The sequence below is a fragment of the Xenopus laevis genome, chromosome 7L (genome assembly GCF_017654675.1).
Source record: "Xenopus laevis strain J_2021 chromosome 7L, Xenopus_laevis_v10.1, whole genome shotgun sequence".
Classification (NCBI taxonomy): domain Eukaryota; kingdom Metazoa; phylum Chordata; class Amphibia; order Anura; family Pipidae; genus Xenopus; species Xenopus laevis.
The window spans coordinates 75459399-75531487 of NC_054383.1; the positions used below are offsets into that span (position 1 = coordinate 75459399).

Genomic DNA, 72089 nt, shown 5'->3' on the forward strand with positions numbered 1-72089 from the left:
ACATTATGAGTATCTCTTCATGCCATTTGGGCTCTGCAACGCGCCCGCAGTCTTCCAGGAGTTTGTCAACGATATTTTCAGAGACTTACTTGGACTCAGTGTAGTCGTTTATCTGGACGATATACTCATCTTTTCTAAGAGTCTGGATGAACACCGAGTCCATGTGCGGAAGGTCCTTTCTTGTCTAAGAAAGAACGCACTTTTCGCCAAACTTGAGAAATGCTCATTTGAAACCTATCCCCAGTAGGCTTTGAGATGGATCCAGCCAAAATCTCCGCTATTCAGGAGTGGCCACTTCCTACAAGTACCAAAGCCAAACAAAGATTTGTCGGCTTTGCCAATTATTATAGGAAGTTCATCAAGGGCTTTTTTCCAGAATTGCAGAGATTTTGGCGCTCATCCGCAAGGGTGGAAAACCCAACTGCTGGACTACACAAGCCAAGGAAGCATTTGAATCTTTGAAAAAGTCATTTTCTTCTGCTTCTGTTCTTAAACATCCAGATCCTCTTCTCCCTTTCTTCACTGAAGTCGATGCCTCCGATGTGAGTGCTGGTGCAGTGCTTTCCCAAAGACAACTCAGCGATGGGAAGCTTCACCCGTGCGCCTTTTTCTTTTTCTGCCAGAGCAAAACTATGACGTGGGCAATCGAGAACTTTTAGCAGTCAAGTTGGCATTAGAGGAATGAAGGCATTTGCTGATCCCTGTAACAATATTTACGGATCATAGGAACTTAGAGTATATTCAAACGTCTTAATCCCATCATCACATTCTGATCTGGTTCCAGGAATAAGAAGGCAGATGCATTATCTATAGTTTCTTCTGGTGGATTCTTGTTCTAAAGATAATATCCAATCATTCATCCAGCAAAAACTGCCTTATTTCCTTCAATGGCATCTCAAATCGGCACAATCTACCGCACCATCCAATACACCGCTCGGAGTACCTATGTACCTCTGGATCTTCGTCATATCATTCTTTGCCAATCACACAATTCCAAACAAGCTGGCCATCGTGGGATCAAGAAAACAACTGATTTGCTGTCTCGTCTTGTTGGTTGGCCTTCGTTACGGAAAGATGTCAAAGACTTTGTATCTTCTTGCTCCATTTGTGCCGCTTACATATCCTGTCATACTTATCCCAAGGGACTGCTGATGCCACTACCCATTCCCTCTCGACCATGGACACATTTAGCCATAGACTTTATTGGGGAGCTTCCATCTTCCCGAGGTCTATGTAGTAATTGACAGGTTCAGTAAAATGGCTCATTTCATCCCTCTCCGTAAATTACCCTCAGCAATGGAGCTCTCTCTTCTTCTTAACCCCTTGTTACCACGAACTGTGGAGCCTACAGCTTCCTCCTTGGTCCGCAACGCCAACCAGAGCCTTCAGGCCCTGACAGTCACCTCTCTTTGTACTTGGGTGATACTATCTACAAGCGTTTAGTATTTGCAAAGTCAGAAATCCTATATTTTTGTTTGGAAGTTTTCCATAAAGTTTCAGCAGCATAGCTTCTGGAGATTGTGGGATATGTTGTCGTGTTATCTCTGTGATCAAAGATCTCACATTAAGCCAAGCTCTGTATTTTCTCACATGTCCACCAAACATGGACCATATCTCCTATGTCCTTGTCGCATCTCCAACAGGAATTTGAAGCTCCAGGTTACATTTTTGATAATCTTGAAGGGGATAGATACCAGATATATAAGAATTTGTAATAGCACTCTTGATGCATAACACAACTGTTGTGTTCTGAAGATAGCCTTTTGCCATTCCTTCATTGTATAGTGAAGGCATGCAGTCATGCAGCCGTCTTTGGCAAGCTGAGAATCGGCACATGAGCAGTTGGAGCAATTTACCGTAATGGACGGAAAATGCAGAAGCACCGGGAAAGAAGACACAAAGACCCGGAAGATGGCTGCTGTGAACTCTGATGCTGAGGGGTAAGTAAAAAGTTAGGGGCATTTAAAGGGGGAGGGGCTGCTTTTCAAGGGTTCAGCCGAATCCAGGGGTATAGATTCTACGGAACCTCTAAACCCTTCTTCAGTGCCAAAAAGTTGATTTCTTTACATTATATAGGGTTCAGATTTGGTTCGGTCAGGCTCATGGATTCGGCCGAATCCTGATAAAAAAATATCTTAGACATGGCTGAATCCCAAACCGAATCCAGGATTCCTATGTTTTTTACACACCACGCAACATTTTCCCAGAATTCCTGCACAGTGGGAGTTGTACTGTGCTGGAAAGTTTGTAAATCCAAAGGAAACCACTCCACAGCCTTTTGGTGCCTGGGTCAGTGCTGTACACACAGTATTAATAATAGGAGCCGTATAGCATTAATTTAATATAGAAATATAATGAATATCTTGACTGGGCATGACACTATTCCTTAAAGTCTGCTCCATCTGTGGTACATATCAAAATATAATATTTGTTCGATGAAGGGGGCGGAGTTTGTTATATTATTTTAATACAAGTATGGGAATTACATGAAGCTCACTTTGATATAGTGAAAGTGTCTCCCTTCTGTTTGATATAGGGAAAGTGTCTCCCTTCTGAAAAAAACTGCAGCTATATTTATTCTTAACAGAGAACATATTTAGTTTTATGGTTAGGACAACTGGCAAGAGCTACCTGTATATGTAATGTATTGTATATGTTAATTGATAGTCCTGTAAAAAAACAGTGAACAGATTACTTACACATTTAAACACGTGTTTTCCCCTGAGGTTTAGATGTTACAAAATTAGGAAGACCCCACAGAAAGCACAGGATTGAGTTCTAGTGCCAGATGGTGGCTCATTCACCCTCTTCATTAAAGTTGTTAAACCAAACAATAATTCTCGTTTTCTTCTCTTCCCAAAGTGCAAACAACTTGACTGACAGTTCAAATGTGTGACACGAAAAACAAAAACATGATATAGAAAATATTGTTAATGAGAAGTGTTGAGAAGTATTGTAACATGCTAAATGAGTTGTAATTAGCCCTAACAGTCATGCCCTTTACAGCTCCTGAACTGAAATCACAGCTACTGCAATATGATGAAGATTTATTACACAGCCCTGAAATTCATGTAAAAACACACCATTAGCAGGTGCCTGAACTGTTAATTGTTAATACCAATTTCTGTATTTCTGTGTCACTGTCAGACAATGCAGAGCAAGTTTAATAGATATGACAATTATACATCTAATTCATCACATGACATAAAACCAGTATTTCTGTACATCTTCTGTATATAGAAGTCAATACAATAAAATAAAAACCGCACAATAAAATAATAATAAACTTTGGAAAGTAACGAGTTTGTACATTCCAATAAAATCTTTAATTTTGAAAATATTGTAATATTATATTGAAAGCTCTGTGGGTCAAAGACCTTATTCCTTGTGTCTCTCTTTTTTTTCATGTTCATTTTATTGAAGTTTTTTGCAATGTATAACATCTGGCTCCCCTAAAATAAAAAAAGATCATGCTGGTAAGCAAGTGTAACAGAAGATAAAAAATGTTGTATTGCCCTCTTGTCACTAAAAAATAAAATAATAACATTTGAGGAGAAAATGTGTTTGGATTTTCTAATAACATAATATAATTTTAATAAATAAATAATTACAATAAAATATTGTAATACCTGTATTAGATTGTAAACTCTACATGGCAGGGACTCTCTTCCACTTGTCTCTTAAATCTGCCTTAGGTATAATTACATTTTGAAAGTACTTATATATTGGTATAGTTTTAATAGAGTAAATATGGGTTGTTAATATAAACCCTTTTTTCTCAGCCATCACAAAAATATTAAAGAACACTGGGAGCCAAAGGGGATCTTTAATGTGATATAATCAAGTACTACCAAAACTCAAAAAAATGTTCTTAAATGTTTATTAAACAGGGTCCACGATATAACACATGCTGAATAAGAACTAATAAAGTAATTGGCCCAGATTCACTAGAGGTCAATGTTTTCTAATTTTTAAGGTAGCATGTTACCCTTTAAAAGCAACAACTTTTTATTGGTGCTTATTTTATCTGCATTTAAGGGTTTTTAGTACAGGAGTTTAAAATGGCAGGTACCTGCAATGCATTGAGGGTACAGAAATATAACGTATATAAAATGCTTTTATTAATCTTTTTGCCTTTTTTTAATTTTTTTTTTTTTTTAATGAAGTGTTCCTTATCTCAAGACCTAAAAAGCTGTAGTTGGGGAAAATGTTGGGTTTGTAAATACTTCTCAGTAGATTGGTGATTTATTTTGATGTTTAAAAAAAAAGGGGCAACTTTGTATCTTTTGTATTGAGAACAGTGTCCCTAAAGTAACACATCAGCTATCTGTATTAAATGCTAATTTAATGATATGTCCATCAAATATAATAGTAAATCCACTGGTAAAATTGATCTGGCACACTGGGGGAAAATCAAGCGCCGCACGATGGATCGCCGGATCGCCTTGTCTGAAGAGGAGCGCAAGCGGAGTTTCAGTAAGTTATTTCTTAATAAAGACTGTGCAATTTTAAAGTTTAATTTGTCTTGGTGTTTTTTTTGTGGTATACTAACTCATTTTTTTAATTTTTTTTTTGATGTTACTGGTCCTTTAAAGGGTTGGTTCCCCTTTAAGTTAACTTTTAGTATGTTAAAGAATGGCTAATTCTGAGCCACTTTGGAAGTGGCTTTTATTTTTGAATTTTTTATAGTTTTTGAATTATTTGCATTCTTCTAACTCTTTCCAGCTTACAAATGGGGGGGGGGGGTCACTGACCCCATCTAAAAACAGATGCTCTGTAAGGCTACACATCTATTGTTATTGATACTTTTTATTACTCATCTTTCTATTCAGACCCTCTCCTATTCCAATTTCTTATTCAAATTATGTGTGCTTGCTAAGGTCATTTGGACTACAGCAACCAGAATGCTGAAATTACAAAGCAGAGAGCTGCTGAATAAAAAGCTAAATAACTCAAAAACCACAAAAAATAATTGACCAACTACAATTTGTCTCAGAATATGACTCTACATCATACTAAAAGATAATTTAAAGGTGAAGAATCCCTTTAAGAAAATTGGGAGTGCAATACAATATTGCCTACTGTATATGCACCACATTCAGTTCCAACTTTGTAACAGCCTGCCAGCTATCAGTCTCCTATGGGAAAGTTTACTATCTTCAATATTTGCAATTTTTAGGTTGCTGAGCTGCTACATCTATAGATTTGTGTGCATTACTCAAGTAAAATAACCAAGGAAGTCATTCATTTATAGACTAGTGAGGGTAGATCTCCCCTCGATGGAATCAAGTTCCCATGATCCTCTACAGAACGATCCATACAGAGCTGTAGCCGGTGCGGCTACTTGTGCCCTCTTCAAGGCTGAGACCCCATTGCTGCTGATGGAATAAGCGAAAAAGCCCAAACTTGGTAGTTTATTATTTATGAATGATCACTTTTAACAATGTTCGACCAAATTATCCTGGTTTATTACCAATAATATATTTTTAAAACATCATGGAAAGTTTATTACGGTATTACCATTTAAATCGCCATTTTATTCTTCTGCAGCAAATCAAATAATTTCTCACTAGTTTCTTGCTAAAGATCTTTGTCATGGAACCTGATTAAAGACCGTGTTTGTCCTTTTCTGTGCAGAATTGCTATTTTCAGAGCGAAAAAAAACGAGAATCTGACATTTAATACATTTATGTTATTAATAATAGTAATTATTGTAAATGTTTAGCAAAAATTGGAAAAGGTTTGGAAACGGTATCTGCCACCAGAGAAATAACAGAGCTGTTCCACTAAAATGACTCGATTATTTTTTTTACCGCACTTTGGGCAGATTTATTAAGGTTCGAAGTGAATTTGAGGGAATTTTCGAAGTAAAAAAATTCTAAATTCTAAGTCATTTTTTGGATACTTCGACCATTGAATAGGATACTACGACTTCGAATTTACTTCGATTCAAAGTAAAAATCGTTTGAATATTCGACCATTCGATAATCGAGGTACTGTCTCTTTAAAAAAAACTTCGACTTCAATACTTCGCCAAATTAAACTTGCCGAAGTGCTATGTTAGCCTATGGGGACCTTCTACAGCATTTTTCCAAGTTTTTGAAGGCGAAGTAAAAATCGTTCGATCGTACGATAAAATCGTTCGAATCGTTCGATACTAAGGATTTAATCATTCGATTTTTACTTCGACCGCAGAATAGCCAAATTAGATGAAAAAAAGTTCGAATTTGATATTCGACCTTCGGGGCAGATTTACTAAGCCTCGGGTGAATATTCGAATTTCAAAAAGTTCGAATTTCGAAGTACATTTTTGGATACTTCGACCATTGAATAGGCTACTTCAACCATCAAATTGGACTTCGACTCGAACGAATAAAAAAATGTTCAACTATTCGACCATTCGATAGTCAAAGTACTGTCTCTTTAAAAATCCTTCGAATTCAATACTTCGTCAAGTTAAACCTACCGAATTACATTATAAGTCTATGGGGACCTTCTACAAGCATTTTCTACGTTTTTGGCATCGAATAAAAATCCTTCGATCAATCGCTGAAAATCGTTAGACTCTTTAATCGTTCGATCAAAGGGTTTTTTTTCGATCGATCGAATGCTTGTTTTAGCGCTAAATCCTTCGATATTCGAATTCGAAAGGATTTCAATTTGATGGTTGAATTCGAGGGTTTTAACCCCTCAAAATTCGACCCTTGATAAATCTGCCCCGAAGTATTTTAATTCGATGGTCGAATTTCGAAGTATTTTTAACTTCGAAACCTCGATAAATCCGCCCCTTAGAATTAACATTTCACTCTCTTCGTTCACTTTTAGCAATTGTTCCCTTCTATTCTTGCTTCAAAACTGACTCCACGTCATTCTCCTTCACCCTCTTTATGTGAGAATCATGGTCCCAGCAGTGCGATATTTAGATGTATATTTTGATGTTCATTTAGATGTATATTTAGATGTATATTTAGATATATAGTTAGGTGTATAGTTAGATGTATATTATTTAGATGTATACACGCTCCATGCAGGTTATAGGACAGTGGCGCTAATTACTTTGCGCTGCAGGTGTCTGTGATCCTTGTTAGTTATGCCCGGGGGCCGCTCACTTGTGTCATTAGTAGACTCAGCTCTCTGCAAACCCAACAAGACATACAAGAGAAATTCCTCATAAATAAACTGTACAGATCTTTCTGCGGGAATACGCTGCATCTTCACCTTCCCAAAAACTCATCTCCCCAAGCCCAAAGGCAACAAATTAACAGAACTATTGGAAACCCCACGCACTTTTCCTGAAGTGTTGTTTAACTGCTTGAGCCTTGCACTCCTCGATATAGGTTTCTGCAGCAGTGGGTATGTATTAAGCAAAAGCTTGGAAGCGCAGCGCAGTGTATATAAGACACGTCTCGAAACGTCAGCGTCGCAAATGCGCGGAGAGCAATCTCCACATTCATTTACTAATGTAATTAAAACGAGTTATTGACTATCAGCTCAATTTTGGCTTCCATTAAAAAAAGAGACAACGTGTGTAAAATGCTAATGTTGATATAAGATCTGTTCTTAGATACAGTCAGTAAATACAATCGTATCGTTCTATTTTTCAGCCGAGGAGTGCCTTTCTTCTAAATAAAAGGAAAATCCAGTGACAGATATCACGTTATTTTGCCAGAATGTATCACCTTCTAACAGTCTCTCCCTGTTTTTAGCAAACGATTTGCCCCCAGGCTCCCAGGGAAATCTTGAGCAACCATTTCTTCTTTAAGTTTTAAACATATTTGGAACCGTTCAATCAAATCTTGTGCAGTTCAACCTGGGGACTCGACATTCTCATGCGATGTATGGATAACAATTATTTCCTTGTTGGCCAACAAATCAAATTACTTGGAGCTTTCTCATCATTTTTGCTTGATGTACTGATTTAGCGCATTTTATTGTAACATTAATATATTCGCTTGATGAGTAATACCCCGGGATTGAAGTCTCTCCATTAAAATAGGTTTAATTTAAGTACATGAGCAAATATTCCTGAAGCCTACAAACACTTTTAGGTTATGAATATAATCCTCATATGCGAACAACGAATATTTAAAGCTCGCTTTCCTGTATAGGAGAAAAGAATATCTATTTTATTGCAGATTAAGATTCACAAATCTTTTATATATATATATATATATATAACTAGTTTAATAGTGATGGGTTTACGGAAAATTAAACCAAATTAATATATATATATATATATATATATATATATATATATATATATATATATATATATATATATATATATATATATATAAAAAGATTTGTGAATCTTAATCTGCAATAAAATAGATATTCTTTTCTCCTATACAGGAAAGCGAGCTTTAAATATTCGTTGTTCGCATATGAGGATTATATTCATAACTATATATATGTAACTGCCTGACCATTGAATGATAAATGGGCAAGGAATGAAAGATGATTTGATGCTACTAAAAATTAATAATAATAATAATAAAGCTAGGGCCTCTGTCTATAGCACCATTCTTTCACCTATTATAATTCGATTTTACCAGTATGCCCCTCTTTCACATCGAATGTTGTCTTTGATCGTTTCCTTTTGTCGCTACAAAAATCTATTTCTAAAATATCTGATTTATTTAGTTAGAAATTCAGTGCACGTATTATATATTGAATTTCTAACTAAATAAATAAGATATTTTAGAAATAGATTTTTGTAGGGACAGAAGAAAACGATCAAAGACAACATTCGATGTGAAAGAGGGGCATACTGGTAAAATCGAATTATAATAGGTGAAAGAATGGTGCTATTGTGTATTTACACTGCAGCAGGTTCTTCTGGTTTGCAAAGGCAAAAGGTTACACAAATCATTTTAGTTTCAAATACAATTCATTGCACTCTAAAAATAATGAAATGCATAAAAAAACAAGGGCATTTTAAAAGGAGCGATTAACTATATGTCAAGCCCAGTACCGACTATCTGATTGAGCAGCATTGGAAAATCATTGAAACACGTTTTCAGCAATCTGCATTAGATTATTCAGACAATGTGGGGTTATGTATTGTATGGAATCCCTGTCTGACGGAAATGAACAGCAGAGCAAATACTTCAGTGGGGGGGGGGGTTACAGTCTGACCCACTGGGCCCGGTACTGAAGGGCATCTGGAGCTGTGACTGGAGTCAATATTTCGTTATACTGTGTCTGAATAAACAAAATAATACTTATAAACACGAGACATCTACAGATCTACAGACATCTACTTCATCAGAAATCACTGTGCTATACTGTACATTAGAAAAGGTGCAAGTTTAAGATCAGGCCCATTTTCTAGTTCAGGGATATTTCATGACTTTATGTCTGGAAACTGGAGGAGTCCCGCATGTGTCACGTGACCCCAGCTGTTTGTAAACAAATCTCTTACTGCTGTGCAAACTGCACTCCTGCTGCAGAGGATGCTTGGGGCTGCCACACTTCTATAAGGAAGAGACTTCAAATGTTGGGACAGAGGCAGAGCTGGAAAAAGTTTTGAGAGAAAGAAGTGAGAGACAGAGAGAGAGAGAGAGAGAGAGAGAGAGAGAGAGAGAGAGAGAGAGAGAGAGAGAGAGAGAGAGATGTGTTAAAGGGGTTGAGAGAAAGAAGAAGTGAGAGAGAGGTGTTGAGGAGTTGAGAGAAAGAAGACATGAGAGAGGGATGTTGAGGGGTTGAGAGAAAGAAGAAATGAGAGAGAGAGACAGAGAGAGAGAGAGAGAGAGATATGTTGAGGGGTTGAGAGAAATGAGAGAGAGGTGTTGAGAGGTTGAGAGAAAGAAGAAATGAGAGAGAAATGTTGGGGGGTTGAGAGAATGAACAAACGAGAGAGAGGTGTTGAGGGGTTGCGAGAAAGAATACATGAAAGAGAAAGATGTTGAGGGGTTGAGAGAAATGAGAGAGAGGTGTTGAGGGGTTGAGAGAAAGAAGAAATGAGAGAGATGTTCGGGGGGTTGAGAGAATGAAGAAATGAGAGAGAGAGGTGTTGAGGAGTGGTTGAGAGAAAGAATAAATGAGAGATATGTTTAGGGGTTGAGAGAATGAAGAAATGAGAGAGAGGTGTTGAGGGGTTGAGAGAAAGAAGAAATGAGAGAGAGATGTTGGGGGTTGAGAGAATGAAGAAATGAGAGAGAGGTGTTGAGGTGTTGAGAGAAAGAAGAAATGAGAGAGGGGTTGAGAGAAAGAAGAAATGAGAGAGAGGTGTTGAGGGGTTGAGAGAAAGAAGAAGTGAGAGAAAGGTGTTGAGAGGTTGAGAGAAAGAAGAAGTGAGAGAGAGGTGTTGAGGGGTTGAGAGAAAGAACAGCAAGTGAGAATCAGAAGCGAGTGACTGGGGAGAGAAGTGGGTGGTTGGGGCAGGAGTGAGTGGTTAGGAAGAGGAATTAATGACAGGTAGAAAAAAAGTGAGTGGCTGAGGAATAAAGTGAGTTGTTGAGAAGAGGAAACAATAAGTGGCTGAGGAGACGAATGAATAACTGGGGAGTGAATGAATGGCACTGGGGAAGTGAGTTGCTGAGTAGAGAAGTGGGAAACCGAGGAAAGACTGAATTACTGGGGAGAGAAGTGAGTGGCTGGGAATTAAGTGAGTTGTTGAGAGGAAAAAAGTGGCTGGGGAGACGAAATAATGACTGGGGGGAGAAGTGAGTTTAGAATGCCCAGGGTAAGGAATTTGAAGAGAAAAACTGGAAGAGAAGACGAGACTTCAGAGGAGTTTACTACTGAAGAGAGAACCAGCAGAGAAGAGGGAGGAGAGAAGCTAAGAAGAGAGCTCGTTAGTGCCAGTGAGTCCCTCCCAGAGTCCCAGCAGTCGGAGCGGGCGGACAATAAGGAGGAGGGGGAACTGTAAGAGCAGCAGCACAATCTGATTGACAGCCGGAGTCTCCTAATAAGGGATGGCAGTGGTGTATATGTTTGGCGTGTATAGAGGAGGCCAGTGAGTGGCAGGTGGCTGTGTGTGTGTGTGTACTTGTGTGTGCGCGCAGCCCCGCTAGCAGCCGGACTCACTGGGGCACCATGCACTGTCAGGCCGAGCTCCGACTCCCCTCTCCGGGCCAGATCAAATCAGCCAGGCGGCGCTACAAGTCCTTTATGATCGATGAGATTCTGTCCAAGGAGACGTGCGATTACTTCGAGAAGCTTTCCCTGTACTCCGTGTGTCCTTCGCTGTTGGTCAGACCGAGACCTCTGCACTCCTGCACCGGTAAGTGGAAATGTGCGCTGTGAGGGCTGAGCCAAAGCTACGGAGGAATACAAATGCCAATGTTACAGTAGAACGTGTGTAAGTACGTTGTGGGCTCAATAACCCGTCTCACCGTAGTATGAGTTTCCCACTGTTTCAGGCAATGACAGTGATTTCTGGTAGGTTCTTTTCAATTGTTGGAATTTGGAAAATTATCTGCATCAGCTTTATACACGGAGTCGTTACTCGTTAAGGAAAAATGGAGCTGAAGTGTTATTTTTTTATTATTTTAACTACCCACCCCCTGCACCCACATACAGACTCAAGTAGAAGGCTAATTTGCTAGCATGTGCACATATTCATTGCAGCTAAAGGCAGTTTATTTCAGGAGTCAGGAGTCATGTTTACATGATTTTCTAGTAGATTAAAGATGGCCATAGACGTGCAGATATAATCGTACGAATCTTTGTTTCGCACTATTTTCGGACCATGTGGCGTGTTCTGACATTTTTCGTGCCATTGCAATCGTTCAGTCAGTCAATCGGACAGGCTATAACATTTCTGTCGGCTACCGATAATATCTCTACATGTATTGCCGATCTGCCATTATCAGCAGGGGACTGTCACCAGCTTTTGTCAGACATAACTTTCGTACGATTGCTGTCAGGGCAGAACATCGTCTGATTTGTTCTTTTACTAATTTATTTAATCTCAAAAGTTAGTGGCAGGTTTGATTGGGACATTCGATCGTTTGTCCGTATTGCAGGTATATCTGCACGTCTATGACCAGCTTTAAGGTATAACGATCCAAATTGTGGAAAGATCCTTAATCCGGAAAACCCCAGGTCCCGAGCATTCTGGATAACAGGTCCCATGCCTGTAATATATTAAAGGTCCCCTTTATAGAATAATAATTAATATTAATATTCTATACAAATATGGAGCTTGCATACACTGTACTGGGGTTAAATTGAAAACCAGAAGCAAAACAGTATACGGCTTCATAAAATCTACCATTAAACACTACCAGTGAGGGATCGCTGACGGCGTCTTGTTAAATGCGTACAAGTTATGTATTAAAACATGCAATGATAGTATAACAATAATAAAACATATTTTTTTATATACATATTTAAAAATTCCATTATACATTGCATTATTTTATTTTATGTTTTGGATAATGTGGGAACCTCATCATTTTCAATGGTGTAACGTTTTGGCATGTGTAGGGGCTTTCATCAGGGGACTGGCATGCGTCTCATGAACACGTGTGCTACGATTCAGGCATCTTTACTCTGCAAATTTTTCACTAACAAAATCTTCACTAACAAAGTCAGCGTGGTGAACCAACATAAACCCAGGATTTCCAACAATAGTGGGAAAGATATCGTTATAATTATAGGGATTGATCGTTTCTTGCATAATGCAGTTCCTTTCTCTGGAAACTGGACGATGATGAATTAAATAAATTCCTTAGAATCAATCTGTCCTCCTTTCAGGGAATGTCACAGCTTGTAAATGTTACAATGACGCTGGTAGTAAGAAATGCACACTGCCTTCATTTCACTATGTAACATTACTATAATGCATTTGAACAAGTGGGAACTTTATATTATAAACATGCAACCACTTGGGTTATGCTGAGACTTGAGTTATGTTGAGAATTTCAGTAAATATGCTGTATATCAATTATAAATGGCAATAACAGGTGTATAATCTCATATACAACAGAATAGAAGCAGTGAGGGTGAAATAACAAACATTTCTCAAAGGACTATGTATAAATCAAATCCACCTTAAACTTACCCAATACAATACTAGAAAACACAGAAGTACTTTTTCTTATAAACAGAGAATGAGAAAACTAGTGAACACATACATATGCATGTTTGTTATTGATATTAGAGCAGTTAAGTAAAGGATGCAAAATGCCTACTTACTAGAAGGTAACTTCCTTTAACTTCTATATGCATTTTCCAAGTTTAGCAGAAAGTCTGACCCAAATATCCACAATTAATATAAATTATTTTGCTTCAAGCTGCTGCAGCATGAGCACAAGGTGCCAAAGCCCCCCCTCAGCAGCAAAAAATGGTTGAATATTGAATATAGTTATGTTGATGATTGAGAAGTAATAAAATATCAGAAACCACATTCAACTTTGACAAGGACTTGCAGTAGGTGTAGGTGCGTGCTCGGGCATTCATCCTCCAGCTCACTCACTCACACAGGCCCACGGCCCATGCACCGTGCAAATGTTTCTAGTGCTACTAGTTGCTTGCAGCTCTGATTCAGACAGACCCCCATTTCCTTTTAGCCATAATCACCACCTTTAGCAGCCAAGTCATTAGATTTCACAAAATCCGACAAATTACCAGCTTCCAAAAAACTGTTCCCTCAATAATAAATCACTAGATTTTGACACCTTTACTGTATCCAGTATTGAAGAACAATTGTTGGAAATCCTGGGTTTTTGCAATCACGCTGACTTTGTTAGTGAAGGTATATGAATTAGCAGAGTAAATTTTTCTGGGGAATTAATGGTAAAAACAATCTCTTGACTTCTAGTCAGTGTATTTTCTCTTACAAATCGGCACTGCAATAGGTGAAGCAAACACGTCAATTAAACCAAAAAACAATAAATATGTTCGGTGCTAAGAAATAGGAAAGCAGATAACTTTCTCTTTGCAATATTCTGCATTCTTATTTAAGGGATAAAATATGACAAAGAAAAAGGGCCAAGTCTGCACTGGCAAATTCTGTTGTTTTCTGTACAGGTGCTGGGGGTTTATTTTTAAGTTAGTTTGAGGGTGTCTTTCCTGGGCCCAATGTTTTGTGAGTTGTCTTCTATGTTTGCTGCCTGAAAATGAAGGCTGATGTTATAGCAGCATGTCTAGTGATTATTTTCTTAAACACTATGTTCATATTGAATGGAAAAAAATATATGTATATATATATATAAACAGCATGGGGTCGGTGCACCCAGAACACAAAATGGATGCCTCGGTGCTGGAACAAAGAAAACAATCATATACAGATATCAAAAAAAGGTCAGGAAGGACGGCTCAAGTGACTGGGCCGAAACGTTGAATAAACTACACTTTTTCTTTTTTATCCAAGTCCTGTGTGTGCGGACCTTTTTTTGATATCTGTATATATATATATATATATATATATATATATATATAATATAGCAACTGTTTGTTAGATGTTCTTGATAAAAAAACAAGGATATGCAGGCATGGTGCCCCCAGTAGTTGTTCAGTGACAATCAGAGGAGGGAAACCGCTACATAAAGTTGTAGAGCCAAAAGGAATCAGGAGGAATAATTTACTGTAAATGATATAGGGGGATAATGTAACATTTTTGGTGCAATATAATGCTATTAGAATCCTCAGAAGGGTGCCATTACCATATAAAGGCACAAGGAAACAAGTCAAGGAACTCCAAGGTCACTTCTAATACCCTTTATAGTTTCCATAAAGAGGAACATTATCCATTAGAATGATTACTTGTTTTGGGCAAAGAAATATTTAATTTTTAATAATTTAATAATTTAAAATACATATGTATATTATGCATGTAAATAGGCCATGTTTGCATTCAATTAATGTACACACACACAAATGTGTTCTCTGTGCACTTTAGGAGATTCCAGTATAAGCATGAAAATAACAATAGACATATTTGGAACTATTTGTTTTGGCACTTCGCCACTTCGCCACATGCAATGTAAATACATTTTTTTAACATGGATATCCATTCTCTATAGATACATTGTATTATTAATAATCATGTATTTGTGATAAAGGACTTTAACAGACTTTATTAGATAGCATTGATTTTGCACTACTGTAAATTGATAGTTGACTCTAAAGGGGTTGCTGGGAGTTGTGTCTCACATTTAAGAGGCACGATTTATAATTGGTACCCCTTGCCCTATAGACCTATTTAAGGCTGAATGTTACACTGGTGTGTAGGCTTGATAAATGGCTGGTATAGTTTAAACGACACCTGATTTGTGGCACAAAAAAACCACTTCTCTTCACCTGTTTGGAGTGTTGCTGGAACATTTTGTTTGGTAAATACCTAGCATATAGGGAATATATATATAGGATACATATATAAAACTTGCAGCATCTGCTCATTACTTGTAAGTAATTCATCCAATAAAACTCATTGACTTGTGATAATATAAACATTTTAATTGCTCTCTATTTTATTGCTAAACACCAAAACTGGATTGTGGATTGTGGATAATTTACATTTCACAGAAAAATAAATGCGTATACTTGCTGGCTTAATAGCTCTTGTTTCCTCATTATTTTTACCGCTCATTTTGAAAATCAAATCTCTAAAGAAAATGCCACTGCAGTGATTTGGCCATTAGAGTGAACTATAGCCAGCTTTTAGCAGAGCAAACCTACAGGCTGCTCTACCTGAGGAAATACAGTAAAATAATACAGGAAAGGGGAAAACATATGGAGAAGTGGAGTTTATTTAGATAAAGGAAGTAAATTAAATTTTCACTGGTCATTGTAAAGTGTATTAATCACAAGTGATTTGATGCTTCAGCTTATTTTAAAGTAATACTGACACTAAAAAAAATATTATTGTACAATATAAGTTATCTATAGGTCATTTTGATGCTGATACATTTATTAGATTGTTACTTGAACTTCCTAAACCTGCCTTACGACTGACCCTTCTCAGCCTGTCAGAGTTTCTAATGCTAACGCACTACTGTTGCACAAATATGGCAGCCTCCTCATAGAGGAACATGGGAGATCAGATAGGTAATGTAAAGGTATTAGGCAAATACTTTTGTATCAAAATGACAACTAGCATGCAATGACAATGTTATTATATGAGAAATGTAATCTGAAATAAATGTTTCACAATGTTCCCCAGCACAGGAGCTCTTTAGGGGATAAAAAGGTTAATAAAAGAGCAAAGGAAGGATTATACTGTTTAATTATTGTTACCATTTTAATCATGGTGACCTCAATGTAATTCCAGCTTTGGCCTGCTTGTGAATTGTAATTGCTAACTAATTAAGGATAACGTAAGGCACTGTATATCCCACAAAATAATTACAACTTTGTAGTAGATGTAATGAGAGCTGTGTTACTTAATTGTTCTTAGTGTTTTTCTTTGAACGCACATGGTGCAGTTGTCCTGCGCTAGAGTTTCCTTGGCCGTCATGCCTAACAGGTTCCATTACTTGCAGAAAGTGAAATAAAAGTGCTATGGAACAGTAATGGGTTCCTGTCATCTCCACCAAGAGCTGCTAACTCCCAAACACAAGGGGTGTCGAGGCATTGTAGCAGTAATTGGATTGGTGGTGTACTGGGAAAACACATTATATACTTTGTGGTTAATAAGGCTGTTGATTGAAGAGAGACTTTTGGAAAGCAAAAGCCTTTGGCAAACAATTGAGCATTTGTCTTAGCATTTGTATATTTTCAGTTATTTTTCTTTGCTTGAGTAGCATTCAATGAATGGCTGGCATCCATCGGAAGCAGATTATGTACTGAACAACAGGTTGGAAAACAATATAATCCATTAATTGCACTTACTACTGACCAAGAGTTCATGCATATTTCCTTAAAATGGGGTAACATTCTGCCTATTGATTGAAATATACCATTTGATGCAACCAAAGATGAGGTCAGTTTGCTTACATTAAAGCACTTAGGCCTGTATACATGGAATGAAGCATCCAGGATAAAATCTGGGGGGGAAATATACATATATATATATATATATATATATATATATATATATATATATATATATATATATATATATATATATATATATATATATATAATGTACAAATATATATTTGAACAACTGGGGACTTGCTGCTTGCATGATAGCTTTATTGTAGATTTTGAACTGTAATGGGGAACCCATGATGTGCACCCCTAGTGTTGCAAATCTGCACTTAAATTCTGCATTTACAAAGTTTGAACATTTCTATTGTGCAATAGAATGAAAAGGTGGGAAGAACTTACTTCCACAAGATGTATGGTTCACAAGGAGCTTAAAATATTCTAATTGTAGCCAGCAAGAGAAAAAACTGCTTTTGCATTGTGCAAATACACCCTATAAAAAGCAAAAAAAAATTGGTACGTACAAAACAGTATGATGTGTATGGATAACAATGTGTAATATTGCACAAAGTAGTACAGTGTTTTACTTAATAAATACATTTTAATGTTCACATTTTTTGCCTCCATGGGATATCTATCTCCTGGTGATACTCTTGCAATTGCATGTGTTTCTTTTCAGGCATAACAATCCTGTCTTGCTTTTTGTTAGCAATTGTAGACATTTTCAAAAACAGAGCCATTGTCACCCAAAACAAAACACAAACAAGTACATTTTACCTGAAAGGCCTATTTACAGTTATTACCCGGCTGCATGTAGATATTGTCTATGGCTTATCTGCCAATGAGAGTAGAAAAAAACAGATGACTTTAGGCAGTGTGAATAGTAACAACAGACTTAAAAACGGTATAAATAGTCAGCAATATTATAGCTTAGGGTATAGGAGTTATATACCCTTAAATAAGCCAATGAGACCACACACGTTAATATGCGTTTTTTTTTGGAATTAGCCGTAGTCAGAGAAGCATTTTAATATCATGTGACTGGGTAAAAACCAGATAGGAAATCCAAGGCTTGGGTTTAGCTGAATTAACATTTTGCTATGGATTGTAGGGCTTTGCTTATCTCAATTAAGATTGTTTAATTATAATTGTTTTATTAAATGTTGTGCATTCAGAAAGGTATATATATCAAAAAGGTGCCATGTAGGACTGACTATCGTTCAGGCTTCATGTAAGTCCACCTTTTCTTTATTCTATTTTAATTTTAAAGAATACTGAAATCGTATTTTCATGAACTGAGATGTAGGCGTATATATAATTATAATTAGAAGCATTTAATGGCCCCTAAAGAGTACTTAAGAATGCTAAGGAGTACTAAATACTTTTCAATAATTTTTAATTCTGAAAAAAACAATATGAGTACTTAGAATTATTTTCTGTAAGGACTTAAGAGACGATTATTTATGTAAGGGTTTTATGAGCAATTCTTTTAGAAGTGATATTTACACATCTCACTCATCCATATTTATAGAGTGTCAATATGTGTATAACTGAACACCTGCTTATTCACATGCTCTGAGTTCAGTTGCAGTGCTAGTTATAATGCCTAAGTCCTGAAAAAGAATGAGCAATACTCTTCTATGTGGGACATGGAAAATGATTTCCTAATATCAGTTTATAATTTTTTTTTACTAGTGTATATATACTTATACTGCTCGTAAAGAAAAAAAAAACAAGAAGGTAAGAGGCCAATTTATTCAAGGTCGAATTGTAGTGGAATTAGAGCTTTTTGAAACCACAAATAAACTACAAATGTCAGTCATTTCTCAAAACATCCAAACTAAAAAAAACACAAACAGGAAATTTCACAGAAAAGTCTTTTTTGACTTGTAGCAAGACAGCTACAATTTTTTCACATTGTTGCACAAAATCAAGCATCAAAAACATAAAAAAATTGAAAAGCTCAAAAACAACGAAGCAAAGATGTAAAAGGGATATCTGTCCCTGACTTCCACATGATTTCAACAGGTTTCGGAATTGTCACAGTTTTGTTGTATAATAAATCCTGAAAAAGTTCAGCTTTTTTCCCCGTGACTTTTTCGGGTCTATAGTGACAAAAAGCCAACCAGATGATTCCAAAATTTAGCTATGTCCAAGTTCATGAAAAGGGATAGAATTATGATTTATTTTGCACTAGGCCTGCAGTCCAACAACCAATGTGGTAAACCTTGTCCACACCTTCTTGTGTAAAATAAATAAAAATGTATTGCGAAAATAAACCTCGTAATTGGACTTTGCATACACATTAGTCAAAATGTAAAGAAAAAAATTATCTATAGGCACAAGAAACATAATGTACACACACATATATATAAATTTAAATCTTTGAATTTCCACATATGTGTGTATATATGTATGTATATATATATATATATATATATATATATATATATATATATATATATATATATATATATATATATATATATATATATATATACCTAAGGTTTGAAAAGATCCATCAAATTTAAATTTTTCAACAAATTATTTGTTCTTAATTAAAATATACTAAGGGTTCCTCGCAATCAACAATCAGACCAGTCCCTGAATACTTATATTAATGTCATAATAAATAATTTAACTACCGTTAAATGGAAATTTCGTTCTAAATAACTATATTTTATATTTCTGGCTTAACCCTGTATTAATAGGGTATTATGAATGCCCTATTAATATGTTTGTGTAATTAATTAAAATGAATTATCTAATGTTCATATCATATAAAAAAAATTTAGTATTGGACATCTTTTTTTTGCATTCACGTCAGTAATTTACCGCATAAGATAATTGCTCCTGGTTGTTTATATTATATGGACAACTGGAAAGCTGCAAGGATTGTATTAAGAATTTCGGCTAAACATATATATATATATATAACATATATTGATTCAGAACTATGCAATAAATAGCAGCTGATTCATTAAATATGGTATTCAGAATTTTATTAACCAAGTACTAATTTTATCTCAGTTCTAAAGGCAGGTGGCAGAAATGTTGCCAACTAGCAATGATGCAGGCAGCAAATTTTAACCCTTGTGATACAGAGAGGTTTCTCTGCTAGGGTGCTCAACAGTATTTTTTTTTATATACGCTTAAGGCTGTATGGTAATTACTCATATAATTTTTGATTTTTTGGCAGGTTTGTGCAAATGTATGCAGCCAGAACTGCCTGAAATTTGATCTGATTTTTGTTTCACTTTGAAAACGCAATACTGAATACATATTTATCAATGAAAATAAAATAAAAGCTTGTGAAATACTGATACTGGTAAAAATAGTATGTGTGAAAATAAAACAAAATAAAGTTTATCACGTAGTTGTATAAATTGTATCATATATAGAAAAAGGGAGTAATTTAAATATTTGCAATTAACGATTAGGGTAGCAGCATTTCCTTTAATATAGAAATATAAAATTTGTACTTTTTAAATATTCTCTTATGAGCAGTGTAATAATAAAATTATGAAATTTTTACCAAAAGTTTTAATGATATTTTTACCAAAAATTTGCTTTAAAACAGCTTCAGCTAACTTTAAAGGGTAAACTCCATGTTAGTTATAAATGTAAAAAGGGCATTATAAAATTTTACAATGCATTTTTTTCATTGTATTTTGTGATCTTTTCTTAGGTTTACAACTTTAATTACATTTATTTATCAAAGTTTTTAATTTGCCCCAAATCAGGGACTACTTGTTGTTCTATGTTTATGTGAATTTGTTCCGTGGGTTTGGGTTAGGGCCTAAAAATCACTGTGAAACAGAACACCCTGTAATGATCAATTGCAGGGCCAGAACTAGAGGTAGGCAAAGAGGTGGCTGTCTAGTGTGTAGGCCGGCCCGAAACCTGTGGGACCCGCAGGTTTACCCACAGGTTGGGCGGGTTAAGGCCAGCTCTTGCACAAAATCTCTGGGCCACACTAGCACTGCAGGCTTCCGGCACCTAAATTTATAGACTCGCTCCCTCCCGTCGGGCGAGGGTCTATAAATGAGGGGAAACAGCTGTCCGGGCCAGATACGAATTGGAAGGGGGGTTGGTTAGGGTTGGGTGTGGGTCAAGAATTTCTGGACCCACACACCACTACTGCCTACAGTGCAGTTTGTTTGGGGGGGGGGCACGAACTGTGGTTGGCCCAGTGAGCTAGTGACCAATGTGGTGGTAAAGCTGGTAACCAAGGGCCCCTGCCTAGAGCAGTATCCAGGATTCGGTTCAGGATTTGGCAAGAATTCTGCCTTTTTCAGCAGGATTCCGATTCGTCTAAATCCAAGTGCATGACTAAGCCGAATCCATATCCTTATGGACATTAGGCTTTAGACTTAGTTCGGGATTTTTCACAAAGGATTCAGGATTTGTCTGAATTCCAAAATAGCGGATTCAGTGCATCCGTAATGCATGCATATTGATAAATAATTATGAAATTAATAAAACTGGCAGATTCCTAAAAACGCCTGGCCAAATCAAATAACATTCAAGGTATTCTGCAGAAAAAGTACAGGATTTGACATTTTGCAATTTGATATATCATCCTCTTAGAATAGTATTTTATTTTATCTTTGTAGTGAAAGGTTTGCAGTAAAGTAAATTTTACTTATAAATAGCCCTTTTCCCTTTGACCTTCCTCTCACTGCCCTGTATACAATTTTACATTGCATATTTCTCAAAATTTCAAAACTAACTACTAACTAGTGTGTAATGCTTTTTAAAGCACTTCAGGCATCTTATGTGTTTTATGATGAGATCATACAACCTTTTGTTATTTGGCTTTAGCAATACTTTGTTAAATACGAACAGCTCCTGTTATGGAAACATGGAGCAAAATTTAGAGGCCCATTTACTAGCAATCTAATTTTGAATTTTTCCACTAAGCTCAAATACTTTGTGGTTTTCTCATTTTTTAAGAGCTCTAAAAATTAGATATATATGAAGTGTAAAAACCACGAAAACCACTAATACAAAACTTTGCCAGGTAAAAGCAGTTGAGGTCCTATAGAATTCAATGGGAGCTGCACCATCCTATTGGACCACTTTAAATCAATTCGGACTTTTAGAGGTTTTCGTTTTTTTTTTTTTTTGCTAGGAATTGCCCGAATGTTTTCAGTGTATTCATATTTTTTAGCGCTTTGTTCAGCATAATATTCAGATTGTTCTTTTTTATTCAGATTTTTTTAATAAATATCATGACATTTGTAGTTTTAGTTTTTGTGAGTTTGGTCTTGGTTTCAAAAACCACTAAAATCCGAAGTTTTATAAATAGGCCCCCATGAGATCAAATGCAATTCTCATTGGAGGACCCTTGTATTCAAATCACAGGCCTCAGAGACCTTGAAAAAAGTGTTTTTGAGCACTGTTGTCTTAAGAATTCACCTATGAAGGTGTTGGACTGCAGCTCCCTGCATGCTTTAACCCTTGATAATAAGTTTAAGGGGCCGATTCACTAACTTCAAGTGAAGGATTCGAAGTAAAAAAACGTCGAATTTTTGTGCTCCTCGACTATCGAATTGGTGTAAATTCGCCTGAGTAGAATGATTCGAATAGATAGAGCGCAAAAACGCTGCGACTATTCGCCATTCGATAGTTGAAGTACTGGATCGAGCGCAAAAACGATGCGACTATTCGCCCATTCGATAGTCGAAGTACTGTCTCTTTTAAAAATACTTCGACTGCCTACTTCGGCACCTAAAACCTACCGAATTGCTTTAAAAGCCTATGGGAAAGTCCCATAGGCTTGTTTTCCAAGTTTTTGATCGGATAAAAAGGCATTCGATCGAATGAAAATTCTTCGAGCGAATATTCGATCGAGCGCCTATTCGCCTGGCGAATATTCGCCAATTCGACTATTAGCCAGCGCGTAAATTCGCCCGAATTGCCTATTCGATTCTATTCGATTCTATTCCCCAGTCAAATTTGGAGGGATTTAACCCCTCGAAATTCGACCCTTGATGAATTTGCCCCTAAGTGTGCTGTAACTTGTTATCAAGCTAAATTTAAGTATATTAAGGTTGTACAACAGGGTTTAAGTATTTAGAACCTCTTTTAACTTAGCAGATACCAGTTCTCTGAGTTTTGGAGTGCATAGCAGCAATTTTGGATGTAAAAATTGCAACGTCACCCCCACCCCCCATAATTGCAGCTAACATTTTCAAAGTCACTTCTGCCATGCTGTAATGTGATGTGTAACGAGTGGCATTGATATGGTCTGACCACAATACTACACCAGTCACCCTTTAACAGCCAGATACTAGAAAGTGCTTAGAGAGTTGGCTTCTTCAAAGTACAAAACCTGACTATTCAGCCCATAAGAAATTAAACTGGATCTTAACCAGGTTTTTAATTGAAATCCGACCCTTGATAAATAGCATGCTTGGCAGCTTGCTTTAAATGCAAATGAACTTATTTTACAACATAGCATTCAGAACAGAGGCAGACACAGGTTACACTGCACCAATAGATATGCTTTAGAGCCCCTCCAACTACAGTATATAAAATCAGAGGGAAGGTCTGTCAATTCTGGCAGAAGATTCATTCAAAATCTATTTCTGTGGCAAAATGGCATTTATAGCTTTTCTCCTTACAGCCACTTTAAGCATTACGTACATTTCTGCTGCTAAGTAATATTATTTTCTAGACCAGTCGAATGTAATATTATTTTATAGACCAACAGAATGCCACGTTGTTTTGTCTCACTGTGTATTCGTATACTGCTGAGATGACAATAAAGTTTACTTTGACTTTGAATGTCACCGTCATATTTAATTCATAAGTGTTATGCCCCTTCCTTAAATCCACAGCATCTAAATATGTTTTTGAAAGGATAAAACATGTGTTTATGCCTATATAGTTTTAATCATTTTCATGGCGTAGGACCTTTCCAGCTGTGCTCTGTATGGCTTACAATTATGTTGCATTAATTAGAGCAAAGTTTAAAGTTGTGGGTTGGACTGAATCCAGTTTTCAGTGAATTTCTCTAAAGAAATGGAAATTGTAAACGTACCTGGAAACCTGTGTACACATACATTTTCATATTAGGCTTTTGTTATGTGCCTCATGTCTGTACTAATATGTTATTAAATTGGTATCTGATTGGGATTGCATCACTGAAGCTAAAATCATATAAGGCCCACCCACCCCATCTATCTTGTCCCAGGCAGCACTTGCAGAACAAAGTTGCAACTTGCCTGATAGAGGATGCCAAACTGATAGTATCATACAAGTTTATTATTTGAAGTTAAGTAGTTTTGCTTGAAACAGCACTTTGCATAACTTTACATAGAACATAGAGTATATTCTTTGTTAATATATTCTTCTTTTTGAATTATTTTATTTTTCTTATTTCTAAATGGCTTAATGGAGCGATTTGGATCCAGTGACAGAAAAGAACAAACTATTCAGATGTTTATGGGAAGAGGCCATGAAATTAATTTATTATTATTAAGTAATTCTTTGGGTAATATGCCATATACCTGGGTGGTATCATTTCTGAAGTGTTTTATCAAGACATAGAGGTTATACAAGGTGTGAAGTTGTATATTTTAGAGGATTGCATTCTGTAATGTAGATGTACTGGCACCTAATGGAGAAAGGAACACATGAAGGACATTCATTTACTGTTTGTGTCCCATCACATCTATTGTGACTTCCGATTAACTGCTTCAAAAACTGGATATAGACGGACATTGTTGACAGTATGGGGGGCAGGTATATGAATGAGTATGAAAAGCTGAGTGTTTTGTTTTTTACCTGTGTTTTTCCCCCCCTTTCTACCCCTTCTAGTCGGCAGCTTATTGCCCGTGTGCGGGGCCCTCCGACGGGCTTCCCCAATCGATATCTGGCCGGAAGTTGGCTAGATGTCGATCGGGCAGGGCAGTGTTTAAAATCCTATCGGAAGGTGGGCATATCACTGAGAGGCGACTATGTGTATGGCCACCTTGAGGCTTGGGATGAGTAGCTCTTTATGAAGGGCTTATCTAATCTTTATTTATATCATTTAAAAACCTACCCTGTCTTCCTTACAGAGTTTCTTGGAAGAACCCCATGAAGTTAAAACATTAAAAATACTTTCAGTTTGATAACCTGTAGCTAAAGCTGTATCAAGCTGAAGCAACATATTTTAAAACCATAATCAGTTACATTTTTTATGGTGCTGCCACTTAGTGCTTACCATGTATTCTTATACATGCACAGCACTAAGGCCTTGAGCACAAAAAATAGCTTTATGCTATAATATTGCAGCTATTTGGTATGAATTCTTGTTTCTAAGATGCCTCCTGCCTTCTGCACTTAGAGTAAGTAATTTTGACACAAGGGCACTAATTAGCCCTTCAAGCAGGGATATCAGAGTTGTGGCCATCTAACTTTTGTGAATAACAACTCCCAGTATACTTTGGCAGCTGAAAGCTATTATAGAATACTAGGAGTAGTAGTTCAAAAACAGCTGCACAACCAAAGTTTACCATCCATGTGATAAAGGACAGGTTAACCCATTTTATAAGTCGTGCTTATTTTAATTATAAAATTTTTTTAATCATTTCCCTTACACAGACAAAGAAGCAAGGAGACACTTTATAGTAGTAGCTGCCATAGGCGCCTTACCAGTGGCTTTGTATTTTTTTATCTGAATAGGACAGTATTGTCTGCTACAGTTAGGGGCTGATATATGAACAATTTAATTTTATTTTTTTAGCTAAAACTCACAAATTTGAATGAAAGGTTCAAAAACTTGAATTGTAGAGATTTATAAAGCATCAAGAATTGAATTGTAGAGATTTATTAAGCATCAAAAATTCGAAAAAAACCCTCTAATTTAAAAATTTGGCATCAAAAAGTTCACGTCAAAGTCAATGAAAGTTGTCCTAGGCAAAATTTAAGCAATATTTTCAATTCCAGTTTTTTATGAATTTATGTAAAAGTTTTTCCAGGTTTCCAAATTGGTAGACCCATTGAGTTGGGTGGACCCATTAAAAATTATGAGTAGACTAGGACTTTGATGCATTTTTAATAATAAAAGTTTACAGCTCCCCAGCCCAGAATCCTGCAGCTAAATCTGGCGGCAGAACTGAGTGGAAGAGGAGGGTATCATGAGGATTTGTGGTTAGCACATGTGCAGTACAACAGGACTGTCTGTGCATTTGTCGATCATGAGAAAAGGGGGATGGAATAGACTGTGTTTATCCTACATATGTTTAAAAGGTGTATTATAGATGCAGCAGGTACTGTATTTATCTTGTGTATTCTGGGGTATTATACAAGGAATTGGAGATGGATTTAATTTAGGGGCAGATTTATTAACCATTAAGGTTTGAATGGTAATTTAGAATTTTTTGATCAACACAATTTGAATTTAAAACCACCAACGAGAATTTGAATTGATCCATCACACCTTGACCCTGGAAACATTTCCAGGCTTGAGTCGATTCTCCACCTAAACCCTGCCGAGTTTATGTAGAAGTCAATAGCAAAGTTCCCTTGAACTATTTGAAGATGTTAATAGTAATGATGTCCCAATTTATACAAATTCATGCTTCGATAATAAAGCCCCATAGACTCCAATGGGAGAAAAAAAATGTTGCACGTCAAAAATAATGTTGTGAGTTTTACAGACAAAAGTCAAGGTTCTTTTTCTGACTAAAACTTGATTCAAATTTTATTTGAGTTTTATGGTCGGGACTATTTGATCGAATAAATAATGTACCATTGTGATTAATTTATTAGAGTTTAAAAAAATTCACATTACTCTAAAATTTGACCTTTGATAAATAACCCCCTAAATCTGGCAGAGTTTATTTCCATGATACAGATTGGCTGTCAGCAGGGCAGGGTTATTTTACTTGCTGTGGTTTCAGTCTAATAAACAGTCTATTAAAATAACATAACCTCAAAGCTACAAATCAGTTCACACTAATAGGAACAACTCTAATATCTTAAACCTGAAAGAAACTGTTATACCAATGTATTAAACTACAAATTAGAACAGAAACGAAGAAAAGTGAGTTAGTTTCCTAAAAATGATAAAAACAACAACAAATATGTACACAGATGTTTGGTATCAACCCACAAAAAAAAGGTCAATAGAAAAAAATATATTCATAGCTTTTATTATGTAGTGCTAACAGTTTTTCAATAATATTTAATCAAAGAACCCAATGACAATTTTATTATGTTTAATGATGAAATCTTAATTATATGTTTATCCTACTTAATTATGAAAATACGGTGACACATTGTATAATTGTTTAATTACAGCCTATGGTAAAACAGCAATTTGCATTTACAAAGCACTTTTCATGCAAAGAGAATTAGAAGATGATTTTTGAGTCGACTTCAGGTGTAGACTTGCAGCCACAGCGGGTAGGGGAACTTGGCAGTGTATTCTTGCACGCAGCCCTAATGATGGGGTACAACCTAACATTAATAATAATCAACATTATCACTATAGGTAACAAAGAACATGGTGAACATTTCTAGAATGAAATATCTTTATAATATTCTCTTTAATAAGGATGGAAATGAATCAAAATGAGGAAAAAAATATAAAGTATAGTATAATATGCTGTTGAATGTTTACAGGATGAATACAACTTGTCACTCAAGGCATTTAGGTCCTCCTTCCCTGCTCCCAGGCGATTACCACTGGGTAGAAGGGGCAGCTTGTAGTAATAGGGGAGGCTTATTTATCAAAATTCAAGTTTGTGATTTTTTTTGACAACTTACCAAACTCAATTGTGAGCTTAATATAAAAAAAAGGGATTCTGTCATAATTTTTATGGTGTTGTTTTAATTCCTAAATTACACTGTTTACACTGCAAATAATTCCCTCTACCATATAAAATGTAATTCCTAATCCAACAAGTGTATTTTTTATTTAGATGAAATATTGGTGTGTAGGCAGCCATCTCAGCTCACTTTGCCTGGTCATGTGCTTTCAGAAAAGAGTCAGTGCTGCACTATGGAACTGCTTTCTGACAGGATATTGTTTTTCATACTCAATGTAACTGATGGAGTCACAGTGGGGCATTTGTTTTCACTATTAAGCTTTTTTGCCTAGGACAAATCCCATTGTACATGAATTCAGGAAACCATGTGTGAATTAAGTAACTCATGCAGGGTTTCATGGAAAAAAGCCTCTTTAGTTAAGGTATTTTCCCCTGAGCAGACTTTCTTAAATAAGAAAAATCTTGGCAGCTTTTTCGTGAATTAATAAAATCATTATAAACACAAATAACTAAAATTTAGCAGTATTGATGAGCGAATCTGTCCCATTTCGTCTGTGTAACTTTTTCTGTCCAAATACATTAAAGTCAATGGGGGTCATTTATAAACTTCGCGCAGGGCAGATTGGTTCGCAAAGTGAATATATTTGCCCTGCGCATGGTTATATTTATAAAGCTGAATAAGAGGGTGCATACAGAATTGCGAATTTTTTATTCACAATGCGAATATCTAAAGTGGCTTTATAAATATGTCACAATTCGCAAATTGCGAATCTTTATGCGCACACTCTGCGACTCAATTACGCCACAACTTTGGTGGCGGATAAAATATTCGCAAAACAGTTTTGCAAACTGCGAATTTAATGCTATTTTCGCGCACAACAACCTCGCACATTGGGTGCGCTCGCGCAAACTACTGTCTCATTTGCGCGCCATTTGCGAAAATTTATTCACACTGCGAATTCGCAAAAACCGGAAAGACGGGCAGAGCAGTGCAATATATTAGCGCTCAGCAAAAAACATGCGCAATACAACCATTTGCGAAAAATATGCGCTGCGCGAACTTTATAAATGACCCCCAATGGGCGTCAAAAATGTTTTCACATTTGCAGGTGGTGAAATATGGAATTTCACCTCAAATCCATGCCTAGTGAATAAATTCGCTTATCACTTTTTGTGAGTTTACAATCTGAGAAAAAAAAAGAATAAACTTGAATTGAAGCAATATTTTACATTTTGCCAAAGACCATTGTTTTTTACATGATCTTGCAAGCTTTTAGATGCTGGAGTTTTACATTTGAGTTGATGTTAGTGCAGAAAAACTCGAAATTGCAGTAAAAACCAAAAATTCCAATCTTGATCAATTAGCCTTTTATGTTCAGTTCAATTGATTTCAGAGTACCCCAAAATAATGACTTTTTCATTATCTAAGACATGCACTGTATAAACTAATGTATTGGGGCAGATTTTTCAAAGGTTGAGGTGAATTTTCGAATGAAAAAAATTAGAATTCAACCTATTCAACCCAAAAAAACGTTGACTTAATTTCGTTGGTCTTTTTGAATTCGAATTTCGACCCTTGATAAATATGCCCCTTAAACTTAAACATGAGATCATAGGAACAAGAGATGAAAAATGAGAACGAAGCTATTTCTGGTGGGTACAGGTATGGGATCTGTTATAGGGAAGAAAGGGCAGAAAGCTGCATTTTATACAAAATTTAAAAGACAATTTCCTTTTTCTCTGTATTGTTCAAACAGTACCTGATCCAAACTAAGATATAATTAATCCTTATTGGAAGCAAAACCAGCCTATTGGATTTATTTAATGTTTACATGATTTCCTATTAGACTTAAGGTATGAAGATCCAAATTACAGAAAGATTCATTATCCAGAAAACCCCACGCCCTGGACATTCTGGATAACAACCCCTTGGGTGTTGCTCCGAGTGGCCTCAAAGCAGGATCTTATTTTTGTATTCCTGACTTGGAGGCAAGTTTTGGTTGCATAAAAAACAGGTGTACTGCCAAACAGAGCCTCAATGTAGGTTGACAATCCACATAGGGGCTACTAAATGGCCAATCACAGCACTTATATGGCACCCCAAGAACATTTTTCATGCTTGTGTTGCTCCCCAACTCCTTTGCTCACGGTTTCTAAAGGTTGGGGACCTGTTCTAGAAGGTGGCATTATAATAGCAGTTTTTAGTTTTTCATTTAAGCCCCAGCTTATGTTTTAGTGTATATAGTTCAAGATACATACAAAACAAAATGATGTTTTGAGATAAATGAAATTTGAGTGTATTTTTTATCCAGCTCTGTCAATATTTTCCTCTTGGTTTCAAAACAAAAAAAAAATGACATGACATAATTAGGTAGTAGTAATTGTTAAATAGAGGAAGTTACTTATTTGCAAATGAGAAACGTGATGTAAGGTTCAGCTCACTAATTATACTGGTTTGTGAACAAGAGTTAAGAATATGTTTGCATAGTAATACAACCAACAAGTCATATTGTTTGTATTTTTTTAAAGAGATCAAATTGTGTTTGAATAAATATTTATATGTAAATATTGTTTGTGTTTTTAAGTTTGAGCAGTCATGATAATGGAGCACAGAATATATGGAACAGATCATGGAACACACAAGGCATACGTTTTCCCAGTTTGATTTAGTAGAGGGAGTGTTTTGACTAGTGTTGCTCACTGTACACAGATAAACACCACAGGAATGTCTACTGCAGTTGAAATTACTGCAGTTATTAGAGGCTTACTTAAATAAGACTAAAAAAAAGCCATAGGAACAAAAAGAGAGTGGCAGTATTTCATGGTGGTGAGTTCTAATAAATCTGCTACTAACTGTGTCCCTGAAGCCATATTTATCAAGTTATAGTAAATGACTAGTTCAGGAACAGTCAACCGAAACTATATATTTGTTTAAAAGTGCTCTGTATATAGTACATACAGTATTTAGTATAGTACATTGTAAGTGTGTTTACAAAAAATATTTGACAGATAAAATGTACAATAAATATAATTATATAGTGAATAAAGTGCCTCCTCTTGTTAAATACAAGGATATTATAAGTTACAAAGGAGTTCCATGATCATATAAAAACACGAGGGCAAAGGCCGAATGTTTTAATACAAGTCATGGAACTCCGAGGGGACTTCTAATATCCTCATACTTTATTTATTATAATACACAAGTTTCAGTGAGTCATGTGACAGAAATGACATCACTAAGCTCTGATTATAACTGATCACATCACTACGGACTCTTTAAGGGCATAATTTACAGGATATTCATGTCTTTCGTGTATTATAAATTATTAATCTAACAGTACAAATGCACAAAAGATACCTCTCTAATTTGACTTTGCATTTTTTACAGTTATTTAGTTGTAGAAGAACAGGATGTTGTAATTTCTTCTTTGTGGAATGTTGTAGTAGTCAGTTATTTAGGCGTCATAAATACAAAATTATAAGTAGAAAAGCGATTATGTTATTTGCACATGCATCTATTTTGTATGATGCCTTCACCACTAGCAATCCACTGGCAGCCTCACAATGTAAATTCACATCTCAGAATTAGGTCTGATGTAATTATTTAAGTTATGAGAATTTCAGTGGATTTGTTGAAGAATCCAACCCAATGAATGATTTTCCTCAGACACACTGTTATTCTGGTAGCAATAATTACAGGGAACTTGCCGGGGTTGCCTTATTTTGTATGACCAGAATTATCTACAGGTATTGATTTTTTTAATATGTAATGTATCTTAGATTTGAGCAGGTCCCTCCCCCATTGTCTCCTTACAATATGCAAATGTAAATATGCATTTATTCTGGTGGATATTTATCTGTATCTGCAAGTTGTTATGTCTTATATTTATATCCTGTTATTCTGTAAAGTACTGCAGGAGAAAATGGTGCTATGTAATTATAATAAGAATAATAATAATCATGGAAATATACATTCTCAGTTCAAAGAGCAGTTCAGACTCTTCTTGTGCCCCTGTTCCTTACTGGACAATTAAAAGTGTACATAAATAAGGGAAAATCATTTCCTTATTCTCTGTAATAATAAAAGCGTACCTTGTACTAGAACCCAAGATACAATTTATCCTCACTGGAGGCAAAATAATCCTCTTGAGTTTATTTAATATTTTAATTATTTTAAGTAGACTAAAGGTACAGAGATCCAAATTATGGAAAGTTCCTATATCCTGAAAACCCCATTTTGGATAACAGGTCCTATACATGTACCAGAGAAATGGTGAAAATCGCATATATAATGGTTTATAGTTTGTTAATCCTTACAATCTATTGACTACTGCTTCTGGTATTACAAGCCTGCCTGGTGCTAAATACGTTGACTACCAAATGGATTTAGATTATGTAAAATGTTTGTTTAGTAGTACCACACATGATTTCCCAGTTACTATAAAAGATGAGGTTAGTAAACAATAAAAGGACAGTTTTTCATATTAAATTAGCATATATAGGTGTCAGATGGGGGTTCAATGAAAGTGGAAAAGAAGTTGTTTTTTTTGCACACAGGGCCTATGAAATTTAGCACCCTGATATATGGAACTGGGCTATATTATACCATAGTGTTTAAATTGAATATACAGTTCAGGTTTGTTAGAGTTCATTTTAGGAATGATAGAAAGATTTTTAAAAAGTGTTGGTAGTTTCATCTGTTGTTTCATGTAGTTGGTATTTGGATATGAACAGGATGCTGCATTCCAATTGGCTAAAAAAAATCCTTAGCCTTTCTGGCAAACTATATGTATATGATAAGAAAATATGTCAGGGACATGAGCCACAGACCATGGTGTCCATTCCTCCAAGATTACCAGAATTCATTACAAAAATGTCTCATTCACTGCTACACCATCACTGAGCAGATGCTTTTCATAGATGTGAAGGCACATCAGGATTTCAAGTAGCTTGCTGGCATAGTGCAGATACCTGAACAATATGGGAGATAAAATGGATCCCTAGTAATTGAATACACCAAGAATGTTATGCCTGGAAAAACAGTTTTCAAAGCAATATGAACCCTACCTATCTTAATAACATTTTAAAAAAATGCTTACACAATTGTTTTTGACAGTTCTCTAAACCACTCAGTCATAGTCTGTCATCCATTTTTCTACCATCTTCCTAACCAGAACAGGTTGTATTTGCCCAGAGGGGGAACACAGTGTATAAATAACATATAGAGCTGCACATGCTTTTATCAGACCTCGGTAAAAGAGCCCATAATGTTCCCACAATTTACCACCCAATTTCTTGCTGTTCAACCCTGGAGCTTTGATACACTGCGAGCCAAGAGGAAAACGACTCTGGTACATATTATGGTGTGAGCCTTTGATTAATTGATGTAGCTGTTAATATATCAAAGTTGCATTGCTGACACTGTTATTAGTGGCTTTTTAATTATTACTGTGGAAGCTATGTGCGGATGATGATGCAAGGAAAGTGATTCGTCCAATTTATGACAGTGAATTCATTACTATTAAAGGGATAGCAACAATGCGTTAAATGCTCCATATATGTAATTTTGCTGGACTATTTTATGGTAATCAAAGGTTTGTATTGCTTTTAAAGGAAACACATTTTTCAATTGAACTGGTATAAATGTATACTGTTGGTACTATTGTTTTAGATTTTGCACTTTACAGGTTAGATAAAAAACAGATAGGGACAAGACCATACACTACAGCAAATATTAACACTGTACTCTTTATCAATTTAAATTCTGTATGGTTTGTATAATGAAATAGAGGGACCATGGAACAATGAATGGACTGCACCTTGTTACTTTGTTCCTCATCATTAAAATCTGTTTGTAAAAGTTACAGTAGAATACGCTAAGTTAACATATCTTGTTATTTATAGCAATATGTCTTATGTATTTATTTTTTCAACAGGGACATCTTCACTCCGACCTTACCCTCTTCTATCAGTGATTACACGTCAGCCCAATGTAATTACACACATGGTACCCACATCCACATCTTCACATCATCCAGTGCTGTCCCCTACTCATCTCTCACTGGGATGCACTCGGTCAGAGACCCCCGCCAGTGAGGTTCACCCTAGTAGTGAGTCAGAACATGAGCATACCACCCCACGAGTGAAGAAGCCACGGCGCAGCAGAACCATTTTCACTGAGCTCCAGCTCATGGGACTAGAGAAGAAATTTCAGAAGCAAAAATATTTATCTACACCAGACCGGTAAGAGAGTATAAGTAGAAATCTTTATGAAACCTTAATAAATTATTCCCAAATCCCCCTTTTTAATTTTTGTATTTCAGTTGCATGCACTTTTGCATACTGTTATTATGCACTGTTATCTCTATTTTTCATCCTTTGTGTATGTTTTTAGGTTTCAAAATATTTCAGTTAAGGTGTAAATACTTTGCTATAAACTTTTTAAATTATTATATAATTCTTAAAAAAATTTTTTACAAGATGACTTTGCTTTACTAAGTTTTACACATCATTATTTATCACATTATACACATTCAGATTTTATACAAACATTCAGGAATTTCATGCCCTGCGTGCTAGGATTTGGTGGTTTGTCAAGGTCAACATAAGAGCAGATCTTTCCCTGATTTGACCACCCAGATGGTGGGTCAGATCAGGCTAATTCAGATGCCCCACTTACCTGTGCAGAGCAAACAGGAGGGGACTGTATGACAATGCAGTTCAGCATTCAGATCTTCCAGCAAGTCTGATTTATATCTGGATGGTTTGGGTTTGAAGACCATTATTAGAGACCAATCACCAGGCCATATTGGCCTCTGCATGGTCAGCTTTAGGTCACTGTCCTGAAAATTCTAATGCATTTATTGCAGGCAATCTCAAGCTGAGAAAGTATGTTATGATATTTTTAACATAATGCTATTAACAAACTAAATTTTTTATTGTGGTTCACATACTGAGAACATTAGAGCAGGTTCTTCTGATGATAACATTATCAATTTCAGTTTTGTTTCCATTTAAACGCATGACTAAGCTCCATCTAAAATGCATTTCTTCAGTCTACCAAAATGTTCCCTATATGCCAAATGAGTCCAGCTGTTTAAGTGTCAGATTTTTCCCAGCTGCACAGTGATGTCAACTGAATGTAGGTACATCCCCGACATTGCACTCGGATCCGATCTGACAAATGTATTTGATATCAAAGGTCATGGACTCCTCCTCTTGTACATTTTCCCAAGATCAAATGCATTAGTACTGGCACAGATAACAGTTTCTCCATGCATCTCCTTTTATTGCAGTGAGATTCTGAGCTTCAGTCATTAGGCAGTGAGATTCAAGCTCATGGTTACAGTAAACTACTAAATCAGCTGCTCTGTCTGTATATAAACTCTTTGATGTTCCTAAAGCTGAGTACAATATTTAACACTAAAAGCATTAAACAAAAATAGCATATTCATAGCATATTCTACTGTATTATTGTGCTTAAAAGTGATATTCAATAACTTTTTCACACTAACACCTTTTTTATGGCAGATTTTTATATATCTTGACATTTATAAATACGTGTGATTTTTACACAGTGGTGCTTTAAAGTATATATGTAAATTGCATTCTAATGCTACTTTTTTAACAGCTTTAAAGGAGAACTAAAGCTTAACTAGAGAAGTAGGCTAGAAATGGTGTTCATTATGTTTTGGGCTTCTATACCAGCCCAAGGCAACCACAACCTTGCAGGGAATATCTGTGCCTTGTAAGATGCCCCAGTATCTCCCCATCTTTTTTTCTACTGATTCACTGCACATGCTCTGTGCTGCTGTCATTTACTGAGCTTAGGGCCCCACTCAAAATATACAGTACACATAGAATATAAATGTGTAAGTCTGGTAATTAATACAGATAATTACTACGTGGCAGTACAGAAACCAGTGAAACTAGCATTAGAATTTAATAATCAGCCTTGTAATCAGCTTATATTACAGTCCAACCTCATTTTCTACTTGATAATTTGTGGCAACACCTAAGATGTTGCCAGCTTCTCAACAGCTGTTCAAAGCCCACTGAGCATGCAAATGTCACAGCCCTTTTCCAAGATGGTGACATCCATGACAAGTTTGAAGTCCTGGATCATTGTTGCTATTGAGAAGCTGAAACTTTAGGCTAGTGCAATAAGTTCAGTATATAAAATATGGCATTTTTATCCATATTAATTTTTAGGGTTTAGCTCTTGGTCAGAACCAGGAGTGAGTGCAAAGAACATAAAGGGATAAACAAATACTCCTTTCATTTGAAATTACTTTTATAAATAACTTTGTAATTCTTTGAAAGTTTTAATCAATAAATCAAAGAAAATTGCATAGAGCTATATTTTCTTTGTTTAGATTATGTTTGATTAATTGTAATTTTTACTGAAATTTCAAGCATTTTTTTTTGTAATTAAATATAGAGCTATAGGCTTTTGCAAGACTCATCCTATAATTAAGCTTTCCTATATATATGTGCCACATGGCTATTGGCTCATATATTAAATAATGTATACATAATTTATTGTCAATACAAACAGTAGACATTCACCATCTTTGAACTGGTTTCAACTATGTTCAATTTATTTTTTAGGCTGGACTTGGCTCAGTCACTAGGACTCACACAGCTGCAGGTAAAGACATGGTATCAAAATCGTCGGATGAAATGGAAAAAAATTGTAAGTTTCTTAAAAGTTATGTAGAGAATAATCAAAGAAATTTTTCCTGAACATATTTCTGTCCTTTTTCACATCATCAAGCATCTCATAAAAAATATAAAAATGAAAAGAAAATTGGCAAAAGTAGCAAATAAGTGCATCCCTTTCATAAATATTTACTAAAAACATTTTCTACATCAGGTCCTTAAGGGTGGACAGGAGGCACCCACAAAGCCAAAAGGGAGGCCCAAGAAAAATTCCATCCCAACTTCTGAAGAAATAGAGGCAGAAGAAAAGCTGAACAAGCTGGCACACTCAGCAGAGACTAAAGTAAATGAAGAAGAGGAGGAACAAGGAAAAGTCACACATAAAGATCAAGTTGTTCACAATCTTGAGGCAAATGCAGAAGATGAATTGAAGAATTCACAAGCCTCTTGCCCAGCATTGCAACTTACACCACAGTTAGATGTCTCACCAAGTGATAGTGGTTCATAAGGCTGAGTCAGGAGTCTAGATTTGGACTTTTAAAGTTCTACAGAAGGAACATTTATGCCTCCTTTTGGAAGGAGTGTTGGACCTAAACATTACAGGATTCATCCTACTTCCTTCAATTTGCAGGGAATAGGTTAAAGCTGCCATATAATGCAAGAGATGGAGGTGGGCATTGTTGTGTAAGATCTTTATGGAATGTACATACAACTGTTGCTGTGTTTTTAGAACATTTGAATAATGTGTATGGGTTTTTTTTTTATTCTTGTGCTGGGAAATGATAGATGAAAGTTCCAAGAGGAGGGAGAGGACTCAGTTCACCCAGTGAGGCATATTTAAACAAAAACCCTCAAATGAAGTGCCTTTTGGTTTTTACATGCTATGAATCCATCTTAAAAATAGATTTTTCCTAATATAATTTTTTGAGACAAAACTTGTAAAGAACAAAAGCGACCAACATTTTCTAAATTATGTCACTCTCAGTTGGTCCGAGACCGAAATGGGCAGTATTATTCACTGCAACCCATGCATCAAAGAAAATATTTTTAATGCTCTTAATAATTTTAAATAGGAAAAATTAATTTTGATCCTGTGCTTGAAACTGGTTTCAAACAAGATTTGAAAAATACTGTTACAAATTGATGGAGAGGGAAGGCGTTATAGTAAACAGTAGGAACACTAAAAAATTCATTTAATATATAACTTTTTTTTTAGCAATTTGGAACAGCAATTACTAAGCCTAATTAGAGTTAAAAACTGGATTTATGGAACAAAATATTTGGTGATGTCATCAAGATGTGTAGTAATGCTGGAAAACTTACTTCAGGTATAGCAATCCAAAACAACTAACACTATATTCACTTTTACAGAGCAGACCAATATATAGTATCTAATGATAGGTTGTTATGGACTACCAAACCTAAAGGAAACTTTGCAATTGCTATTACATATCCCCTTCAGTTTTATAGGAACAAAACGATAGTGTTTCCCAGACATTTTGGTTCCAAGCTTTGCAGTGTGAGAACATTACATTGTAGCATAAGTCATACTGCTATTATTCCCAAGATATCTAAGATAGCAAATCAGTGTTCACCATAAATGGAATCCTAATGGTCCTTTAGGACAGAAAATAAGTATCCTTCCTAAATATCATTATAACTGGCCTGCAGGCTCCTACCTTCCACCAGCCATTACTTAGGGCCTGTCTGGGGGGTGTGGTACCACAATTTGGAACTGCTATTGCATGGGAAATTATAATATAAATGATGTCAAATTTTTGTTGTTGTTTTTGAAATTATTTATCTAAAGCAAGCTGTGTGTAAAAAGGTTTGTACCGTATCTAGAATGGGGGAGTAGCCAATAACATTGATTAATTGAGAGACAATCTTAGTAAAATGTTATGCGCCTTCCTATCTTTATGGTCTTTCATATTGGAGTTACATCGATTTTTCATATAGAAAACTGGATACATGGAATATTTAAAAAAAAAAAAAAGCTATATTTCAGGCATGTGTACAGGATCGAAGATTTTGGAAATAAGTGTTTGTTCTCTATTCTTACTGCCTGTGTTTCAGACACTCAGGATTTCTAAATACTTTTTACTTGCCAAACAATATACACCGTGTTTACTGGTGAGGTAAACACTAAATGAAGTATCACTTTTAAATGACTTTTGTAATTGCATATTTGTGGTATCTAGAAGTATCTACTAGACCGCAATTTTTTGGCAGCTATTTACAGGTACGTCTAATGGTTTAGACTTGCATGAGTGAGTCCCAGTCCCTTCTATGTCTTCTCATCAACGCTACTCATCAACAAAAACCGGGAAAAGGGGCTTTCTATTATACTTGGAAAGTGAATGGAAATATTTTTTTTACAAAAAGTTGTCATTTCTTAACATTTTCACATTTCCAGCAAAGTGGTTTATAAATGCTTTCTGGTAATATTGATATTGTTGTATAAAATATTTTCTATGGCAGTAAGTGCAGTAACATACAGTATTGTATTAGAAAATGTCATAATTGCAACATTGGTTTTGGTAATACTACTGAATATATTTAGGCAGTTTCTAATTAAAATGGTTATCCCATACAAAAACACCTGCAAAAGACTTGCAACTCTATTGTACATGATACGGTACATTATGTATATTGGTTCTAAATCAATTCATGTGTGCGTTATGAACTATTTATTGCCCAAAACCTATAAACTATTTTCGAGGGGAGACCATTATACTGAAGAATACACTGGAGTGCTGGATTTGGAAGATGATCAGTGACCCATCTCAGAGCTCTTTGTAGCTAGCTGGCTGCCATTATTCCACACATCAAACAGAAAGCACGGGAATGACAATAATATTCAGAACAAATTGAATACTGCAAGAACACTGGCGTAAAAAACATGCTTTGTTTAAACACTCAGGAAAACACACTAGCCTGCAAATATGGATGCTGGTTTATGTTTCTTTTTAAAGCAGGAAACAACACACACCTGAATATACTGGGTTGTGTAAACCTGGCTACTCTTACTGCAAATATATAATGCTGTTTGGGAATGAGTTATAATAAAGTATTTTATTTTTGAATTAAGAAATTTATATTGTCCAGGTTTTGCTTGGGTGCTTTCAGGTTAAAGATCCAGAACTGTGCTTAGTACAGGGGAACATAGTGTTGGATTGGGACACCAGGGGCCCACCCAAAAACCTTAGACCTGGGGCCCACCAAAAGACCTTAGATAAAGGGCCCACCCTCAGTACTATTATAATTCCGCTCCTCACGCAACCTCTATTCTGCAAGTCTCTTTTCTTTACATGCTATAATCTATTATTCAATCTATTTAGTCCCTTTGTTCTCATAGAAATAGGGAATGGCCATGAAATATGCCAAATGTTTTGAAGCAGGAGGGCCCACTGACACCTGGACCCACTGGGAGTTTTCCTGGTATCCCTGTGGGCCAGTCCGACACTGGAGGAACATTATACTGGAAAAGATTTATAGAATTCCTCTAGAGTTTAGAGAGACTATTACAGGAAAGTTTAACTAATATAAAAATTGCTATTGCCACCTTTTTGCAGACCCGTCACCCAAAAAATATTATTCATTATCTTATTTTATCACATTACTCAAGCAAAATGAACTTTAATTACACTATACAAATGACCTGAGAATTCATAATTATAGCAAGCAGGCACGAGCCATTTTGTGGACACTGTTATTAAGGCAAGCCTTGCATCATCTCAGAATCTTGTTTGTGCACCAGAATGGGGGACCTGCTGTCAATCCCCATGCCTTGGCTATACAATTAAACATTGAAGAGAATGGGGGAATGTGTGGAGAGAAGTGACATCTACGAAGTGCTGCATGGAAAGTGAAAGTAATTGTCTGCCCCGCCTCTATGCCTAAGGCATAGAGGAGGGGCGAACAATATTTAATTGACAGCTAAGCTTTTTAAATGAGTTTACAACAGCTATGAATGCTTTAATAAAAAATAGAAATTTGATTTCAAGTTTAATTTGAAAACGACTTTTATTATACAGCTTTTTGTGTCTGGGTGACAGGTCCACTTTAACATGTCATATTCCCGTTAAAATAGTCTGAATCAATGTACCAAGTTTTTGATTTCACCTAGTCCTAGCAATTTTTCCAGGATTTACATTCAGCCAAATTGGGTACTTCAGCTGAACCATATCTAAACCTGTAAAGCTATGGTCAGTTGAATACAACAAATTTTGGTTGACAGTATTTTTTCCCCTCAATTTTTAATACACAAATTAAAGTTCACATTTTCAGATTTGGTGGCGGCCTTAATTATATTTTAAACGAGGAGCCCTGTGAAAAGTTAAAAGGATCTTGCAGGCAGTCTTCAGTCCAAAAATTGGCTGCTTAGAGAAGCCTAAAACTGCCAACATAAATGAAAAAATATTGTTCATCAAAAAAACCTTTTCTAGAGAACTGGTAACTGAAGTATAGAATTGAAGTTTTTTCTCCTCCAATTGCTTCAGAAGTTACTTCAATATGAAACAGTAAAATATGTATTAAAGACAAAGGGGGAAATGTAATAAAATTCACAAAGAGAACTGATTTGCGTATAAAAATTTTCATGCAGTAATTTAATGCTGTAAAAAGTCTTTATAGGCTACATTACAACCAAGATGGCCTATTTTTATCCTAATTTGTCATCAATTTGCCCTCCTATTCACATATGCTAAACTCCAAATGAGAGAATTTCCTTTACTAAAGTGCACTTATTTGAAGTGCAGTTAACTGTGAATGCTGATTGGTTGATGTTTTCTTCGCACCAACCCACGTGACCATCTGGTTTGCACATTCAGCCAGCATAGGGATTATCACAGCAGCAGGCAAGAGGACTTGAACACATTACGCAGGGATACCATAACTTTATAACATTTTATTGATGAGCAACTGTCTGGAGACCAGTAAAACAGTAAGGAGAACACTTTCAGGTACATCACAAGGCCACCAGCCCAGCTCTTCTGCACTCATGCACTTAGAAGCAATAGAACAGGAACAAGCGCACCCAGGATTATAGAATGGATAGTTGAACCTAGGTCCTCATTGTTTATTTCAAATCTGGTGTCAATTTGCAGCAACTTGCTGTCACTCTCCAATGCACTTACATTGTGTTGATGTAATGACATCACATCATTGTGCATACAATCATGGGTGCATACATTTTGGATCCAGGTGTGGATAAGTATGGAATGCTGAATGGTGCTATTGACAACTTTTTTCCTAGCAGCCACTTGTATAAGCTGGGCCAGGAGTTATGCTGTTGATATGTGCAACCTTGTGGATACCACTTACATGAGTGATTCACAAGGTACTCACCAGGGGCCACTTTAAATATAACTCTTAAGCTTTGTACTAAATGCCTGTCTAAGATAACTTTCACCAATGAACTTCTAAAAGTGCATCCAGCACAAGGGTGCAAAGCACTCCACTTAACTGGGTTTATTTAAATGCAAACCTCCCCACCATTAACCTGAATAAACACACCTGAATGTATACTTTGGTTATGAGCGAATAAAGGCTTTAGCAGTGCATTATGGCTTAATCGTCCAAGTGTGTGCAAGCATCTTAGCACCCTGGCATTCCTATTTGGCTCCTTGAAACCACCAGGAACAAATGCGCCTCATATGTTCATAACAGAGAGGTAAGGGAATTGTGCTTAGCACAAAAGAATAGTAATTCAAGGCATACTGTAAGGATCTATCACTGTATAGAAGATGGGTACACTTCAGATATTTCTTCTCTGAATGTTTTTGTTGTTTAAAACATCAGCGATGCCCTATGCTATATAGACAATTATCAGACAAACAAGATGGGGTTGGGTGGAGTTATGGAGTCAGTGGGATGAAGAAAAAGATACCTCATAGTAGAGTTATGTTGTCTGTGGCTTTTTACATAATCCTGATGATCTCCTAAAGTCTTGCTTCCTGAATTAAAATTCTCATAAGAAATGATTTTGGAGTGTTGCCTAACAACCAAAGAGTCACATAAACATTTTGGGTGTGACTTTGAAACAATTTGTGAGAGTCCCTCTGTATCTGACTACAGTTGTGCCCAAATATCAGCGAACACAAAGCTTTAGAATTTATGCAAGATTAATATTTACAGGACCAAGCCTACAATGCACAGATAGATAATAATTACCTGTTCATCTAGCTTGCCAGAAATGTCTCTATCCTTAATTTGACTTTTGAGGTCAAAGGTTTTGAGTTTCTTTTAAAGGGGTAGTTCACCTTTATGTTAACTCATTTGTTATAGAATAGCGTATTCTTAGGAACTTTTCGACTTATAGAATGGCCTATTCTTAGCAAATTAGCAAAATGGGGTCTTTATTTTCTTTTTATTATTTCTGAATTGTTTGCCTTCTTCTTCTGCGTCCCTTTAGCTCTCAAATGAGTGTCACTAAGCCAAGCAACCAAAAATCTATTGCTCTATGGGGCTACAATTTTATTGTTATACTTTAGCTACTTTAATTAAGTTAGATTCCTATTCAGTTCCTCTAATATTTATATTCCAGTCTCTCATTCAAATCACTGCCTGGTTTCTTGGGTTAATTTGACACTAGCAGCTAGATAGCTTCTGAAATACTAAACTGAACAAAACAACTAAATATTTTTTTAAATCTCAAAAAATAACGATCAGTTGCAAAATTGTTTCAGAATATCACTGTCTACATCATATTTAAAGTTAAACTCCTGGAACAGAATATCCAAAATGTCACAACCCTGATATGGAAGTGACACAGTTAGAAGTACATCTGTGTTAATAAAAACTTTATTTATTATTGCCAATATTTAGTGCACAATAAATGGATGCAGTATATATATAACAGAGGCGGGCCTGGCTGCTTGGGCGCCCAAGGCAGTCCAGCCAATCAGCTCGCCCCCATCGCTGCCCCATGCGTGTGCGTCAGTGCATGCGAATGCGAGTTACCAGTGCTTGTGCGTTGCGAGGCATCAGCACTCATCTGCGCATGCGCGGGCCGGCATCATCACTCGCATGCGCGCATAAGCGCTCGCATCCGTGGCAACAGCTTTCAAATATGCAGAAGGGCCATACTCTGGCAAAATTCTAGTGCTAGGTTTGGGAGTAGGCAGAAGAGGTAGCTGCCCAGCGCCCCCCAATCGTTGCGCCCTAAGCAGCTGCCTCTTCTGCCTACCCCTAGTTCCGGCCCTGATATATAATTTAGTACTTTACCTATACAGAATGGCTTATTACAGGTGGTTTAATTAAAATCTTCTCATTTATAATTAGTATGACATTAATTTCTTCAACAATCAACAATGTTGCCACATTTACATTTACAGTGGGACTACACTGGCTACACTGAGAAGTCCTGTCAATGGCTGCAAACAAGGCATAGACAGCAAATATTGTGCCACATTATGCTTTTGGGGCCATCACCCTGGTAATTTGAAGTGTGACTAGCATTTCAGAAAATACTGCATCCTAAACCTAAATTTATCTGTATTAAACCTCATCCAAAAATTCATTTCCTTGGTTGAGTTTGACTAGGATTTACTTATGTTTATGCAGGCATTGCCTTTTGTTAGTTTGTACAAGCTTTAATGCAAGTTTTGTCATTTGTTTCATGTGTAGAAAAATGTATTTTATTTATAAATGTACGTTTATCTTCCATTCAAAACTGGGGCTAGCTACACCCCAATTCTTTTGTGGACAGTCGTGGGGAAAGGAAGGTAGTATGTTAATATCGTTATAGTATGCACTTTCCACTAACCCATTGTAACAAGTTGGTTATTTGCTTCCATTAATCTAGCTGCACCAGCCTAATAATACAACTGCTGAGTGATTAATTGGCTGCTATGGGTTACTGGTCCAGGAAGAGCAACTGGTAGTCACAGAGTCCTATATTAGGCACCCATAAAGAATAATAGGCCACCACCCAATGAATGGCCTGTGCACACAACCAAGCTCTGAGCTGCAATATACCAAAACTCACCCCACGACCACCCCCTTCACCACCCAGAAATCTAATTTTTACATCTCTTGGGGCCCCTCTGCCACAGGGCTCCTGACTGCAGTACTCCCTATACCCTTGTGATGGTGGCCCTGGGTCTAGGACAGGGGTCCCCAACCTTTTTTTACCTGTGAGCCACATTCAAATGTAAAAAGATTTGGGGAGCTAGACAAACATGAAATAAGTTCCAATGGGGTGTCAAATAAGGGCTGTTTGGTAGCCCCTGTGTGGACTGGCAGCCTACAGGAACCTCTACTTGGCACTATACTTTTTATTCAATTAAAACTTTCTTTCAAGCCTGGAATTCAAAAGTAAGCACCTGCTTTGAGGACCCTGAGAGCAACATCTAAGGGGTTGGAGAGCAACATGTTACTCACAAGCTACTGGTTGGGGATCACTGGTCTAGGGCAACACTTCCTAACTCCTTGTTCCATGATTATAAGGGAAATATACATTACTTTACAATTTGTACCTGTCATCTTCGTTTTGGAGGCAGTTGATTGTTTCCCTGCAATGGGAATCAATGTGTCACAGTTAATCTCACATAATTTTTAAATAAATACATTCTAACAAATAAAATCAGCACTTCCTGAACAACCTGACATGTTATTCACTGGTGAATGGGTTAAATAAACAGTCATTTGATATCTATGTGCTGCTCGGGTGGGGCCTGCTTCAATGGGAACAAGCTATTATAGATGCAATACCAAGCCTCACCTTGTTGGTGTGTTAAAACTTGTGCATTGAGGCTCTCCAACAACAGAGGAACTATTGTGCTCCTTCATGGGGAGTGACAGAAAGAGGATGTAGAGTGTACTCATCATTCAATAAGAACTGCCACAGGAGTGCTGAAGATCAGAGGGATAATATTGTTATTTTTGGTGAATTAAAGGCATCAGGATGTGTCCTGCCTGACTGAATTACGATCAATAAATTATAGCACTGCCAGAACTGGGAACTCTATAAAAATAAGAAAGCTCTTGCCAGGACACCATGAAAAGCAGTGGGTGCCTCCCAAAATACATCTCTTATAGTCAGTAACCAAAGTTATCAACAAGATGGAAATGAGTTTTGACATATCTTGATCCTAAACTAATATGGATGACACATAACTGTGTACATTTTCACCAAGCATTTAAAATTGTGTTTGTTGCCATTACCTGCCTGGCCTTGAATCATGTCACATTATTAATCAAAGGTACAAAAAGGGTTTCACATCTGTTCATTAACACTGAAAGTCACGGGCTATTGAACATTGCATAGGTTTTATGTTTATTATTGTGACCACAGTTTTCCTGTTAAGTAAGTCAAGCAGAACAAGGCCAATTACCATTTGTAAAAATCAAGTATACCCCACTTTACAATTTGTTCCAAACCTGGGCCAGACTTCATCAGTAGAACTTAACCTACATAGACTCTCAGCTTTCTGCAATATGTGGTAGTGAGTAATAATATACCACAATATAGGCCATTTTTACATGTCCACTAGTCTGAGGAGCTGATATACACATGTGTATGCACTGTAGAACTAGTTAATTTTTGTCTAAGCCACTGATTGTTTCAGCATTGTAAATTAAGTTGTTGAATTTACAGCAAGGATCTTTGGAAGAGAGTCTTCTTAAACCATATTCACCTATATTCTTCATATTCAACCCACGGCTCTGAGGCTGGACAATACTAAAAGTTGAGGCTATGTAAACATAGTTGACTATCTGCTCTGTCTCCTATCTCCTACTCCTTAGCCAGGAAACAATGCTCACCGGCAGGTAGACATGAGGTACCGTAAATTGCACCCTTCCATATTACTAATTTCATAGACACCCCTGAACAGGATTGGCTTCTGTGTCCTTAAGGACCATCATTTTATTTATTGCTCCTGTCCTAACCTAACAGCAATCTTCCCCAGCAGACATTTAGGACAGAGTTGCACTACCATATCATCAACAAAGAAAACCACAGACCCCATTTCTGTTTGTTTAAAAAAGCAACAATAATGTAACAATTTATTTTGATGTTGGCACAAATACATTATGTTTTTTATTTTCAGGTTAAACATCATAATGGCAATAAAATGATCTGTGAAGATTTGTGTGGCTTTACATAGATGTTGTTGAGTGGTAAGAAAAGCTATTAATCAATCCCCACAAAGACAAAATAACCTATAATTACTATTATGGGTGATGATATTATGCAGTGATTGAAACACTAGCATCAGCCTAATGGGAAGCAGTGGGCATGTGCAACAGAGGACAACAAGTACTTAAAATGTCCCTGTGTCATGGGCTTAAAGAAGATCATCACTTAATAACAAGGGTGTAGCAAAATGGGATGACCTGCAGTTTAAACCTATATAAACACAATACACAACACAAGAAATATTCCAAGTATGCATGAAAAATGAAAAGTGCAAAACTGTATCCATCCAAAAGTTATTCACAAAGGTACTTGGGTCAATGCATGCTTTTGCTTTCTATATTTTACATTGTGCATGTACATGGGAAAAAAACTTTACTTTCCAAATGCTGAAATGAATAGTAATATAACACAGGGTTTCCCAAACTCAGAAGAGACTCCAAGGACCTGGTCGCAGCTCACCCTTCTGCCTATAACAGTCGTCTTTGGCTTCGGAACTAGCCCTCCACTACTCGGATGCCACCAGGTCTTAACGTGAGAGGCCCAAAGAGAGTGTTCTGAGTGAGCAAGGTAACCAAGGGTGGGGTAACAGAACAGGAAACAAGAAGCATAGTCAAAGGCCAAGATGGGCCCGTAACAGTCAGATAACGTGGTACAAGTACAGGAGACGCAGGAATAGTCAGGGTCACAGGCCAGGTCAAACACAACGATATCACGGTACAGAGCAGGATCCAAGAGAGTAGTCGAAAAAAAGGCAGTGTTCAGGACAGGCAGTGACCTTGATGTAGTCAAGGACAGGCAGGGTCAATAACAGATCAGAAATACACAGGAAAACGCACCCAGGAACTATAAAATAGACCTAACGTTGGGCAATGCACAAATATTTAAATTTCGCTCCAAGACACGATTATCTCATATGCGCCATCTCTCAAACCTGGAAGTGAGCGGCACAGTCATTCCTACAGAGCGCGCATCGGCACACAGGAGAAAGGACACAGGCGGGCGTCCCCGTCCCATCCACACTAGACCACCAGGTAAATTCATTGCAAGTAATTGGAAAAAAATATAAGGCTCTAAACTCAAAGGGAACCTTTGCTTATAAGGGACACAAATCTGAAATCTGAAATGTGGCCATTAAAAAATAAACTTCTTACTTTATAATCAAAACAGAATGAAATGCATCAGCACAATAAATAGCATTGAGGTTACATCATTACATCATTGGGTGCTTGTTACACTGGTACCACTTATCGGACAGTATGGACAAACGCATAAGACTTTACCTTATTTTGTTAAAATATTCATCATTCGTCTTACTTTTCACATTGAAACTAATGTTTGAAATAGTAAACAATACATTTGTTTATGATATCTGTTTACATAAGGTGAGTAAGCCTCATCAAATGTAGCAATAGATTTATGATGTTATTCTGGTAAAGAATATTATGACTGGAACAGCAGATCTGAAGGAGGATAAATAATAATATGTTCTGTATCCCACACTTTTCTTAAATTACTGTAAATTAAAAGATTAGTGTCTTCTTAAAGAAACTATATCAAGCAACCATAGAGCTCCAGTGACGCTTTTAAAAAGTTTAGGTAGGTATTATTATCAAATATATAGGTTTGTGGTTATTACAGACAGCATTACATTATATTTATGTATCAGTTGATGTAGTATGATGATTATGACTCACAAAATTATGCAATTATAGAGTATCACCTTTTGAGCCGCATATTCTGTACCCAGTATGTTTACTGCAGTGTACTATTTTCTTTATAATGATAAAGATCTCAGATTCCAACAAAGAATACCGGAAAAATCCATTCATAATGTACTATTATTATCTTTTATTTATGTAGCAACAGCATATGAAGCAGAGCTTGAAAGATGTTTCTTATCATTTACATCAGTGGAGCTTTCAATCCACACCATATACACACAAGATTCAATGGCATCAATAAACAATTAACCCACTTGTATGTTTTTGCTATGTGTGAGGAAACCCACACAAACACAAGGAGAAAATGCAAACTCTTTACATGCTGGGCCAGATAAAATTTCATGACAACATCTCATATTTAATTTCAAGAAAATCCCATAGAAATCTATTGACAATTTTGTAATTTAATGAGGCGCAAGTATTTAAACATCAAATTCAAACAGGACCGTTCTTAGAAGAAATTGATCTCAAGAGAACTCTAAAGCTGCTGCTCTAAAATGAAAATTATTAAATTAAGAGGTAGTATGAATTATTAAAATTAAACAAAATTGCTTCTTTTACATACCTGCAAGGCTATATTCACTGTAAGTACCCAAATAATGTCTGGGGCCAAACAACCTACAAACCTATGTTTATTACTTATGTAATAATATTATAAGTAAGTAAATGAAAAGTTTTGGGTATAAATGATATACAAGTTATACAATTTCTTAAGTTTCTATTCTTTTGTATGGAATTGTCAGGCAAGTTGCAATATTACTTTGACTGTTGTCTACTATAGCTTTAAAAACCTCTGAATAACCTCTCTTTATTTATAATACGAAGAATATAATTACTCCATGAAGGCCATAATTTTGTTGTTGCAATTATGAATAAAACACCTCTATCCTCAAAGACTTCTTTATGACAGCCGAAAAAATTATCCTGTTTTATGCAATAACTGATTCACTTTAGATGAGTTTAGAAAGATAATTAATAATTATGTTTATATTATGATGAAATATATGGTGGTAGCAGCATTCATGACAGCACTGTCATTGTTTGGATCAGGATCCGCCTACTATAGGTGCCATGAGCTTCTGAAAGAGGATTAGGTCTGCATGTCAAAAAGTGCAGACCTCCACCCCTTTTCCAGTTCTGTCACTCTGATTCATTGAGGGCACAGAGCCAAAATAAATGTAATAGCCTGATGCTTGTTAAATAATTAGTGTCCCTTTAGCATTATTAACCAGATATTTCCTTTCTTCATATTGCTAAAACAGTTGCATATATTTACTGATCATATTCTCTCATTAAAACTACCTAGTGTAATTCCTTTCAAATAAATGCCATTTTTACAATGAACAAAGCTAGTTTAGAATTCTAGTGTTCATTAGCAGTAATACAAATTTGAATCTTAATTGTTAAAAATAATATTCTGCATTCAGATATATTCACCTCCTTACTGACAATGGGATTATGAGACCCATCAGTAGGACCAATATCTAAAAACAAAAAAAAAATTATCTGAAAATTTCAAGCAAGTCCTTGATTTCATTTTGCCCTACAATATAAAGTAATATAAATAAAACATTAAAGGCCCTAACACTGGAAATAATAAAAGTACTCTCACTGAAAGATGGAACACTGCCATGAGTAAAGGGAATTCGCACAGGATAGCTCAGCTGCATATACAGTATAAGCCTGGTCTCTGTCTATGTGGAAATAAGCCAAGGCTTAACTTTATTACTACTTTAATTCAGATGAGACTTACACATGATACATTACACCAAAAAAAAAGTGTTAGTATCATGTGCTTTTATAGGACACCTTGCCCGGTGACTTCTTTTTCAAAGTGAATGGTGGCTGTATGCTTAGATATTGAGATCTTCTGTAGAAAGATAAAATCAATAGCGTCAACAAATATCCTATTGTCATTCTAGCTGCTTGGGTCAGTCCAAAGTACCATTATGCCAAAAACTCGTTCCAGCTCTTCCTGTCTGATTGTCTATAAATCAATAGTGTAATTAAGTCAAACAAGCCTCATAGTTTTAACAGAGTGAAGCTTTGATCTAAAGCATGACTCAACTTGCAGTTTGAGTGAGGAATAAAATAGCAAGATACACTCTATAGATTTATATAACTTCTTTTATACAAATTGTGGAGTTCCCTTTGTACCTATATTGTGACGCAACCTTGCCAAATGAGAGGATCTCTTCCCATATATTCCCACCTTGAGGTGAGCAATATCGGCCTGATTCGATTGTGGGCCCTATGGCCCAACAATCAGATCACAACATTGATCATACGCGTGGTCAAATCGAGCACCACATCAACAAACCAATGCAATTCTCAATCCAATGGGATTGTTAAACCTTTCCGATTGACATATGGCCAACTTTTGCCACATACACTGTGCAATAAGTTGCCAACTTAATCTGAAAAAAGTTTTCATCACATAAAGCACAAAAGAAAAAGTGCATGAAAAAGAAAGCCCTGGAGCTTTCTCCATTGATTTTATCTAATTGATTTTAACTTTCATACAGAAGATCTTAATATCTAAGCATACAGCCACCATTCACTTTGAAAAAGAAGTGCCCGGGCCAAGTGGCACATGATACGAACACTTAATTTTTTTGGTGTTATGTATCATGTGTAAGTCTCAGCTGAATTGCAGGGGCTGCATAACAACAGATCTGAATGACCAGGAGCTAGATTACACTGGTTTATGTTTAGAGATTGGCAGAGTCAGGTGTAGCCGTGATTGGGGAAAGATGGGCTAGGGGTGGAGAAAGGGAGGGATATGATGTCAAGGAAGGGAAAAGCAGTTGACTTCCTTATCTTCTGAGCATGTAGATATATCCCACCCACCCTCCCCCTTTTTGCATTTTTGCGAAAATGTCAGGCATTTTTCTTCTTTATGTTCTCTTATTATTTATTTATAACTGAATGTAGATGTTTTCCTGCATGCGCTGTTATATTGTACTTTCTGTACCTTTATACAATATAAACATGAGCATCAGCATTTTATCATTCATGTAAATTCTGAATGCTTGATCCAGGGAATGGCTACTGGGGTCTGAAGGAATTTTTTCCCTCTTGAGGCTTACTTGACACTGGCTTCAGGTTGGGGTTTTTGCCTTCCTCTGGATCAAAACAGTGGATATATGATAATGTATTTTAAGTTTTATTTGCCATATTAGCGGTAGGACCTTGCCAGAGTTCTGACCAGGTACATTTAGAAAAGGGAGAAAGGAGGGTTGATTGATGCAGACGCTACTGCTTTTGCTAGGTGACAGCCTGCTTGGCTTTCCTATCATCGACACACTGCAGATTCAGGAGCAGCAGCAGGGCTGCTGAACTTCTCTCATGGTGGGAGATGCAGCTCCTTCTGGTAAAAGACAATTTTTTCTGCAATTTGGGTTTATGTGAATCTCACTCTCATGAACTGAAGGACATCTTGCCAGGTCTATATAACATTATTCCAGTTGTGCTTAAGATAGTAAGGTTATTTAGCCTACAAGTAAATCAATAAATTATTTATTTTGCATTGATTTGGTTCAATGTTCAATCTAGAAAATTTAGCATGTTATTCACTATGGAGCACATTTACAAAGCTCGAGTGAAGGATTCGAATTAAAAAAACTTCGAATTTCGAAGTGTTTTTTGGGCTACTTCGACCATCGAATGGGCTACTTCGACCTTCGACTACTACTTCGACTTCGAATCGAACGATTCGAACTAAAAATCGTTCGACTATTCGACCATTCGATAGTCGAAGTACTGTCTCTTTAAGAAAAACTTCGACCCCCTAGTTCGGCAGCTAAAAGCTACCGAACTCAATGTTAGCCTATGGGGAAGGTCCCCATAGGCTTGCCTATGTTTTTTTTGATCGAAGGATATTCCTTCGATCGTTGGATTAAAATCCTTCGAATCGTTCGATTCGAAGGATTTAATCGTTCGATCATAGGATTAGCGCTAAATCGTTCGACTTCGATATTCGAAGTCGAACGATTTTAGTTCCTAGTCGAATATCGAGGGTTAATTAACCCCCGATATTCGACCCTTAGTAAATCTGCCCCTATGTGTCTTATTTATGAAGGTAGTGCATAGTAGGGGGCAGATTCACTAAGGGTCGAATTTCGAAGTTAAAAATATTTCGAAATTCGACCCTCGAATTGAAATCCTTCGACTTCGAATATCGAAGTCGAAGGATTTAGCGCTAAACGTTCGTTCGATCGATCTAAGGATTTTTCGTTCGATCGAACGATTAAATCCTTCGAATCGAACGATTCGAAGGATTTTAATCCAACGATCGAAGGAAAATCCTTCGATCAAAAAAAGTTTAGCAAGCCTATGGGGACCTTCCCCATAGGCTAACATTGACTTCGGTAGGTTTTATCTGCCGAAGTAGGGGGTCGAAGTTTTTTTTAAAGGGAAAGTACTTTGACTATCGAATGGTCGAATAGTCGAACGATTTTTCGTTAGATTCGTTCGAATTCGAACGAATTTAACCAATTCGATGGTCGAAGTACCCAAAAAATACTTCAAAATTCGAATTTTTTTCATTCGAATCCTTCACTCGAGCTTAGTGAATCGGCCCCTAGAAGTAGAGTTCCCTTGTGGCGCTCATTGGGGCTCATTTATCAACACTGGGCAAATTTGCCCATGGGCAGTTACCTATAGCAACCAATCAGTGATTAACTTTTTGAAGCCAGCTGCAAGTAGAACAACGAATGCAGCAATTTGATTGGTTGCCATGGGTTACTGCCCATGTGCAAATTTGCCCAGTGTTGATAAATGACCCCCATTGTATTTGCCCAATAAAGTTGAGCTTTTTATACAGGTAAGTTATGAAGGTGCAGCTCATAAAAGGTTTTGCATGTTGCACCAGCTTTAAATGTGTCCTAATATATTACTATGCTTGAGTTTGCATTTATGTTGGAATTTCATCACACATTGTTTCTTTATTGTGTAAGTTATATTATCAAACATTTTGCCATGCTTATTAATAATAGCCTTCATCTAACTTCATCTGCTGATTCGTTCTTTTTATTACGTACACACCTCACAGAGTAGTTTTTCTAAAAAAAATATTTGTACACTACACTGCAGTTACATTTAGAAAATAACACACAATATATTTAAAGCGATTATGTCATGATTTGTTTGCATAGTTTTTTTTTTACTAAATTACACTGTGTACATTACAAGTAATTCATTCTACCATGTTAATCTTCTACCAATCAGTGCATTTACTTTAGTTGTAATATAGGTATTTAGACAGCCATCTCAGGTAATTTTGTCTGGTCATGTCTTACAGAAAGAGCCGGCACATTACAATGGAATTACTTTCCGATAAGCTGTTGGTTCTCCTACTCACTGTAACTGAAGGAGTCGTGACTTGGGTTAGCCAGACTTGGATTTTTAATATTAAGTGCTGTTCTCATAACTACCACTAGGTGGGTGGTATGGGTGGTACGTGGGCATGGGAGCATTTTTAGCAATGTGGGCATCAGGGAGCTGTTATTTGCTTACCTTGCTATTGTTCTGTTGATGGGCGCCTGGGGGAGGTGGGTGATATCAGTCTAACTTGAAGTGCAGCAGTAAAGAGTGACTGAAACTTATCAGAGCACAGTCAGATGGCTGAGGGTACCTGGGAAACTAACAACATGTCTAGCCCAAATTATTTAATTAAATATAGACAAATCTGTTTGCTCTTTTGAAGAACAGATTTCAATGCAGGATTCTGCTGGATGGGAACTATGAACTGATGCATTTTGTAAAAAAACATTTTTTTCCATGACAGAATACCTTTAAAATACCTTTCACAATAGAAGGCAGGTGCATAATGACATAATGTTGGCTTAAGTTTAGGTGTCAATGCATTTTCTTCATTATACATTTAAATCATTTTCTGGCATTAATGGCTGTGTAGGCATACGAATAACTTACATGTGAATGGTCCGCATCTACCCTTGTGGTGGCCCTCCGTTGGCCGGACTCCACTCCAGACACAATGACAACGTCCAAAGTAGCAGTGGATAGACGGAAGCCTTAATAACCACGGGTAGTTTTAGAATAAAAAAAAGTCTTTATTTCCAAGCATCTTTAAAAACACAAACAGGTATCCTCCTCGAGCTCTTTAACTAAACCATGACGTGTCTAGTCACGTCATGGTTTAGTTAAAGAGCTCCAGGAGGATACCTGTTTGTGTTTTTAAAGATGCTTGGAAATAAAGACTTTTTTTTATTCTAAAACTTCCCGTGGTTATTAAGGCTTCCGTCTATCCACTGCTACTTTGGACGTTGTCATTAATGGCTGTGCCAGTTGTTCATGTGATAGTTCATGGGTAAAGGAAGACAACTGAACTGAGTCTGGTGGAATCTAGTGAAAACAGGTTTTATCAGAACTACAGTCAATTCTAACTTTCTATGTGTATGATGTAATATTTTGGCATAATGTATTAAAAAGAACAAAATTAAAATAAACCCTATAACAACCAATAATTTGCTGGGTTACTAGACCTAATCTATACTTTACACCTTTGTGTCTTTGACTAGATCTAACATTTGCAAACTCATAAAATGATAGTTCCACCAACATTTTCATCTTTTGATTTGTACTCGATCCTTGTCCAGTTTATTTTCAAAACTTGTGAAGGCTGTCATAATTCCATCTGTCAGCCACTGGCGACAGAAAGAACTATAGGTTTAAATTATTTACTTGTGTTTCACATCAAAGAGACCTGCTTTCGTGCTTTCTCATCTTTATATTGTGGATGTTACAGTTTTTGGACTTGCTGTGATGTTAGGTATCCCAAACCCAGAACAGGTCACGGCTCACTGTTCCGCCTATAACAACCGCCTTTCACTTCAGATGGAGCCCTCCGCTACTTGGACGCCGCCAGGTGTTAATGTGAGAGCCAGGAGAGAGTTCTGGGCTAGCAAGGAAGCTGTATGGGTAACCGGAACAGGGAATAGGAGCATGGTCAAAGACAGGCCGAGTCAATACCAATTCAGGATGTGCAGTACAAAATCAAGAGGCAGAAAGCGTAGTCGAGGTCACAGGCTAGCGTGGTACACAAAATGGCAGAGATAAGACAGGATCTGATAGAATGGTCGAGGTACAGGCAGGAGACTGGACGGGCAGTAGACAAGGCTTGGTTAGGGTCAGGCAGGGTCAAAAACTGATTAGAATACAAAGAAAATCACACCCAGGAACTACATGAATGGACCTACGTTGGGTAAAGCAGAAGCCGGCTGTTTAAATATTTGAATTTCTCACCTATGCGCAATGATGTCATCCGTCGTCAAACCCCAAAGTGCTGATGTGCTCATGTCATTTGGCGCCAGCACGCGAATGGGGAAGACGTGGCAGGCATCCCTGCCACACCCCGGCTAGACCACCAGGGATTCTCACACTTGCTGTCCTCATAACACATATTTCCATTAAATAATGTTTAATTATTTCAATGTCTTGACTACCATTATGGTATTTGAACTGATTTGAGTGGTTTATTGGCAGGTGGAAGAGTGGTACATATCCTTTCTCATCTAGCTGCTAAGTTTTTTTCCATGGTTAATGCGTAGTATTGAAAACAATAGGAAAGCTTATATTATTTGGGGAGTGCCTGTGAATGAATTTTAGTCATATATCAGAGATTGTGTAGTCACCATCAACACAAATGACTCAGTTTAACAATCCTTATTAAAAGATTAAGATCAATTTAACTACAAAATATAGACTCATTTAGATCTTATATGAAATAAAGCAACATTATATAAACATTAGGGCAGCGGTCCCATAAGTGTACAGCCAGTCCCCTCCCCCATAGCATTTAATGGGGGGGGGGACTTAGGTATAAGTATTCCTCATTCTATTCCATTGTGATCTTTTGGACATTATATGCAGTGGTAGTAGTCATAACAAGAACACACTGGATTCCAACATACATATTGGAGTTAACAGAATGGTTTATATTAATGGCGTTCACATTAAACTAAAAAGAAAGACTAATTGGTGATTGCATTTGATTTTCAGCCCATTTCCTGCAAGTGTTTACACAGCTATTTTTTTGTAATATGATATACAGTATATATGTTTAAACAGCCATTAAGGCTCCTATATTCAGTGCTGTGGAGTCACCTATAAACAGAAAATATTCAGATTCTTTTGTTACACATTCTCAAGTAACCTGTCACTAATGCAGGGTCTGTGTTGTATAGAGTCTTCCTTCTCAGCACCAGAACTTTGTTTGAAGAGGTTGTACTTCTTCCCTATGGCAAAGTACACAGGTTTCTCTGCTCTTCACTGATAAATAATTGTGACCCTCACAGAGGGTGAAAAATAGAGGGTAAGGAAATCAACAACAAAGAAGTGGCCACCCTATGTCATATGTCATTATAAAATAATTTAACTGGTTTATCATCTTTATAAATAAATAAGAATACTTGGAATGTAACACTCTGGTGTTTAGGAGGTATACACAGTAAAGCAGCCATTATCATTTCCACTGAGTCTCCAAGTGACAGTTTGCATTAACATTTCATCAACAGTAAGAAGACTGGTATACTGTATCAGAATTTGTCGCTTAGCTCTTGGCAAACCTTGGATAAAAATGCTCTTGTTTGGCCATTACCTCTGTAATATAATTCCTCTAATCTTTCCTTGGCAAAGTACTGCACGTTTACCAAGGCAACAGATATGTAAAGAACTGTTAAAAATAGAGGGTAAGGAATGCAAGGCAGAGCGTGACTACTGAGGCTGAGTCTGCCAACCTTTGATGCCAATGAAGTGCAGAGTGACACACAGGAGTTGTGATGCCACTAAAGTACAAAGTGACACACAGGAGCTGTTTAATACTTAATGCATGCCACTGTATTTTATCCAGTGCTTACTTAATACTGTATGATATATATATTGTATTGTCCATGGCCTTGTGAAATGATTAATTATTCTGTACAAGCCTGGTAGCACATATCTAAAATGAAGCATACATACCAATATACATAGTTAAAAAGAACACAATGTATAACCACCTATTATAACAGCTGGTTAACGCCACACTTTTCAAAAGCCTAATTTAAATATTTGCATAAGACATTACATTTACAGTGAAGTATACACTACACCTGTGATTTATTTGGAACACATTGTACTCATAGACTATGCTAAAAATGAAAATGGAGGAATAAGAAGCAGTTTCTAAGAAACTATAGCATACAATTATCTATAGAGATGTTGCTTCAGTATTAAGAAGGGAATTTCTGTTCTTTAAATATGCAGAGAGATAAAATGCTAGGAGTACTCGTAATCCACCAATAACCCAGCCTCTATATCAAAGTTTGAATAGGAGTTTTGCTTGTATATTAATGTCCATTTTTTAATTTGAAAGTCAGAATATAAACGGGGTGGGGACATTTGTGTGCCTGCCACCACCACTTATAAATACAGTGCTGGTGAATGCAAATCAGGTCAGGGTGCAAGATGCAAAACCATGGCAGACTGCACCTGTTTTCTGCGCCTTACCCTGCACATAATTAATTGCAGATACTCATTTTAATCTTCCACACAAGAAGAGCAAATATCCAGCAATTAGTACTCAGGCCATATATTATTAGAAATAATCCTTCATTTTTATTAGCAAGCAGTAAATACAAATGCAGATGCAATTAATAGATTCCCCCTGATATTCCTTGTATACAAATATACAAAGCAGATCAATATGCCCTTATAGGCAATAACCTCAGATCAACCATACATTGGTTTGACTGTAAAAGGAATCTCTCCCATCATATAAAGGCAGCTATTTAGAGTTCCATAAGGACAGCATGTTCAAGATCTATACTTTTATTCCTGAACTCTGAATATCTTATGGGTTTCATTGTTACCTAGTAGCACCATCAACCCCAGTTAGGGCCGGTAATGACTATTTTTTGAGGAATATGGTACTATAATTACAAAATTAAGCTGTGTAATTGTAAAAGTTAAAATGCCAACTACTGTGTTACATTTCAGATAAATGGTACTAATAACTACCAAATGAGTCTCAACCCACTTCAGTACTTCCAACTTCTCCACTGCCCATATACTATCTAATTCCTTCTTCAGCCTTCCAATAGAGCAAAAGCTGACACTGCCCTCAGAATGGAAAAAGTCAGGGGAATATTCTGAGGGCAGGTACAGTCATGAGACTTTGATGTTTGGAAATAGCTAGGAAGAACTGAAGATGAGAGGGGTAACTAACGCTTGACTTATGCACAACAATCTGTTCTATTAATATCAGGCCTCTCCCATGAAAAGAGACTAATTGGTGATTGAGTGATTTGTGGGAAAGTTGGGAGGTATGCTGTAACTACGAAAATTTCATTTACAATTTTTTGTGTCTTTTCTCTTCAGCTCTGCAAGCTGCACCATTTTACCTCCAACTTCCTGGACAGATAAAGCTCACTCCAAGCCTCTCCTTTTTCACAGATTAGCACTAATTAGTCCCTAACATCTATACTGGCTTTCACCCTGAGTGAATTTTGTTCTCCCTCATTGAGCATTCTCAAAGCGATAAAATTCCCTCTCGGGTTGTTGAAGTTACTGTACCACAGGGGTTATTTTACCAGGGGTTCTGGTCACACATTCGGCCACACAGTGAGTTTTGTTTGCAGGAGGATGAACTATCTGCTACACGTATAATGCTAAACTGTTGATTTATGTTATCAATTTACTTATTGTTTGTTCTCAAGAACACACTTGTCAAGCTTTTTATTTTTCTGGTCAGGGAAAAAAGAGCCCGATTGCCAGGAAGCTGTGGTATTCGAATAAGGAAACCACACAAAAGTCTCGGAACATTTGCGTGGTTTTATTGCCCAAATGCTTAAGCCTGAAGATTGAGCATTCATAAAGCTATGCTAATATGCTAATTAGTATGTGCATTTTGCTAATCACAAGAAAGTTGGGGAAAATATTGTGAGATTGGAGATGAAGTCAGTTCCAACACAATGCCACGTGCCATGTGGTGTAAGTAAGTGGACCCATTTATGGACCTCTGAAACGATCATCAGTAGGCTGCAAACTGTCAGTACTCTAGGCTGGCAGTGATTCCATAATGGAGCAACAATGGTTAGTGGATTAACCCTATGAAAGATTAATCCATATCAGCACATAATTATTTTACTACCTCAACTCTCTTATACCTTTAATTAACCTGTCAATATATGTATCTAATATTTAAATACATTAAAAGCAACAACCTGCAAGATAGGGGACAGGTAGTGGGTGTGAGGTAGTTGCATACCTGCCTTCCCCCACCCGCCCTTCTTAGATTAAGCGCCGGTCATAAACTTTCCATTCCATACCTGTATTACAAAACTCTAAAAATGCATTACCAAACACTTTTTGAAAGCTTTTGGTAGCTTTTATAAAGAGGTTTTTGTAAATTCCTGATGAATGGAGGGTTTGCCCATCATAACATTGGTCACATCCAGGGCTCCAAAAAACTGGTCTATGGCAGTACCACACATTTTTTTGTGTGAGGTTCCTATGTAAGTCTTTAGTAAGAAATGGCTAAATTAATTGACTCTAATAGGGAAGCATGCCATATGTTTTAAGCACTGGCAACACTACAAGATTAGGTAAGTTACTGGGATACCTGCCAGTGGTTAAATCCTTGCCTGGAGCAGTTCACACTATTTCAGGATGAAGAGGAGTTTAAGATACTTATGTTTGTATCTTTAATATGTTATTCGCTCTGTTCTTTCTGTGACCTTTTTCTTATATATTCATGTGTGAGTGTGCTAAAATAATAGGATCTTATGCAAGTGAGCCATAGCACACATAGAAAGCAAACAAGGGATGTATTTTATGATTTAATTTAAACTATTACAAAAGGAAACAAACAACTGCACATTTGTTTGTTCCTTATTAACTGGTTAGTGGGTTCTAGTATATTCTAGTCCTTTAAGATGAATGCTTACATGACAGAGAATAAAATTCTCTGTTTTAAGTTGTTTTTTTCCTTAAAAAGAACCCGACAACTTGTGAAGAGGTTGTACCATAATGTATCTCTTTGTAAGTTGTCTGTATACTGTGCATTTAGTTTTCATTTGGGTCTTCTATAAGTATTTAGGATGCTGGTTTGGTGAGAATTGGTGACTTTCTTCATATTCATTTTAGCGAGAAGGGAGGGACGACAAGAAATAAAATGCTGGGGATTGCAATTTGTTCTGAAACTAGAAGCTTATTTGGAGTACAAATGGCAGTGAAAGCATATATATAGTGAATAAAGTACCCATTGTGTAAAATGTAAGGATATTATAAGTAACCGAGGAGGTCCATGACCATATAAAAACACGAGGCTGAAGGGTGAGTGTTTTTATACAGGCCATGGAACTCCGAGGTAACTTCTAATATCTAATATTTTGCAACAGGGGGTACTTTATTTATTATAATACACAAGTTTCATGCCCTAGAAATTATACTGAGAGTAAAGTGACTCCAGTTAGAGAGGGGACTTTAAAAATCTGTATGTATTTATATAAACAATAGTAGTGTTTCTGAAGCAGTTTTACCAGTGCAGGGCAATGCTGCGTTATCTTTTTATTACTTTAAAACACTTTTCTTTTTTGATGTTACTGTTCCTTTAAGTCTATTGATGATCGAACCCTAGAGCTATCGCCACCTCTGAACCAGGTATTAGCACAGATGCACCAAAAGAATCACTCTCATTAAAAAGTCAGCACATATAAGTCACAGCAATTAACACGCGCAGCGTGTTTCAATGAATAAACCACAATTTACAAAAAATAGAGGCAGAGTGTAGATACAGTGTACAGAGATCATATCCATACAAAATAGACATGAAGTGCAATACTATACTATCCACTATAGAAAAAAAAAATTCGACCTTTCCCATTATAAATTTTTTTTTACATTTGCATACAATACGACTAGTCCGACTATTGGCCCCAAATTTATTGGAATTTTTTATTAGAACCACTAGACTTATATATTAGATTTTCTAGTGCATTTAAATTATTAACCTCAGAGAGCCATTGCACATAGGTGGGAGGTAACCGATCCTTCCATTTCCTGGTTATTAACTTTTTCCCGATAAATAAACATTCATTAGCCACAGTGTCGGACTGGCCCGGCGGGACACCGGGAAAATACCCGGTGGGCCCCGACCCTTAATGGGCCCCCGCCGGGCCAGACACCTCTCCAGATATCTTTTAAAAAGTTTCCCTCCCGCACTCCCGCAGCGCCGATCAGCGCAGCGCCTTCTGCGCATGCGCCAGGCGCCTTCACGCTGGTGCGCCAAGCGGCGCCTTTGTGTGCGCGCGCTCAGCGCGTCGCAGTAGGGGTTGGGGGGCGGGTCGGAAGGGGCCCTGGACAGTAGTCCCGGTGGGCCCCGGGCCCCCCAGTCCGACCCTGATTAGCCAGCATGCATTGATATTGAGTGTAGAGCTCTTTTAAACCGACATACAGCAAGCAAGCTCGGCAGTTCGAGGAATTTCTCCCTCCAAAACTGAGTCTAATTTCTCTAGGATTTTGGTCCAGTACAGAGTTAAGGCAGAACACTCCCAAACCATGTGAAGCAAGGTGGCATTCTCAGCATGGCACCTGGGGCATTCAGATGAGGCCCCCGGGAAAATTTTATGTAATTTAGCAGTTTTATAATATGCTATATGCGCAGAAAATATTTGTAACATCCTGTCTCTATATTTAAGAGAGGCCCGAGATGGGGATTCCAGAAGCTCATCCCATTCATCATCATCTATGTGCCCCAACGCCCCTTCTCATTTTCCTCTCAGTTTTTCCAGCGGCTTGTTAAATAGTTTGTCATGTAATGCAACATGCAAATTTGTAATTAGGCCCTTGGAGGAGCCAACCATAATACTATCCAACATCGAGTGCTGCGATAATTGGATATCCGTCCTATTGTGCTGCGCTGATCTTTGTACTTGTCTATACTGAAGCCATTGATTGTTGGGGAGAGAAAAATTGTGCCTAAGACTGGTGAAGCCAACCATTTCACCCTGCATCCAGACATCTCCAATTGTGCAAATGTTATTTCAGATTTTTCCCTAATTGTACAATATCAGGAAACCAGTGATTGCAACAAAGTGGGGTTTGAGGAGGATAACTGCTAAATTGAAAAATCTGAGCTGCTTTAAGCCAAATTTGGCGGGCATGTAGAATACCAATGTTGTGATATGCCAATTTAGTGGTTTTTTTTAACAAGTAGACACTGCAAAGGGGTAAGGGGGGTGCCTATTAATTGCTGCTGTAGTAAAACCAGCGCTTGGTGGTGCGCATCTTTCACCCAGGAGGCTAAGTGGCTCAATTGTGCCGCTAGATAATACAAATATATATTTGGGAGGGCAACTTCACCTTTGTCTCTATCCCTAGTTAGGTTTGAGAGACCAAATCTAGGTCTGGAGGTAGCCCAGATCAATTGCCTAATAAGGGATTCAGTTTTATTAAAGAAGTTTTTAGGTATTATCAGGGGAGCCTGAAGCAATATATATAATAATTAGGAATTAAGGATCATCTTCAACAGTTGAATTATTCCCATAGGGCCCAATACCAGTTATTCCCATGCTTTAATCTTGTTTAGTATAGTCTCACACAGTGGAAACACGTTTGCTGTATAATAATCAGTCAATGGTAACTTAATCACCACCCCTAAGTATGTAAACTGTTGGACCACTGGGAAAGGGAGGGCAGTTGGACAGTCCTGAGTTGGGAACGGGTCAACTGGGAAAATAACTGATTTAGTTGGACTTGTAACCAAGCCTGAGATTTGAGCGAAAGTAGTTGTCAAGACAAACATGGCCTGTGGGGAACGGTCCCAGTCGCCCAAATGTATTAAAGTGTCATCTGCGTATAATTGTATGCGTTCTTCCCTCTGCCCAATCTGCCACCCCCGGATTGTAGGACATGATCTAATTCCCTGTGCAGGGCTCCATAGCCAACGCAAAAAGGAGCAGCGAAAGAGGGCAGCCCTGTCGTGTCCCACGCTTCAAGAAAAAGGGAGTGGATTGGGTTCCATTAACTATTAGAGATGCCTTGGGTGAAAGATACAGGAGCTTAATCCAGTTTGTATACACTGCACCAAAATTAAATTGTTTAAGTACAGCCCAGATATATGGCCACTCCATCGTGTCAAACGCTTTAGTTATATCAAGTGCCACTACTGACCTCTGACCCTTGTTATCGTAAGAAGTGGCTAAGTTTAGATACAGCCACCACCTAAGGTTCAGAGTAGTAGATTTGCCAGGCATAAAGCCAGTTTGATCATCTGGAATAATTAAATTTAAGGTTTTGCTCATTCTAGGGCAAAATTTTTATGTCAGCCGAAAGCAGTGAAATAGGGCAATAAGCATCCATCTGCACCGGGTTTTTACTAGGTTTATGGAGCAAAACTATAGATGCTTCATACATAGAAGTTGGGAGAGTAACTTCTTTCTGTGCTTGCTGTATGGTCTTAAGGAAATAAGGAGCTATCACTTCCTTGTAACGTTTATAAAAATTGATTGGAAGACCATCATGTCCTGATGTTTTTTTAGTAGGAAATGAGTCTATGGCTTCCAGTACCTCTGCTAAGGTGATATCAGTGTCTAACTGCGCCTTGTAGTTCTGCGGAAGTCCAGGAAATTCCAGAGCCCCTAAATAATCAGCCAACTCCTCATCTGTAGCAGTTGTTTTGGATTGGTAAAGCTGAGTGTAATAGTCAGTTAAACTTGCGGCAATACATTCAGGACTTGTATGCTGCAGACCTGAGGAGTCAATAATTTCAGTAATCACAGGGGGGGAGGAATGGTTCTTAGCTATATATGCCAGAAGTTTCCCAGCACGTTCCCCATGCTCATAATATGCAGCTTTAGAGAAAACTAATTTCCTACTAGCTTTAGTATGTTGGTATTTAGCATAGTTTTGCTGTGCCCTCTGGAGACTACTTAAATTTGGAGGGCATGGATCTTGTATGGCAATAGATTCGGCTTCCTGTACCATCTTTGCCAAGGCAACTTCCTCCCTAGCAGAATTACACTTTACTGCTATAATTTCTGAGTTAAAGGTACCCCGAATATAAGCCTTGAAGGCATCCCAAACCACCATGGGACTGTCAGTCCCAATATTATCTGAAAAGAATTCCATTATTTTAGATGCTATTGGTTCATCCATGTCTAGGATATTGGCCATGCTGGATTTAAAGACCAGTGCCTATGATTTGGGGTTCTTGGATGGTCCCATTTAGTCACTAAGGGAGCATGGTCGGAAATTCCCCTTGGTAAGTATTCTGGAGACCTAAGTCCGACCAGGAGAGTATTGGACACAAACATCAAATCAATACGGGAAAGGGAAAGGTGGGAAGTAGAGAAACATAAATATTGTAAATCCTGGGGATGCACATATCTCCAGCCTTCTGTAAGGCCCATTTCAGTTGATAAGGGGAGAAACTGAACTGCGTTGACCTCTACTGACTTAAGTGTTGAGATTAAATCACCAGCACATACAACTTGTGCCTGGGAGTGAAGTAGAATAAATTCTAAGAGCTTTCTAATACAGTGATCCGAATATGGAGGGGGGGATATAGACATTAGCCAAAATTGTCTCAGTCGCATTAAGTAAGCAATGTACAAATACAAATTTGCCATTAGGATCTGTTTTACTCGCTAGAGGTTGGAAAGTTACAGTTTTCCTGACTAGTATTGAGGTGCCTGCAGTATAGGTAGAAAAGGGTGAGTGAAAACTCCAACCCACCCATGGTTTACGCAGAGTTAGTAATTTACCCCCTACTAAGTGTGTTTCCTGAAGAAACACTACATCAGTGTGTTGTTTTTTGACATAATCCAGAACCAACCTTCTTTTGATAGGATCATTCATTCCCCTTACATTCCAACTTAGAAGAGAGACTCCCATGGCTTATGTTTAACCTTAACAGCAATAGCACTATGCAATAAGTAAATCACATTTAGAGCATGACTTTTGTGCTCTGTGTTTTCCATATGCCTGAAAAAATGTAACATTGAATAAACAAAAACATTTTCCAGACCAGATAAGCACATCTTCATACAATATTAATACAGAAGGACACATATTATTAGATTGCCACCTTTCCTTTCCCTCCCGTTCGAACTTCCCACAAATCTGGAAGCAGAATTAGCCCAAATTTCAAACCAATAAACTAAGATGTGCTCTTGTGTGAGCAAGATGGGGTGCGGGTAATTAGAGTTCCAACTTGGCCCAAAGGGCCTTTGTAGAGAGATGTTCAAAGTAATAAAAAATAAGGGAATCAGAGTTACTCCGGGGCTGCGGACCACTTGAAGCAATGATGTATGGGTACTGTATTAAGTAGATAGAAGAATCATACAGTGACAGCTTCAGACTCCAAGATGAGCTTGACTAATTGTGGGGCTGCACACTGAGTTGACTCAACTGCTCTGGAATCCAGAGCCATTGTGACAACAAAGCAACTTGACACAGAGCCCTTGGCTTCCCACTATAGTCTGTCACTGAACAGGGCAGCCCACAATACAGCAAAATCAAGCACAGATATGAAGCATTGTAGAATCCAGAGCAGAGAAATAATAAAGAATCACTCTTACATGACTTGCAGAAATGACAGCAACTGGACATAAACATTTTTCAATTTTAACACATCAGCTGCAATTATGGCTCTCTGGCTACTGCAGTTACACTGGTATTATAGAAAAGGCTCCATTTTAGGAATAAAACATGGCGCTCGAAAGTGCACTTAGCTCAGTGCAATGTGATAAATCACCCCTTTTATGTCAGACTTGATAAATCCTTATAAGTCTAGTATGTATTATATACAGCTATCCCGAGAAACAGTCATTTCAAAGGTTTCACTTGTGAAACAAAAGTAAACAGGTGTTTGGAAAAGATTTTTTTTTTCAAATGTCAAACCAGATGCTTAAGTAAATCAACTCACAAGTGATTTGCTTATCTTTGCCCTTGGCACATTACACCACTATTTCACGAGGGGTATTTACAAACAAATGTAATTCTGTTGTCGTCATCTCACTTTGTAGTTTTTTCCTTATGGCTGCTAAAGGGTGGCTGACAGGTTTTCTCTTAATTTGCTTCACTTTCTCCAACACACTTTCACCGTGAAATGAAAGGTCATGATTGACATACCCTGGCAAACTAAATGCAGTTTATTGGTAATTCTTTGCAGCCAGTATATTATTGCTTTTTTCCTTTAGTGGAAAATATACTTTACTTTTTGACCTTCATGATCAAAAACACATAGGGGGTTATTTATCAAAGGTCGAGTTGTTTTTTCAAAAAAAAAAAAAATCATTTTCAATGGTAGTTTTCAGTCAAAAATACATTTTTAGTTTTTTTTTATAGTCCGAAACTGGAAATAAATTGAATCAGTCAAAAATACATTTTTAGTTTGTTTTTTTAAAACTCGAATCTTTCGATTTATTATAGTCCGAAGCTGAAAAAAACCTTTCAAGGTCATGTAGTAGTCAATGGCAGAGGTCCCTTGAACCATTTGAAGATGCTGATAACCTTCATGATGTTCAAGTTTTTTTCCATGGGTTTCACTCAAAAACGCCATCAATTGGAAGGATTCGAGTTTTTTTTCACCGAAAACTCAATCAATTCGAGTTTTTCACCCTGACTACAAGTTTTTTATATTCGAGTTTTTTCTTAAATTAGAAACCATCGAAGTTGTGAGTTCATTGGAGTTGGTCTAACAAAGCTCACAAAGCTCTATAATTCAACCTTTGATACATTACCCCCATAATATATTTCTTATAACTTGGTATATGTCCCATAGGCATAGATATTCTTCTAATGAAATTTCCAGATATACATTGCTATACTATATCAGACATTTGCTTTTTACCAACCTCCTCTTTATCTGAAAACCAAGTGCTAAGAACAATCATTCAGTACAGTAGCAAAGAGGTTTTGTGATGATGCATGTATACACAATATACAATTAAGGGTTCCTCCCTCTTGTGTACTTGCAGTCTGTGTGAATCTGTATTTCATTTCTAACATACTCAGGCATCGCTCAATCAGAAATGTACTGTTAAAAGAATTTTACCTCAGACCTGAGGATCAAAATTAAATATTTTTAATGGGTAATGCATTAATCAAATTCATTGTACAGGTATAGGATCCCTTATTGGGAAACCCGATATCCAGAAAGCTCCGAATTACAGAATGGCTTTCTCCCATAGACTCCATTTTATCCAAATAATCTAAATTTTTTTTTAATTATTTCCTTTTTCTCTGTAATAATAAAACAGTATCTTGTACTTGATCCCAACTAAGAACAGAGGCGCCAAAAGAATAAAAGGATATAAACGAGTTTAAAAACCAAAACTTGGTAATCAGAGGAGGCAGTATTGGACTTACCTCCTCCAAGCAGACACAAAACGACTGTAATTAAGCAGTCACAATTTATTGACGAACTCCAATCAGTGCAACGCGTTTCACAGGCTCAGACCCGCTTCTTCAGGCAATAAACATAGGAGTTACAGCATCTGGCAGTAGTATACACACTTAGCGCCTCTAAGTGTGTATACTACTGCCAGATGCTGTAACTCCTATGTTTATTGCCTGAAGAAGCTGGTCTGAGCACGTGAAACGCGTTGCACTGATTGGGGTTCGTTAATAAATTTTGACTGCTTAATTACAGTCGTTTTGTGTCTGCTTGGAGGAGGTAAGTCCACTACTGCCTCCTCTGATTACCAAGTTTTGGTTTTTAAACTCGTTTATATCCTTTTATTCTTTTGGCGCCTCTGTTCTTTTTATACAATACTAAATCCACTCTGGGTGGAGGGTTGATACCCTTTTTCTATCTACAGAGAGCGACTTCTTAATCCTGAGTGGGGTCAGGACAATCTCCCCACCTGCCTTTACAGTGGTTGCCTATTGGTAACCTTGGTTTGTGAGTATATGTTATCTACTCTTATTTCATTATCCCTTACCAATACATATTACACTATTGGGGCTCTTGGTGTTCCTTTTGTTTATTTGATCCCAACTAAGATATATTTAATCCTTATTGGAAGCAAAACCAGCCTATTGGGTGTATTTAATGTTTAAATTAAATTCTAGTAGACTTAAGGCATGAAGACCCAAGGAAAGATCCCTTATCCGGAAAACCCCAGGTCCCGAGCATTCTGGATAACAGGTCCCATACCTGTATTAGAAAGAGGGCATCTTCAACCTTTTAGTTGTTTCTGCAGTAATTAAACATATAACTATTCAGAGTTTTCCCTACTATTCTCTGTAGGAACAACAAATTTAGGGCATTGCCATAATCAGAATTTTTTTCCAACTAGACAGGTGACAAAACTCTCCTAAACTAGTCCCTGTTCAATTCAATTCAATAACAATCACCTTGTCTCACTGATGTGCTTACAGTCCAGATGATAATCACTCAGAAATGTAGTAGTCAGCTAGTGCCTGGTTCACAATTGCACCTACCAGTCTAGGCGAAAAGTATTGAAATGAATGGGAACCAACTCTGAGCAAGAGGCAATCCTGTATTTCAAGCTGGAAATTGCTTGGGTGACAAAGTGCCCAGAATACCTGAGGGCTGTACTGTGAGTACCAAAATAGTAAATAGAATTCAGTATCATATAATATATTCAGATTTTTGTTCTTGGAAAAAGGAAATTAGATTTTCTTTATGCTTAATGCCATAGTTGAACAGAAACATCCTTATCATAGTCTTTCCCAATGGTTACTACAGGTATGAATATTATCCAGAATGCTTAGGACATTGGGTTTTACAGATAACAGTTTTGTAATTCGGATGTTCATACCTTAAGTCTACTAGAAAATAGAGTAAACATTAAATAAACCCAATAGGCAGCCAGTAAGGACATTGCTGGGCTGCGTCTCCAGGTTCTGCTCTCTGCACTTGTGCCCCCCCCCACCCGTGGTTGTATAAGAAAATAGTTATAACTACTTGTGCATGTCTGATTAATGCATGAAGAAATTTCTTCCTTTCCAATGTCACTGTATTTTTCCTCAGAAAGTGCTCAACTTTAATTCTGCTGAAAGGTCTCAATTCTGGTGCATGGTCATCTCAGAATGTAGTTGTGTGCAGTGCTGTCAGTACCCTCTGAATACCAAAGCTGAGTCCAGTGTAGGGCCCTATAGGGATACAGGCCCTATAGGGTTAATCTTTTCACCATTTCCTTGGGTTATTGGGTAGAATCCCTGTTACAAAATAACCTTTACAGTGATAGGCTGAGAGATTTGATGACACTGCTCTGACTCACTCCTATATAGTGTGTGCAGGGAGTGGCCTCTTCCTCTTTTGCCTCTGGATGTGATTCCAGCTGGATGTGCTCAGGGGGACTGAGTGCAATAGGCCCAGAAGAAGGCATGTGTCCAAGTCGGGGACCAGGTAACCCCGTGAATGAGGAACAGGTATACTAGGGCAGACTTGTCATAGTCTCTCTAGGAGAGAAAGGCAGATAGGATAGAGAGAGAAAGAGCAGCTGAAGCTCCAACAAGGATTTGCAGTAAGGGAGTAGCTTCCCAGAGGCTCTGTGTGTTGCCTTCAGTCAGGGACCTCAGTGAAGAGGGACTGTAGGGTAGAAGCTGCTTCCTGACAACTTCCAGGAGGGAAAGGGTGTACTGCAATTGCCTGTGTACTCTCTGTGCGAGCCTGCCTTTGATCTGTGTGAACTCTCAATATGCTGTTTTCCTCAAGCTCCTGCGTGAGTACTGAAACCTGTGGTCATTTGCCCTTTTTGGCATAATAAACCGTTCCTGATTGTTAAGAACCTCCTGGCGCCCAAGTTGTTTTTGTGTGCACAGTAGCCTGGGGGGGGATGTAGTTGCACTACACCATAGAGGGAACACTTCCACTTAGCGAAGGCCCTGCCCTGGATGTAAGTCGCGTGTAACCCATGCTCTAGTGTTCTAGCTGGTGAATTAACCCCGAGTGGCCCAAATAGGTGTTACACCTGTTTTACAACTTTAATATAGGAATATGCTCTTACTTCTTGGTTATCTGCAATAGATCTCTATTCTTCTCTTTTCCTTTCCAGGAGCGTCAAGTATTTTAGGAAACAGTATCTGACCAGCTTAGTAGATAGAGACTTAACAACACTAATGTGACAATAATAAGCTACTGAAGAAGAGTAAGTCCCTCATATCAAATAAAGTTTTGGTTTTATTCTGTACTAACCAGAAAAATAAAATGCTGCCTTTGGCAAATGCAAATGGAATTTGAATATATTTCATTACAGCATTTATGCACCTTATTTTGACTTTTTGTCACAATTTGTTTAATTTTATGTTTGTCCAAACATGACTAAACTCACGTTTTAAAAAAGCACCAATGTGTACTTACTTAGAGGGGAACTATTGCAAAAATAAAAATTTAATACATTTTAATATAAGCTTCCTCATACTGAATCAAGTTCATCTTCCATATTCCTCTCTCAGCATCTGCTTCTCTTCACAAGGGCCGGAACTAGGGGTAGGCAGAGTAGGCAGGCTGATTGGCACTTCTGCGCATGTGCGCCGGTGTCAACTCACGCATTGTGTGCCGGCGTCAACTCACGCATGTGCGTGCTCAGCCAGCGCCGCGGCCGCCCAGGTTGCCTAGGGCGCCTGGCTGGTGTGGCCCGGCTCTGCTCTTCATTCTCTATTCATTTAGCATTTGGGTGTCAGAATTATCCAATATATCTTACAGGGGGCTTCCTTTCCTAGCATATGTATTAGAGGTCACTCAAATAACTGATTCTAGTACAAACAAAATCTAACAAAATCTAACAAAATAAGTGCCTTTTGCACAAATTCTGCATTTAGAGAGACAGGATTTCTGGTGATTTTAATAGAGTGAGCTCTGATACATTATCTAGGCCAGGGCTGTACAACTGGTGGGCCGTCCTCCATATCAAAGTCTGCCTGCTGTGTTTACTTACCATATGTAAACTTTAAAAGGTATCACTGGAGAGATTAACTGGCCCCTGCATTGTTTAAACCTCAAATTCAGACTAATCCCCTGTTTTGTTTACACCTGTGATCCTCCTGCATTGTTCACACTTGTAACACCTCTATTGTTTATATCCTAAAGGCCTGTACAGTTCACACCTGAGACCAAGGCTGAAACTGCCCACATTGTTCACAAAAATCTGATCACATCATATTGCCCCCAAGAATTTGTGTACCTGTGCCAGTGCCCAGCCCAATCTGTACCTGGCTGTGCCAGCAGGAAGCTTCACACTTTCACAGTAATATAAAGAAAGTCTTCAGTTCAGTGCAACTGTGCAAGGCTGAGAGCAGCAAGCGTGAGCCACACCAAGTAGGCCGCCAGCTCTCTGCCTCTCTCTGTCACCCAAATGCACTGCCGCACCGCACAGAAGGAGCTATTACTTTCTGGCAAGAGGGAGAAGGTGAAGAAGGGGGATCCCACCCGACTGAGTGACCATGATTACTGAAACAAATGATTAAATAAACGCTTGAAAAAAAAGAAAAAAAAAAACATTAAAAGTGCACGCCTACTCTGTCTACCCTTAGTTCCGGCCCTGATCCCTGCAGTGAGCACCAACCATCTGTTTTTTTGGTGTGGTATTAATGTGGACATGGTCTTGCGGTAAAATGGGTGTGGTTTAAAGTGGGTGTGGTCTAAAACAGGGAGTAGCTAACACTGGCTTCTGTTATCGGCCCTATAAATTGGACAGCACTGATCTAGGCAAAAGGAGCCCCCTATAAGATATACTAGATCTAACTGTCAATGAATATCTGACACCCAACTGCTGTATGAAGACAGAATGAAGAGAAACAGATGCCAAGAGAGGAATAGAGAAAATAAACTTGATTATTTCAGAAATGGTACAGATTTTTTAATTGATTGTATTTAGAAAGTTTCTTATTTCAGTATGCTGAAGCTTATATTACATTTTCATTTTCGCGATAGTTCCCCTTTAGCAAAATACGTGAATACAAAAACACAAACGAATAAAAACGGTGGACGCATCCGAATAA

At 37.2% G+C, this 72089-nt stretch overlaps 1 protein-coding gene across 1 annotated transcript; it reads left to right on the forward strand.

The window, feature by feature from the left end:
- The first annotated feature begins 10370 nt into the window (after nucleotides 1–10370).
- On the forward strand, nucleotides 10371–39338 carry barx2.L (BARX homeobox 2 L homeolog). Its single transcript, XM_018225699.2, has 4 exons — nucleotides 10371–11227; nucleotides 33524–33830; nucleotides 36198–36282; nucleotides 36463–39338. Exons 1-4 carry the CDS (start codon nucleotides 11041–11043, stop codon nucleotides 36754–36756), a joined length of 873 nt encoding a protein of 290 aa, XP_018081188.1. The 5' UTR covers nucleotides 10371–11040; the 3' UTR covers nucleotides 36757–39338.
- The last annotated feature ends 32751 nt before the right edge of the window (nucleotides 39339–72089 follow it).

What these genes read in the sequence shown, in the direction of transcription:
- barx2.L (XM_018225699.2), top strand. Translation starts at nt 11,041, where the DNA reads ATGCACTGTCAGGCCGAGCTCCGACTCCCCTCTCCGGGCCAGATCAAA. An exon ending in ACCTCTGCACTCCTGCACCG is followed by an intron (nt 11,228 to 33,523) that starts GTAAGTGGAAAT and finishes TTTTTTCAACAG; the next exon opens with GGACATCTTCACTCCGACCT. An exon ending in GGATGAAATGGAAAAAAATT is followed by an intron (nt 36,283 to 36,462) that starts GTAAGTTTCTTA and finishes TTTCTACATCAG; the next exon opens with GTCCTTAAGGGTGGACAGGA.